The sequence below is a fragment of the Limanda limanda genome, chromosome 14 (genome assembly GCF_963576545.1).
Source record: "Limanda limanda chromosome 14, fLimLim1.1, whole genome shotgun sequence".
NCBI classification, from domain to species: Eukaryota; Metazoa; Chordata; class Actinopteri; order Pleuronectiformes; family Pleuronectidae; genus Limanda; species Limanda limanda.
The window spans coordinates 19291891-19363979 of NC_083649.1; the positions used below are offsets into that span (position 1 = coordinate 19291891).

The window sequence follows — 72089 nt, forward strand, 5'->3', positions numbered from 1 at the left end:
ATGAATGGGTGACTCAGTAAATGTACCAGCGAACTGCGCAGAGGTTAAAATGTTGCAAATTGTTTATTTTGCTCGGGTCCCAGCACTGCAGTTAAAGTGAATTCCTGGACTTTTCGACACATTAACTGAAACTAAATAGAACATCCATTCTTCAAAATAAAGGTGTATTTTTTTGTTATTTATGAGTGCAACATGGTCCATGGTTGTTGCACTGATTAAAACACATAATATATAGTATAGCTGCTCATGTCTTTTTCCATATGGACACACTTGCACATCATCAGATACATTAAACCAACCAAACCTCCTTCAATACAACCTCACTAGTTGTATGTACATGTTACCAGGATTATTGTCAGACGCAGTGTTGACTAAAGACATACGCATAAAACAAATTCAGATTTATAAATAACAGTGGGGTCCAATTTGTAATGCTACTTTGGTGAACGATTGAACTTAATCCCACATTGATCAGGGGGGAAGTCAGGATGTACGACTTGTGGCAACTTCTTCAGAAAAATATCATGTACAGCTGAAAGGTAACTGAAAGTTAAAAGCACACTTTAAATGCTTTTATTTATTTTTGCATATTAATTTACACATCAGTAATGTATTGCATAAGGCAGAATGATAAAATGTATTTAAGTTTAGTTTAGTTTGTAAAAAAAAAAAAATGGTGTCATTTGATTTCTAAATTGTTTGTATCTATTGATAATTTATAAATATTTTAATAAATATTATGTACAGTATATTTATACATTTGATTTGTATTCTTTGAATTTTGAACAATGGCATATCAAAATATGGGTGTACGTGTTATATATATGGTAAAGACAGTAATAGAAGACAGAAATAGATGCTACTGAGATTATTATTCACCAGTAAACGGTCTGAAACTGGATGGAATCAAACATTAGCAATAGGGACATATGCAGGTCCATTGATACATATGATTAAAATGCAGAAGAATAATTTTAACTGAGGAGAATGGATTTTGTAATTTCGTTGGGAATCACTTTCGGTACTGACTTCAGACATAACATGAGCTGGAATCCATCAGAGGAGCCTCAGTGACTGGTTTTATTTACATGGAAAACCAAAGTAAAAGAGATTGGGATGTTGACACCCTGCTGTTACTACTGTACAGTGGGAAACATCACATCACTGTTGGCAAAGTGACTTTCCTGAGTCTCCATCGTTCTGTAATGTCAGTGAAAAGACTCCAGGAAATCTCTCCGAGCCAAGAAGTAAGTGCAGCGCATGATTAACCACAACAGACTGTTGTCTCTGCGCTGACCTGGACCTTCTGCCTCATGGCTCCACTAACAAGAACTCAGAGTTATGAGAGTGGTTTTAATTTCCATGCAGGACAAATAAAAGATTAACTTTCGCAGACACACTGTGAATTTGCCTTATATCACGATGCCAAGTGATGCGATGTATTAAATAAAAGTCCTTATCCTTACAGACAAGACACCATTTAAACCTGATGGTGCTTTTAGTGTTGTTTTTATATTGACACTACACACACAATATTCAATATTATTAATTTTTTGGATATACACATGTTACAATGAATTAAAGAGCATTCCCTTTACAAAAAAAAAATCAAACGGTATTTAAAAATGTCTTTGTTGGTTGTCACAAAAAATAGAAAAAAACATATTTCCATATATTATGTGCGTAGTGCATATAAAAACTGCTAAAAATGCTTTTCACAACGCCTACTTAAATTATTAAAACATAAAAATAAAGTAAAAAATTATGTTAATTTGAATGCATGTATTAGCTCTACGTATTTAAACTTGATCAAACTGGGTTATGTGCTTATGCAAATGTTTGGTATTGAACAGAGCACTGCAGCTGAACCTGGACTGATTGTGGGAAAAAAAACAAGAACAAACAAAAACACAATATGATAAAGGGGTTTCCCCCTAAGATTATCAAGTTATTACTTTGCTTTACATTGTCATAATGTATGAATGATAAAATACAATTTAAACACTAACCTTTTGACAGACAAGCAGATCAACAGAGGGAACATGGAGCGTGCGTCATCACACTGTTTCCAAGTGTGTTAATCTAATACTGTGATTTTTCCATTATGTAAAAGACCCAGGCTGCCGTCTGTGAGTCATTTTCATTTGGGTTATCTCAGTTTACTCTCACATTATCTATATAACCTATGTCACAATTCTTCAGCAATAAAATAAACAAAGTCCCACCTGCTGCACAGTGGGCATAATGTGTTTATGTCAATGTGTCTGTAATTAAGGTACCATTGTTTTGGTGAGAGTGTGAGAGTGTGTGTGTGTGTGTGTGTGTGTGTGTGTGTGTGTGTGTGTGTGTGTGTGTGTGAGAGAGAGTAATCGGTTATTTATGGCTGAGCACAGAGCCAGGTGTTTACAGTGCAAGCAGGGTCGAGTGAGGGTGAGCGTTGATACTGAATCAGTGTGATAATAGTATGAGGCTTTGTTCACCTTGAGGGTGGCTGTGGTGTAGTGGATAGAGCGGGTTGTCCACTTGCCAAAGGGTTAGTTTGATCCCTGGCTCCTCCATCCTTAGGCAAGACACTGAACCGCCCATGATGGCTGTGTGAGGGATATATGATAGAGCACAAAGGGGTTGCACATAGATGCACTGTATAAATGTATGGGTGTATGGCAAAACTATGAAGCACTTTGAGTGGTAGTCAAGCATAGAAAGCACAATATATTAACACAGACTAATTACCTTTTGTACACTATGTACCATTAACAGGAGAATATAATCAATAAGCATCATGCAAAGGAAAAAAAACAGAAAACAGCAGTGGTAACCTGAGCTAAACTTAATAAACAGATGTATTTATTCACTGAATACATAATATGTATAGCCAGGCCTTTGACCAGCCTTGTTTACTGAACAAACTTTTGTTTTCATTATGTAGCTTTAACATTTCAAAAAACATAGTTAATTTTACTTAATATTCTACAGATTCATGACTTTACTTAGGATGTACCCTGCAAGAAAAAACGCATCATGCTGTTGTTGGTGTCTGAGCCCTTCAGCTGCAGGACACTGTTATGTACAATCGATTGTAATATGATATATGCTTTTAAAAGCACTCTGATAAAGGTATTAGACTATAGCAGCAGTAGCCATAGTGTATCTCTTTGTCTGTGAATGCAGAAAACCAAACAAGACCAAATGAATCTGTTGATGCAGATGACAAAAGAAAAACATATTGAATATTTTGTACTACTTATGTATTTATCTACTTTGTGGAGATGTTGCTATGTCACCAAGGATACTACATTTTGGTTTTAGTTCAAGTCATTCATGAATGAACATCGGCCTGACCAACAACTTAGGATCTGGGAACCAAGAGGGGCAAGAATTAAAATATTTAATCATGAAAATGGTGAAGACATGAAGCCTGGTTTCCTTTGTCTGCCTTCAGAGGAACGAGAATGTGCACTGATGTGTGTCATGCTCTGAACACAGAGGCAAATGACTGACAAAAAGCTCACTGTTGCCAACAAATTCTGTAACAGTGGTTATAGACTACTACTGCTGGGCCAGTGGCACATCGGGGAAGCTCCTCGGCAACCGACTGGAGAAACCTTTGAAATGGAAAAGTGGAGAAACAAAGGAGTATTACTCCAGGGGCCGCAGACCCTGAACAAGCCCAGAGCTTTGGGTTGAGGTAGTTTGTGAGAGCCCTGTCTTGATGATCTGTCATTTGCAGTGGAGGAGACCCTGGGCCCACAGCCCCTGAGTGGGTATATCTGGCCAAGGTGGGGCTCAAGATTTTAAGTGGTTCATTTCCACTGACTGATAGATCATGTGAACATTTTTTAGTGAGTGTTCTCACAAAGATATGCAGCCCAGCCTGAGGTGTCACTATGGGGTCAGAACTGGAGCTTCCATCAAATAGAACAGGATGGTATTTGATGGTATTTATATTTCCACCAGATGGCAGTATAAAACTGGATTTGCAGAGAAATGTTCTTCTCAAGGCCTTTTTTCCTCAATCACAATAGAATGCATAGCCTCAAGGCAAAAGTAAACATGTTGACAGTGGTGGATTATTCTGATCATTCAGATTATAATAAAAGGATAAAAGGAAACAGAGAGAATAGGAGACAAGATCCACTGACGATAAAGTAATTGTAGGAAAATGTCATTAAAATTTTAGGACTTGGAGTTTAAGAAGTCTTTATTATTCATTTGATCCTAGTCAAGTCACAAAGAAATGGAAGCGTAGTAAGCTTTGACATTTTGGAGATTTTTGAAAAAGTTCTGAAAACCCTTTACATTTAATAAAAGTGTAATTTAAGGAGTTAGTGGAGGTGAAGTTTAAGGTTAAATACTCCTCACCTCTGGGGGCATTCAGGTTATGTAAAGATGCATTAAATGGATTTGGATTTGGATTTGTATTTATATAGCGCTTTTCTAGTCTGATGAAGACCACTCAAAGCGCTTTACAGTACAGTTTCACATTCACCCATTCACACACACATTCATACAGTGCATCTACTCGCAGCACTTTGTTATTCTATGGGGGGCTATTGAGGGTTCAGCATCTTGCCCAAGGACGCTTCGGCATGCAGATGGTTCAGACTGGGGATCGAACCGCCGACCTTCAGGTTGGAGGACGACCACTCTACCCCTCAGCCACAGCCGCCCATTAAAGCTCTCTTTTAAAAAAGCCAGTGTTTGGCACATAGACAAAGACGGACGACCTAACAGCTACTTAAAAGTAAAGTCAAAGTCTCTTGATCGCCCCCTTGTGGCTGGCTGCCATATAGATTGTAAACCCTGCTTCCTCCATGTGATTTCATTATCTGAAGAAAATCACTTAAATAATTTGGATTTTTGGAAGATGTACACGTGTCAAATTTGTTTTAACGGATTGATCAGAAATTACTCTGGTCACTTGTCAGTGTCCGCTCGGTTTGTGCATCTAAAGTATATATATATACTTCTTATCATAGGAATGTGATAAACGTTTTCACATCAGCAGCTGAGTAGGAGGTGAGGTGGGCAGTGAGGTTGAGAAGATTTAATAAATATTCTCTCCTTCTCTGGTTTTCTCTACAGACATTTGCGCCTGCATTGAAGGGCCTTGAATATACCGTCTTTGTATGTAACTGACGGCTGGCTGGTGTCTGTGAAGTCACACGTCCTAATTGTACCCAGTGGACCTGAACAGGGGCAGCAGCTGCTATGGATAATTAAACAAATTTCTTCTGCAGACTGCACGGGAGCTAGTTCTGTGGAGCTTTGCCAGTTGGTCGGAAGTAACAGGAGCGCGGTTAAATCACGTTTTGAATTTTATTACAGTGGCTGGTGCCGTATGAGTGTCAGGTCTCAGCTTGCTTGTCTTTAAGCTCAAACTGTGGTGCATATCTTTGCCTTCAACTCTGCTGCCACAAAGTCTTGCAAAAGTAACAGATACTTTGCAAAACTTTTCAGTTTGAGAACAGAGCTCAACGGTTTCACTTTCATATGTTAGAATGCTTTGTCTCAAAACCCTGCGCTTGCACTCGAATAACCCCTGCTTGTGCTTAGATTTGTTGTCTATCGCAGCGCTTGCACTCAGATTTCCTGCGCTCCCGCCACAGCTCTTCTCCTCGTGCTCTTGCCACTTCTGTGTGTGCGTGAAACGTCTGCTCTCAGATTTCTCCTCTGCGCTCAGATTTCTACACTGCTCTTGTATTTTGTCAAAGAGTCAAATTCCCCCACCAATAGAATGCCAGGTGTAGTGTAGTGTAGTGTGGGTGTGTTAGCTTTACTACAAGGTGTTGTTTTTTTTCCCTCAAGCACACCAATGGGAAGCCTGGTTTTGAGTAAAATGTGCAACATTGACTGACGCCATGAAATAATTGATCCACACATTTGAATTGCAGTAAGTTCGTGCTGCCTTAGTTTTTCATTGTGTAGTGACCATGTTAGCTGTATATTACAGATAAACTTCCCTTTCTAACATGATGTGTGTGCCCTTATGTTGCTATAATTTCGATTATTGTGTTCCGACTGAAACCCGACATGTAGGTTTTGTCTCTTCCTACATTCAATTTAATCTAAATTAATTTTGTGTTTTCAGCAGGCACATGTCCCTGTGTGTGGGTTGAGTAATACTGTCTTACAAAAGCAACTGTTGGCACGTCGGCCTCACGGTTGCAGAGACCTCAGCTCCGCGGCCTCCCACCATACTTGTCACCTCTCATCGTTCCGTGTGCAGATTACTTTTCTAAAAAGAAGCTGCAGGAGCAGGTTTGTGTGAGCGCACTCAGTGCAGAGGCTCGATGAATGCGGAAGGCAACTCATGAGCTGTGTGCTGAGTGTGTGTGTGTGGGGGGGGGGGGTCAGCTTTGTGGCTGCCTGTTTTCTTTCTAAAAGCACTGAGCAGTCGACCCTGGAGAAATCCAAGGCTTTTCTCAACAGGCTTATGCAAATGAGTGAATGAACTGTGGGTATGGCTCCCAAAGCGAAGCAGCTACTATGATTAAAGACATGTAGCTTTTGCTTGATTATTTCTTAAAGAACTCCTTCTTGTTTCTTCTACTCAGCTTCACTATGGCAACAACAATTTCTGAAAGCAAGTGCCAAAGGATTTTTTTTTTCCAAATTCAAATACCATGGATACTGGACTTTTTCATGTCGGCTAACGGCCCTTAATTTATTTTTTTCTCTCTACTTACCTTCTTTTTTTGGGCTTTACTATTAATATTAGGGCTGGGCAAGTTAACTCGTTTGAATCGAGTTAACTCAAGTGATGAGTTAACTCGATTAATTATTTTATCTCGCATTAACTCAGGTTTGATTATTTATTGTTTTATTGTGAAAGTCAGGCTTTTATTTTGTGAAAGTCTGTTGCTGACTGCTGCGGAACAGGAAAAAAGAAAATAATTGGCGGATAAACAACCATGGATAAGGGTACGGAGCTTTTACATGGCCATTTTCATTTTAAAGTTCTTCTAGACGGCGGAGTCGACAGAACCAAAGTAATTTGTAGCCACTGCCAAGGTGAATTTTCTTATCACCGGAGCACTTCCAGTCTAAAATATCACCTAAATGCAAAACACACAGTTGATATCAGCAAATCACTCAACGAAACAGCGAGCGGAGCGAGGCTTCGGCAGACTACGTTAGACACAGGGAGGAGTATACATTTTTCATTACGAAGAGGATAACATTAATGCCCTGGCAGTGGCATTGAGCTTTAATTTTGTATTTGCTTTGATAACATTGTTAAGTTGAGATTTACACTGAATATTTTATTTAACTGCTACTGTATTAAATGCTGATGTTAAAAGTGTTTGCACAACAAATGTTATGGCACTTTCGTTCATATGGCAGAACATTGAAAATAAAATTGCGCTATACACTACTTTTTAATTCATTATTGGATTTTGCGTATACAAATGCGATTAATCGTGATTAATCAGGGAAATCATGCGATTAATCGCGATTAAAAATTTTAATCGTTGCCCAGCCCTAATTAATATAAAAACAAATGTGGCAGGATATTGTTGCCAACATGATCATCAAGTGTGATATAGCTATATAGTTACATCCTTCTCCAATTCTATCAAAAACATTAGTTATTTGAGACTCAAACTATCATAAGTGGTTCGACGATAGAGTTGTAAAACTGAAAATTTGTTTTTGGTACTTTTTCCTTTTGTTTAGTTTTTCCAGTATCTCTAATTGTTTTGTTTATGTATGTGGATTTCTTTTTATCACATTTATGTATATATATTGTTTTAAGGGTTTATTTCTTTTTTGTCATCAAATCACAGTGGATCTGTTATGATGAAATATCAAATGGATACCCTAGGACATATGTACTGATGGATGTATATTATGTTTGTAGGAGGCAAACAGGCTCAGGATCAATATGTAATATGCTTAATTATATAATGACATGTAAATGCTTTGGGTGAAGCTTGCGACTGTACATGTTTGTTGACACTGCTAATGGTTTCTATAGAGAGTGGATATGGTTGCATAGAGTAAGTGGTTGAGCAAATGGAAATGTCTTCTATTACACTCTGGTGCACAGAGTGTGATACATGTGTCATATTCAAGTACAGCTTTAATGTACATGGACTTTGCTTGAATATTTGATGCAGCCGAACAGTTCAGCTGTATTACATTCCAGGGAGATACAAACAAAGCGTTTGAGATACAGTGCATTGTGTTTGTTAACAGTTTAGACCTCTGTCATATAATAAATGTTGTTCGAGTCCACTGTACTAAACTATATTAAACTTAAAAACTAGCTCAATTCTCAACAATCTAATAAAGTTATTAATTTGTTTGATACTTTTGACACCAAGTGCATTTTGAATGCAGGACTTTTCTTTATATGTCTGGTAGTACTTCAATTGTATTTTTAAATACTTCGATAGAGATACAAATTATAGATGTCTATATGTCTTTTCATTCTTCTTCCCTCATCCTTACCCACATCTCTTCATTGTCTATCAATCATTCCTATACCACATCCCTTCATCCTTCTTTCCTCAGCCAGCCACATCCCTTCTTGCATGTCATTGTATGCATTATCATGAAGGGGCCTGTAATAAGCTCAGCTGGATTGATGGCTGACACAGAAACAAACTGAGTCTACCTGCATCTTCCCAGATCAGACACATTTTCACCTCAACCCCTTCTCTCAACCTCCATTCAATATTCCTCAACATCAAATATATCAGTTTCCATTCAAACCTTTAAATCACATATTGTTGTCAGTGTGCTGACGATGAAAAGCTGCTTTTTCACTGGTTCAATTCCCTCATTAACATTTATAATTTAACAGTGATTGCTAATCCTGTACATACTCATATTGTTCTTGACAGTGAGGCCATGCTGCTATTTTTACTCCACCACTTTGTGAGTAAAGTGCTCCTCCCCTGGGTTCGGAACAGGATCGTGCCGACAACCACCTCAAGTCACGAAAGCTGTAAGCCACGTTATTTCTCTTGCTTTTTTTGTATACTTTGTTTTATGTAACAGATTCATGACATTTAGGCAAGAACTACACTGCGTGTAACAGTGAGACTTCCTAAAATGCCACGGCGGCAGTGAGGGGATGAGCCTTTGAACATTAAATATGGACAAGACAGGGGGTGAGCAGGAGGAAATAGACAGGGGAAGCACTGTGTCATGCTCTCCCGGAGCATCTCCCCCAGTTCAGTGGAGTGAGCAACAAAAAGCTTCGTCTCCTTGAGCAAACCGTGGGCTTATGTAACCTGATTTGACCTGCTGGTTTCGTGACGGAGCTGTCTTCAGATACCGTATGAGAATCTGACACAGAGCCTCCGGTTCTCTTTCAAACACGATACCCTCTCGGTTCTCTCATCACCATGGCGACAAAACTATTTACTCAGAATAACAGATGTACTTACCCAGTAGAGATGGACTGATAATAATGGCAGTGATTAATTAACTAATGTGGAAAGAGACTCCTTCTCAAATCATTTCTGGCGTTTCCTTCTCTTTTTTGCTTTTTTTTCTATTTATGTCCATGAATATATTCCATCACATTACATTACATTTCATTTAGCTGATGCTTTTATCCAAAGCGACTTACAATAAGTGCATTCAACCATGAGGGTACAAACCCAGAACAACAAGAATCAAGAAAGTACAATTTTCTTCAAGAAAGCCAAACTACAGAGTGCTACGTGTAGGTTTGTTTAAACTTTTATTCAAGGAACAGTCGGTATAGGTGTGTTTTAATAAGTTAGCAATATACTCAAATATAGGTCAACTTAATTTATAGTAGGAGCATATATTTAAATAATTTATTCATCCATAAATTAGTCACTTGATGCACTGCAATATGAAAATGGTTGTATCAACTTAAAATATAGTGTAACTTGTTAACTGTACGTTGAACCTAACAAAATGGCTAACTTTGTCTTTGAAATAACTTAAATCAGTTTGATTTTACTGAATGTTTTTTAAGTTGGTTTGCATTAATTTACAAAAACAAAAAAATACGTTGTGAAAAACAAAAATGAAACTTAAATAAACATAATAATTATAGTAAAACAAAAAAGACTGAAATAGATAGATAAATAATGAATTGATAAAGACATAGTTTCTGATGATTCGCCATAACTTCTTGCAAGAGGAGATGGTGATAAATATTACTGCTGTAGACAGAGACATATTTAATAATGTATTCCATAAGTATACTCAGATATGGATTTTCATAGGTTATTAATGTATGTATATAGATATAGATATAAAGAGAGAGAGAGAGAGAGAGAGAGAGAAAAAGAGAGAGCATTTATAAACTAAACTACGTCGTATAAAAATGCATATTCTAATCTTTTATTTGAACTCTCTATAAACTTACTTTAATTTGAGACAGAATATTGCATTAATGTACAATTGTAAAACCAGAATTCTGAATACCATCAGCAAAAATTGACCTCATACGAACAAAGTGATACAGTTGAAGTGGAAAAAACATATCACAGTAAGTGAATGCAGCCTTGAATTTTCTTTTCTGAGGCAGAGTCAAGATGTACTGATTCAATACAGGTTCTTTTTCAATATGACTTCTTGCAAGATATCATATTATAATAATACCCTGTGATAATGTCTATGGATTGTAAAGTAAAACGCTGCAGGTTACATGAACTTAAGAAATACATTTGCCACAAAGATGTGGGCTCCAGCTATAAACCATGAACCATCAACTTTAACCTGTTCCTTTTTATCTCCTTTTCATGGTGTGTGGAATTGTATAAAGGCTCTGGAATACGGTAGAAGAAATAGCTTGAGACAGCCTGAGAGTGAAGAGGCACCAATGTACGACAGGAGGAGGGAACAGAGAGGAGAGAGGGCGGGTACGCGGTGGTGGTTGCTCTCTGCAGTACAGATCTGCTGAGAGCGCCAGAGCAGAGCTTCTCCACAGACCACAGCTGCAGGGCTCCCACTGCAGAGAACAGGAGGAAACATACATGCTGGGAGGAAGGAACTGATACCTCTCAAGACTACAAGAGAGAAGAAGAGACAAAGAGCTAGGGGAAGAAACGGTTGATCAGAAGAAAAACACCAGGAGGAGGAGAGAAAGAAGTGGACAAGGTTTTGCTGCTTGTTTCTTGGACATTCAATAATTTATCATCTGACTCATTTTGCCTTGTGGAACACAACTTTGCTTTTTTTTGTTGTTGTTTAACGTACAGGACGGTGTTTTTCCTCCAACCTCTCCAACTATCTGATTCCTTTGGGCAGTTCCAGCAATACCTGCTTCTAAACTTCACCGATGTGCGTGTGATTTTGTGTCTTTGGGCGTGCGAGCACCTTATTCTGACTGAGTGAGAGAAACGAGTGACTTCAGAGGTAGATGTGGAAGTGAATACACACCGTTTTGTTTTTAATCTCCAGTTGAAAGCTTTACTTTGATCAACTATCCCAATTCTTTTTCACCTTCACCTTCATCATGACGTATTTCACAACAACTACTGAGAAAGACTCCTCTTCGCTTTAAGGATTGTGCTCCACACTATAGAAACTTACATCCTGAAGGAGCATCTGCAAGTTCAACCCTTTTTTTTTCTTTAATACACTGGAGGAAGCATTTTTGTCTGTGGTGAAGCCCCGGCCCCATCTGCCCCATCGGCCCCTGCCTCTACCTCAGGATGGCTGGCTGTACCAGACGCTGCAGGCAGGGGGTGCTCAAGTTAATCCAGTCCCTGCAGAGATTGGTCTCAGGCACCCTTGTAAAAGGTACTGTGGCTTTTTACCCTGACACCCTTTCACTCAGATGTTCATATACACACTTCCCATCTTGTGATTTGATACGATATGATATATGTGAGAGGACTGCAGCTAACCTTAAATAAATTACAAGTCTCTGCTGGTACAATCTACTGGTGTTGTCATATAGCGCAATACTGCGGGTCACTGGTGCAGCCGAGTGGACAAGGTCAGGACTCAATTAAGAAAAAGTTGTAAAGTTTCCTTTGAGATTCTGCTGCACGTCGACATGATTGCATCACTTCATTTCTGCAGATTTAGCTCCTCTCCTGTTCTACCACATATCAACAGTGCTTTCCTGGATTCAGATCTTGTGACTGTGGGAAAGTCACTGAAATTCAGCTTGACCCAACTATTGCTGGGATACGGTGAATTGTAATGCTGGGAATAGCCAGTAGAAGATGGGTTAACTGTGGCCCTGACTTATAATGGGTCAGGGTTGTGGTTATTAGGTTTGCTGACTGTGCAGGCCAGGGTCAGCAACAACTCTCACATTGATCGGTTGTGAGAGGGCCAAACTGTGCCAAGAAAATAGTTCCCGTCATCACCACCGACAGGTAGGTTGGGTCCGTGGATTCATGCTGTTGATGGCAAATTCCTTTCAAGGATTTCCGACTTGGATTTTGGCTGAGAGAGAATAACTGAAAATGCTTTTTGAAATTGTGAGTCAGTCTCCGTTTTTTAAAGCACCAAAGAGGTAATTAAAACAAAAGTTATTGGAAAATAAGCCCTTGAACTAACATCAGTGTAATAAAAACAAACTGAAATGACAGAAACCGAAATTGTATTTGCTTTGACAGAAAGTGGTGCCGACCAAAGACTGTATACAGATGGACGGCACGACAGCTCCCCAAAAGGGAAGCCAAAGCATCAATTGACTCCTGGTGGCAGGCTTGAGTATAGGTCATAAACCCCGCCTCCTCCATGTTAGTGGATGGGGCATGGGCCAAAGTGAATTGTCAAAGTAATTTTTCACAAAGCTGGTAATTTACATTGATGAATGTTTAAGTGTTCATTTTTCATTTAAGTTTGGTTTTAAATAGTTATTTGATGATCATAATACGGGCTAAACCATCAACGATTCACTATTGGTCGAGCAAGTGCATGGGCGGGGCCTCGATGCCGCATCTTCATCCCCTGATCACTACTGCACAGACTCTGGCTCTAAATTACTTCTTCGAGGAGAAAATCTTTATATACAGTCTGGTACAAACAAACTCACATCTAACGCATCAACCTTTTAGTTTGTGTGTGTGTGTGGGGGGTGAGTTGCTCTATGCAGTGAGTTCTCGCAATTCATTACGTCATGTACTGACACATTTAAGATCTGGATGATAAGGACATGTCCGCATCATCTGTATGAACCTCTTAAACATCATTTGTGAGACACCCTCAGCCTCTCTTCAGGTTCATGTTTGTTTGTGTTAATGGCCTGAAGTCCGACTTTCTCCTCTTGACCTCTTCACCCTGAGGTTGAAAGTCTCTTTTCACCTGAGCAGCAAAAGTATAACTGCTGAGTCAGAGTGTGGCTGAGTGTCAGTCTTGACTGATAAAACACTGCAGAAACCCCATCATGTCTTAAAATGTGAAAATGTACACACACACACACACATATAGCCACACATACACACACTGCTCCAATACACATAGTCACCAGTTGCTAACTTCACATTCAGAAACATTTGGGTCATGTCACTATATAGCTGCAAATGATTTGCAGTCATATCCACTGCCAGGAACTGATTTCTTACAGGGCACAGCAGTCTAAGCGCAGATAAGGGCAAACCACCTTCAACAGAGAAAACTGCCAGGAAAACACATACATGCAGGGCCGTCACATTGTTTATTCAAAGGCAGTTAGGTAAGGTGGGCAGGGAGGTGGCAGGTCCTGTTCCATTGGTGGATGAGGGGGGAGTGAGTGGAACTGGCAGGCAGGTGAGGAGATGGAAAGCAGGCAAGCAAAACGCTACTGCAGGAGTTAACTGAGAACTTAAATACCCTATTCAAGAGGTTTACTCTAATGAGGTGAGCAGATGATCTGGCCAAGAGTGGATGAAAGGTGCAGGGTTTAAATACACTGCAGGGTAGACTGTAGATGAGAAGCAGGTGCACAGCAAGGAGGAGGAGGTGGAGGTGGAGAAGCTTAACCAGGTAATGAGGAGGCAGGACTGGAGACTGATCAGCTACGATGCTGCAACCATGGCCGTTCCATTATTTCCAGTGTAGCAAGCGATTTTGAAGAGGAAAGCTGAACCTGTTTTATTTTTAATGATCCTACTCACGCATTGCCTAGTTTCTGTCAAAAACATGAAACATGAATGCAACTGACAGGAGCAGCAATATCACCGCTTCACATGTGAAGTTTTCACTGTTTCATCTTCATACCGAGGAAAGGACCAAACTCTCGGACAATTGACACTTTGTTATGACTGTTCAAATCTATTTCACCTATAGTTCACTTCTGGTAATTGTCCAGTATTTATAATATATTGCATCATGCATTTTGCATCTGTTATTTAAAAGAATAAAAACCACAGAAAGGAAAGTGCAGTGAAAGCAGCTGAGAGTGAAACTACAGTAGACACTCTGAACAGGAGAAGTTGTCTACTGTGCTATTCTGAAAGTAATGCTGCCTACTCATGGCTGCACGGGTTGACAATCTAGGTCATGTAACGCATCTGTAATATCAAAAAACTGAGGGACTGTGCACCCGCCATCCTTTTATATTACAAATTATAATCTTTCTTTACTTGCTGCAAAGTGACTCGTTTTAAATAATTTTGACTAATTACCAAAGTAAAATACCTTTAGAAGGAGAAAGAAGGAAACTGCTCTTCACCGTGCCCTCCGCCTCTCTGACGTTATTTGTGGACGGCTGCAGGTTTGTCCTCTGTGTTCTCAGAGGATGAGCAGTTTGTGAAATGAAGTGTGAATTTTATTGAACGTCTGGTCTCTTCACCCCCTAAATGTTTTTTGTGCTTTGCTGATCACAGTTCATGGGCCTGACCTGTTACTTAAGGATAAGATGGATTTGGCAGCACAGTGGCCATATCTTTATTTTACACTATAATTCAATTTCACTGAGTTTATATCTTCTGGTGAAAATATCAAGTTAGAAATTGTGTAAAATAGGGCCCATTGACATTATTCAAAGTTGCATAACGTGAAAAGATATGTGTATAGTTGTTTAACTAAGCAACAGTACACAGTGTGATGTGCAGTTTGTGTTTCAAAGTGGGAATTGTGCTATTGTAGCTTCCTGTTGTAATGTATCTCTGATAAAGCTCAGATTACCTTGCTCAAGCTTTTATTTTTATTTCATTTAAAATGGATTGACACACAAACAGGAAAGCTTACAATACATTAAATATAAAAGTCCAAAAAGGCCTCAAGAAGCAACCTGAAAAATATATAAACTAACATAAACATAAATGAAAGATATTATATAGATATGCATAAGATATCATATATTTATTTTAAGGCTTCTGTGTTTTATTGTGTCATAACGTACTCATGGCAGTGTGATTGTTTCCATAAATGCAAAGAAACCCATTAAGAACAAAGCCATTAGAATTCCATCTGAAAAGTAAACTATTATGACAATTAGATGTATAATGTGAGGATATAAAGGCTCAAATAGTAATTTCTGTTCCCCATGAATATAAGAAGTTTGAGTTAAACAGCAGCCTATTAGAAAATCAATATGTACATCTATGTTTTTTTAACCCAATGTTCATGCCTGCAGATTAATGATGAATGAAGTCTAATGTAAAAAAAAACATGTCAAATGTTTCATACCCAAATTCTATGATGTTCGATAACTAGTTCACATGCTGAAAGATCAGGGTGTATAACCCAAGCTTGCAAGTTCTTGTTTATGTTTGGATCATATAGATTGAGCCCTTAATCCGTGTTCAAAGTACATTTTTACTATGTTCTAAACCAGAAATAAACATCAACAATTTATGCATGATTTATGTTATAAACATTCCATTTAATTGCAGTGGTCTTGTAAAGCAATATGCACCATGGACACTTTTACGTAGGCGCTGGGCACATACAAGACAGATTCAAACTGAAAGGGTTCTCAGTAGAGCAGTGTAGAGTGTAAACCTCCTCCAAGGCCAAACAGTCCTCTTGTTTTCTGATAATCTGTGAATCATTCTTGAAGAAAGTGGTGAAAATATCAAACAACAAAAAGCCCAACCTTGCAGATTTTCACGGAAATCTGTGTGGTAGTTTCTGCATAATTTTGCCGACAAACAAATCAACAAACCAACTGAGAGGGATGAAAACATCACCTCCTTGGCTGAGGTAACAACAGAATAGAGAGGAGTTGATCTCACACTGTAGGAGTAGAGTGTGAGACATGGCCTTTGTTCTGTCAGTGTGCAGTGGTTGCATTCCTGATAAAAAAACCTTTCTTTGCACCTTTAATCCTAATCGTGTCTCCGAACATCATCTCTGCACATTGCAGCAGCTATTGTATATGCATGGAAGAAGACGTGAAAATATGCACACACATGCATATTCAGTTTAGCACACGCGAGCTCTGTCAGGTAAGCCCCTCATCTCCAGCACAAATGTATCTGTAGTAGCTTGGTTTGTCGTGCACACTTGCCTGCACACACTTACAGTACATGCATATACATGAAGAGGGAAACTCTAGTTAAGAGTTGCTTGTTAACCTTAAAAAGGCTATTCTTACAAACTCAGCAACATGCACTGCATATGCATATCCTATTAGTCATTATTCTGACCTTTTCACTTCTGTTTCACATTGTTGCTTTGAGAAATAGAGTTATGTTAGTGGAGAGAGATTCGTAATGATCTGTAAGAATATAACCAACTGAAATGTAATGAGAAACCATTTTTGTGGGGTTGTCTGTGTTTAACGAATCTTATTCTGGTTCAAATCCCAGCTTGGCCGTGGTCGTTCTGTGTGAAGTTTGCATGTTTTCTCCGGATGCTCCGGCTTCCTCCCACAGTCAAACACATATAAACGCAGATTCAGGCCTGGTTGAATGGAGACTCTAAACTGTACGTTGGTGTAATGTGAGAGTGAATGATTGTTTTTCCTGTGATACATTGGCGACCTGTTCAGGGTGTGTCCCATCTCTCACCCAATGTCAGCTGAGATTGGGAAGTATAGTAGATAATGGAGGGAGGGATGGAGGGAATGATGGAGGGAGGGACAATAGGACAAATTGAAAAAAAGTGTTTTTGGATTGGATTTCTCCTCTGCATTTGGATATTTTTCTTCTGTGGTCGGATTTTGTCAGAATGAGTTAGCGTGTAGCGTTAACGTAGTGTTGACAATGAAATGATCTTGCCCCCAAAAAGAAAAATAGTAAAAGCTCTATGAAACATAGCTTTTAGAGGCTAATCTCACTAAATATAAGCAAGATGTAGGTACATTGTGCTTCATTACCACATGAATAACACACTGTGTAAGTGCATTGACTGTATCTTCTCCACATGTGCTGTCACAATAGCTTTGGGATTTTTGGAAAAACGCTAGAATCGTTTAACTAGGGCTGGGCGATATGCAAAAAATCTTACCATGTATCACATATCAGTCAGTATCGATATATACAACGATATAAATCAAATTACGATTTTGGTAATTTTGTTTTAATTGTCTTTGTGGGAACATGCTTTTGTCAGACTTTAAGCCACAGTATCTCCACACTACCGACCCTTCTTCTCAACGATGACCTTGTCTTGGGCTGTGTCCTGTAACTCTATTCCAGCCACATGATTGGTCGGGGGCAGCGCTATTGTGATTATCATTGTATGTACGTGTTGGCTGTCCAATCATGGATGGAATTAATTATTTCGACGTTGTATCGATCATGTCGAGGAAAAGTTATTTTGCGATAACTATCTTCATCATTTTGTCGCCCAGCCCTATGTTTAAATTTAAAATTGGGATTTGCAACCTTACCTTAATGTTTGTTTGACCCAAAAGTTATTTTGCTCAATGCACCATCTTTCCTGTCGACTCATCGGAAACAGCAGGAGCGAAAGGTGAAGGCAGGAACCCACTCATCCGGACTCGTGCTGCACCTGTCTCTCGCTATTACAAGTCACATGTGTCCTCTAAGTGCATAACCTTGCAGCAGGAGTCACAGCGTCCCACACTGCAGAGGGAGGTTCATAACTCAACTCCTGCACTACCACCATAAATTTAATGTTCTGACCAAAACTAAGGCAGAATATGTCCCTTGCGCTTTGCTGCATTTGTGAACCGTCCTTCCCCCAAATCTCTCCTTTCACTCTCTCTCTCCCTTTCTTTCTTTCTGCGGCTGTAAAAGCAGCACGAGGAGCTGACAGTATGTGTCCCTGCTTTTAATTTTTTACATCACCTCACTACAGTCTTTTATGTAACCGCCTCCTTCTAGATTTATTTTTACCTCTTGCCTCCTGTATCTCCCTGTGCCTTATTCCACACAGTAATTCTTTCCACCCTCGTTGTTTTACTGTACTGACACAGAATCCCCTGTTGATACTGTACAGGTGAGACTGTTTGATGCAGTGGACACTGTGTTGACAGCTGAGTTGTGTGGTACTGAACTAAAGATTCTGCCCAGATCTCCATGTTGTTGCAGTTTGTTAATTTTCCCCATGTTGTATTTAGTCCAGAGAAAAATGTGCTGTAAAGGCACAAACAGCTGGTTTATAAGTAAGACTATGCTCTGCTGCCACCTGCTGTTCAAAGACTCACACTACAAGCTAATGATTAGGGAGTGAGAGCTGGATAAGTGCTCTGCAGCTCTGTCTGCACAGTGTTTCCTCAGTGTGCTTACTCAGAACTTGCTGGCTTTTCCCTCTGTGCTCTGTGTGGCTTAGGAGAAGCAGGAGGGGGGGGGGTTGTCCACAAACCAAAAGGTTGGTGGTTTGATCCCCTTCTCCTCCATTCTGCATTGTATTGTTAAAAGCTTTCAGTGGTCGATAAGACTGAAAAGCAAAGTGCTATATAAATACTGTGCATTTATAATTTTCCATTTACATATAATCACATCGAGTCACTGGTATATTTTTTCAGAGAGTATATGTGTTGTTTTGAGCACGTAGGTGCAAACGTTTGTAGACAGTGTGGGGAGATAAAAGTACATTTTATATTCAATATTGAATATGTTTAATTTCAATGTATCATATTTGGTTATTTTTAATACAAAAAACGTAATAGAATTAGAGATTTATTTTGAACTATCCTATTCACATATCCCACTACTGATAAAAATGTATTTGTAATGATACATATTTAAAAATGGTCAATTATTATATTATTTTGTCCAACCAAAAATTTCACAATAGAAAACAAGGAAAAGTAGCCCTAGATGGTGACTTATATATTTATTTTATCTGTGAATTTTCTTTATTTATCAGTTTGTAATGGTGGTGCAGTGGTTTGCAGTGTGGTCGCACAAACATAAGTTCTGAGTTTGAACCATGGGCCCTATATTTCCCTCCCACTGTCCAAAGACAAGCAGATTACATTATTTGGTCATTCAAGGTCACGTGTATTACTGAGCTGCATTGACCCAAATGCAAGCAAAACCAGGAAGTGCAGAAAATCCAAGAAATCCAAATAGGTCATCTCACGAAGGAGACAGAGACCAAATACGGAGTTAGAGATAAGGAGGCACAGGTGAAACACGCTAGAGAGGAGGCAGAAAACCAGACAAAAGCAGGACAACACACAAGGCAAATCATTTCAAAGTAAGACAGGAACAAATATAATCAAAAACCAAACAATTGAAGAACAATCAACCATCAATACAGAAATTAGTCCCAAAAAAAAGTTCACAAAAGTCTTTAAAAGTCTTATACTGGAACATAATCTAGGCTCTTTGTTGCTCCTAGCTGTCAGTGTGAATTGTTGTATGTCAGCCTTGTGATACGCTGGGGACCTGGCGACCTGGACAAATAATACAGATGGATGAATTCATTTACTTGGTTTTTAATGTTGATATTAGCTTCAGTGATTCATCTATGACTTTCATTTATATGTTAAAACTAAGTCACGCAACTTTACAGGTAAATCCAGACTCGTTCCATGTCAGGGACCACATGTTGGAGAGAGATATAACATTTTTATAAACCTGTAGCCTTCCACATTGATTCATCCTGCTGCCCCTCTCTCTCTCTCTCTCTCTCACTCGTTGCCATCTCTCCTAATGCAAATAGTTCACATATGGAGTGTGCGGATGATAGAGAAATGTTAAGGTGAAGAAGAGAGTTGTGGAGACCTAATGAATCGAATGCAAACTCTTGTATAAACAAAGAAACAATGCTCAGCCCTGAAAGACCCAGCTCCTGTCAGAGAGGAAGGAGAGATCATTTACACTTTACTTCAAACTATAAACCTTTACTTCTTATTGAAAGAATGGTTTAGGTCAGATGTTCTCTGAAGGAAGTACTCAAACGTTTTACTGAAGTAAATAAAAAATGTACTGAGCTAAAAGTGCAACATTAGCTTTTCTACTTGAGTAGAAGTAACTACGTGCTTGTAAATATATTTTTAGAATAAAAAACACTTGCTGAGCGTAGCCTATTCCCTAATATATACTACATCATCATGGCTGAGTCTCTTCCAAAAGGGGTTTCCTCAGTGATGCTGCTGCTGCACTCGGATCTTAATTAGCAAAAAAATATATAAAAAAATGTATGTGTAACATAAAGTAATGATTTATAAAAATATAGTGGCACAGAGTATTACAGATATTTGTTGTTATAAGTAGAAGACAATCTATGCTCCTACTCTAAGCCTGGTTGATTGGAGAAAATCTATCTACCGAAGTAAAGAAAAGATACAAGAAAAATATACTTTAGTACAGAAACCAAATAAATGTACTACATCCCATCACAGATTTCTTCACCTCTACCGGAATAATGAAATGAATGAAAGATGATCAAATAGAGTGAAAGGATGTAAGAAATCCAGATGTCATGCATCACGCCTGACACACTTTTCACTTTTCTGATGGGAGCTGACGTGTGAAGCTCAAGCACTTGGGACAAGAAAATGAAAGGATTATGAAGTCAGACTGCAGCGCAGTGCCCTCGATGCATGTCACAGTACAGAGTGATTCTGTGCAGGAAGGCAGTTCCAGATGGCACACATCTGTCACATCTTGGATAACATGGGATTTCTTCTTCTTTCTGTGTGTGTTTGGGAATGTGTGTATATTTCTGTCATAGGGAGACAAATTTCAGATTAAATACCAACAAGACTTTTGATTATGTAACCTTCACATAGTGTTATGTAACTTTACTGGCTTAGCTATGTGTTAATAGGTTCAATAAATGAGTTTAATAGTATGGTCAAGGAGCAATTATATTTATTAAGGTCTATTTAAGTTTTAATAGGTTGACATTTTAATATATATTTACTATTAATGTTGTCAAATATGTCAACAGACAAGTTAAAATGCCAAGAACCCCTATAAATAAGACACATGAGAGTGGTTTTGGTTGAAAGGAAACTTGGAGCCTTGATTTAAACTAAACACACCCAAAATATCGTCCTAGTTACTCATTTGTATGTATTTACTGACATTTGAAGAGACAAGTCTGACCATCCACTCCAGCCTAGTGAGTGATTTGATGTTTGCACCATTCCAGCAACAGTGTGGATACCACTTCAACTACAAAAAGCTGTTATTGCAACTTCATGGCTTCTCGTACAACAACCAATGGCACTTAATGACATCACCACAAGGTCAACCTTACGTTGCCACCAGCATTGTGTCCATGCTCACATTTTTCACATGGTTCTCATCTTCTATCAGTTTAACTCACTTGATGCCTGCTGCTGTTGCTGGCTGTGGAATTAATTATTTATATAATACTCATTTAAAACTGAATTAGAATATAGAGATAAATTAAATTTTCATCTTGTTGTGATGACACTTATGTCCATATGAAGTTGATCTGAAGAAAACCCTTGGACAGGTACGTCAAAGAAAAAATTTAGAAAACGGCCTGAAATGCCACTAAATCCAAAATGGCGGGCTTCCTGTAGGGTTTTTCCCATTGCACATCAAGACTTTTTTTTTGTCTAGTCCTGATACACCTGCTACGATTTTTTTTGGGCTAATTACTTTTTGGAGTTTTGAATTTCCTGCAAACTTTGGTAAGAATTTGAGCATGCCTAGGCCCTGAAAAAGCCCAAAAGGGAAATACAAATCCTTCTAAATACAACAGGGCCTCCCACCGTAGGTGCTCGGGCCCTAATTAAAAATTTTACAGTTACAGTTAATGTTTTAACAAGATAACTTATCATTAAAACACAAACATTTTCACATTATAACATAACTCATCAAATTTTAATGTTACAACGTATTATTGTTCAAACCTAAAACTAACAACGAGAGTTGTTTAACATGAAAACTTTTAGGTTTCAAAAATATGCTATCACATTACAATGTGAAAACGTACTGTCAAAACAAAACCTTCCACGTTACAACACATCCAAAATTATAACGTTATAACATATTATTGCTAGAACATAAATCTATGAGAGTTATGTTATTACTTTAAGTGGTATGTGCTAACAGTAAATTTTCATATTACACCCTTCATTTCTATACGTTTTTTAAATTAGTTATCCTGTCACAATGTGTACCAACAATAATCTTCTGAAAATGGTAGATTTAAGATTATATATTTTTAAAATATACACCACTACAATTCATAAACATAAAGGATATGAATATAACATACAAAACATTATTTGCACATTAATGCCTTCATGAAGTCCAATCTTACTATTGAGTTCCACAGACAAGGTACAACAATATAAAAGATGTAGGCACAATACTTTCCTCCATTTGTAATTATATGTTTTGGTATAGATAAACATATCAACTTTATATGTTGTGTCCTGCTGATTTCCGCATATTATACCAAATATAAAAGATGTGAGAAACAACCCTGTTGAATTCCACTGTACAGTAAAACTAAACTAGTGTCAGAAAGTGTAAAGAACCAGGAATCCTTGAGACAGATCTCTTGTAATAAGATGTAGTTTAGGCCACTTAACATTTATCTCAGTGCAAAATACTGAACCTGTGATCTGCTCCAAACAGTGGAGGCCTTGGACTGTAATCCTTAGAGTAGTGTGATGTGTAGAGACACTTCTTTAGTCTTTAATATATAAATCCAGCTGAGCTGTGACATGAAAGAATGACACAACAGATTCTGTATATATGCAGTTGTTTATTTCAATATTTCAACCATCGAAACACTTGATAAAATACTTGAATTAAAACCAACACCACATTATAACAGTAAACTTTACCATTCTTAAATAAAATTATCAGACAATAAGAATAGCTAGAAACACTTCACTGTGTACGTACATTTGTTGTTCTGTGAGGCCACCGTGACCTTTAACTACCAGATTCTAACCAGTTCATCCTTGAGTCCAAGTGAATGTTTCTACCGAATTTAAAGAAGTTCCCACTTGGCGTTCATGGGTTTCATGTTCTCGAGAATGGGACGGATGGACTAGTGAGTTTGAGGTACAGGTGTAATGATGAGAGGGGCGGAGTTTCTTCCATTATCATTTGGCTGAGGACAAAAGTATGGATAAAGTTTCTCTGTAAAACTGCAGCCTGTGATACAACCGATGCGTGATTTAGAGTCTACATTGTAAAAAGACACCTCACCTTTGTTGTAGTCTACAAATACGCCCAACTTCTGAAGCTCTTCTTTCAATATTTCAGGTATTGAGTCAGATGTTATATATTTGCCCTCAACTAATAAACAGGTCCAATATCCATTTTCAACTGAAGCACGTGCTGCGTTCTTTCTATCCACCGACTCCCTGATCACGCCAACAACCCAACGTATCTTTCCTTTCACCTGCACCTCAAAGTAAAACTTCCCCGTCGTGAATCCCTCTTTTGCCAAAACCTGACAAAGTGCATGAAATCTCTTTGGATTGTCGGTAACTTTGTACTTTTCCATGTTGTCTTCTACTGTAACTTGTTTTCCGTCTTCGCTTATGACAAGTGAGTACTTTGCAGTGTCGGGGTCAAGGGTCAAGACGACCGCGTGCTCTCTCATTCTTTTCATTCTGATCTCAGGAATCTCTTCCATTATTTCATTGACTCTCAGTTTCAGCTGAGTCAGGTCTCCTCGCGTTGCCTGGAAAGACAGGTCAGGGCCGAGATCTGTGTCGGGGCAGCTCTTGTGTGGAGGTTTGGACAAGGTCGGGAAGCTCTGGAGGAAACGATAGTGATCTTCTGAATGTGACAGATGTTCCAGCTGACTGCTTCGGCTCTTGAGCTCAGTGACTTCCCTCCTCAGTTCTTTGAGAAACTCTTCACCCTTTTGCTTTATTGCACTGTGCCTCTGCTCTATCACCTCAAGTAGCTCGGCCTGGCTGGCCTGAATGGACTGGATCAACTCGGTGAACACCTGCACGGTGGCTTTTTCCTCTTTTTCAAAATCTACCTGGCTGACATAGAGTATGTTTTCAACCTTCGCTATCTTCTCAATCCGTGTCTGTAGCAGCTTCTGGATATTTGCCTGGGCCTCGTCTTTTGTTGCTGCCACTTTTTCATATTGCTCCTCCAGGGGGACGGCGTTGTGACCCTTGTGATCGGCTTTCAAACACAGGACACAAATGAAGGTCTGCTCCTTCAAGCAGTACAGCTCTGTCATCTTGTTGTGTGTCTTGCACATCCTGTCGTCGAGATTCTTCACTGGCTCTAATAATGTGTGACCTTTTAGCCGAGCAACTCTCCGATGCGGCTCCAGGTGTGACTCACAGAAAGAAGTCAGACACGTCAGGCAAGATTTAACAGCCTTTTCTTTTATCTCAGAGCAGATGTCACAAAGAACGTCAACCTCCAGAAGCTGTGGGCCTGGAGTCGAGGCTTTGACTTGGACCGACTTCTTAAACTCATCAGCTAACTCTGAGATGAAAGTGTTGACTCGGAGTTCAGGTCTTTTGGAGAATTTTTGCTTGCACATCGGACACTGGCAAGTATCCCCGCTGTCCCAGTACGTGTTGATACATGTGCTGCAGAAGTTGTGTCCACACTGGATCGTGACTGGGTCTGTGAACACGTCCAGACAGATGGAACACAGTAACCTCTCCTCTGACAGCAGAGAGCTGGCCGATGCCATATCTGGACAAAAACATGTTGGCAGTTATGACTCATATCTGTGCTGAATAATCTGTTAGATTTAATGGAAGATTTTAATTTACCTGTGAAGTTTGCGAGGTTTAAAAGCAGCAGCTTGAAGTGTCGAGCAAACTGTAACTTTCCTCGTTGAGTTTCATTTCAGCATGATGACGCTGGTGAGGGCCCCTCCCCTGCTGCGCTGCTCCACTTCCTGGCTTCGTTTAACTCTTTCCACGCTGCTCACATTGGAAACTCACATTTCGCCCCCTCCTCCTCCTCATGCAGCGCTGAGGGCCAAATGGCTGCAGCCACTTCTCCTCTGACCCACAGCATCAGACAAACAGGTAATGACGCTGTGTGAGCAGTCCCCCGACGTTGTTTGGTGATATATTAACCACAACATTAGCACTTCTCGTTCCCTGCTAGTAACAAAATGCTTAACAAGTACAAAAATACAAAAAAATGAAGTTGATACGATGAAAGCCCTGGTACAAGTACATCAAAGTAAAAATGTGGAATATGGCCAAAATTGCCACTAAATGCACAATAGCAGGCTTCCTGTGGTGTTTTTCCAATTGCACCTGAGACTTTTTTGTTTGTCTGGTCATGATACACCTGTGTATTGATTTTTGTGAAGATCGGTCAATGTGAACATGTTCCGGGGGTCTCGGGGGCACTGTTGAGCCATTTTGCGACGGCCATTGAAAATTCCTCCAGAATGCGTACATTTTCACCACTTTCTATCTTTCTGCAAATTTTGGTAAGAATTTGAGCATGGTAAAGCCCTCAAAAAGCCAATTCATTTGCCTGAATAATAATAATAATAATCCTTACAATTTCAATAGGGCCTCACCTGACCTTTGATCAGTGCTCGGGCCCTAATTAGCTGGGGACAGCTTATGCTTTTTGGGACAAAAGTGTCCCTGGTGATAGTTAGGATTAGGGCAACAGGGTGTGGGTCAGACTTTTCATGTGGAATGGAAGAGGATGTAATGAAAAAACTTGGGTAAACTGAGGGGAGATTGTTTGAATTAAATTAAAGTGTAATTAATATTTTGTAGAAAAATTTAAGGAAATGGCTAAATGAGATGCATGTGGGTTAAAGGATCTGTAGGGGTGAAAGTATATTTTTAAATTTTTTTATTTGATTCATGTGACTGTATTAGAATGGGAGAAAATAAATCCAAAAAGAAAAAGTGGTATGTAAAACACTTTGTGTGTTTATTAGAATTATCCATTATTATTAAATTATTAAAATTACGTTATAATTAATCCGTACAAAACAAGTTCTTACCTCAACTACACATTTGCAGCCACAGGACGACTTTATCCCTAACCTTGATCGTGAACAATTCATGCCAAACCCTAACCTGACCCCGTAACCTTAACCTTAACTTCAGAAATGATGTTTTGCCTCATTAGGATCAGGCTTTGGTCTCCATGAGGTCCACTGGTCCCGACAACATCTGTGTTTATGCTGGAAAAGACTTAACAGGACATTATATTGATTTCATGGAGAGTAACTAACCTTAATCCTTCTGGCATAACCATTTAACCTTAAAATAACCCTTAACTTAATAACCTGAAATGAAAAATGTACTTAAACTCAACATTTCTTTACCTCAAAATATAATGATTCACATTACGAGGACTTATTCTCTCCCCATTCAAACAGCATTCATTAGGCCAGGCTTAACTATGAGGTAATAAATATGCAATTTTTGAATGACTACAGAGTTCAAGCTTTTAAACCCCTGATGTAACAAATCTTATGTCTGATTTTTCTTTACAGTACTGTTATGCCACTTTACTCCTTTGACATGGCTGCTCTTGTAACGGCTCATGCTAAGGGGTTGAACGCAATTTTTGAGAAACAAGAACGCTGAAACAGCATTTTTGTTTTCTAAAAGGCAGCGCATAAATGTTTTAAACCAAGAGAGGAGCCGTCACTTACATACATATAGACGGAGCGATGCAGAGAGAGCATTTACATTTCTGGTCTGCGGCCAGTGGCATACTTAAAAAGACATTCCCATCTTCTTTGTGTTCCACTCACCTCACACAGACCATAGCGATTACTTTTATAGGAGCATCCCAGACACATTTTATCATCAGCATCTGTTTACAGCTTTGAGTAATATTGTTTAAGCAGAAAACAACAGTTATAAACAATTACCTCTGTTTCCAACAGCCCTGTCTGATTCTGACTACTGAGCACTCACAGTCGTACCATGAATATTCATTGACACATAATGTTCTTGTTTGTACCACAGTAATTCTCCATTTTCCACATTATGAGAGACGGTAAAGATTGGGCTCACACACACACACACACACACACACACACACAGACAAATTGGCAACCTATACATATATCTACATGCTCATTATGGTACAGATGATGCTTGGCAAGGCAGGGGACTAATTTGAAATGTTAACGGACTAAAGGCACCGTTAGCACATCGTGCCGGGTATGTGTACTTGTGTTAGTGGAAGTGAAAAGACAGGTCAGGATTCAGAGCAGAAAATAAGGATGAAAGGTTGAATTGTGGAGCTCTGAGATGTGTCAGCTTTAAATGAATGTCCTTTATCTGATACCATTCACCTGTCACTGTTGTTATTATTGAATTAGTTACCAGCACTCCCCCATAACACGAGGGCATGAGCAGGAAGGGAGCTAGAAAGAGGGGGGGGAAAGGCTGACAGATGAGTAGAGTGAGGCACAGAAGAGAGGGAGTGGCGCAGAAAGGCAGGAGCAGCTTGTGTGTTAGGAGAGAGCGATCAGAAACCAAGAGAATCAGCTCAAAGACGAGAAGCGTCCTCCAGTGAAAGATCTGAAGCCGGTGAGGAGATACAACAGGGGCAAAGCTCCTTTAAGATACAGAGCGGCGGAGGCAGATGAAGACAGGACGAAGACAGGACAACTAAATCCTGAAAAAAACAGCGGACTGTTACTCTCTGGGTTGTTGGCCAGGGCTGGTTTCCACGGTGACAACATGGGTGCAGTGGTGGGCACTTTGACCATGCAAACCAAGCAGAGGACAACGTCCAGAGGTACGTCGACACTGGTCAGAGAGAGAGATGGAGGGAAGACAAAAGAGCCACGGAAAGACAGATTAAACTGAGAGAAAAAGAAAGAAAGAAAACAGTCTCAACATAATAATTAAGACCAATTGTTGTGTGTTTGTAATTGTCTTTTTCTGTGTTGTTTAAAAGCACATTTAAAAAAAACATTAACATACATGTAACCAGTTGATACCAAACTGAATGTCAATCTAAAGTGCTGTAACCAACAGCAACAATGCAACATTTTATATCTTAAGTATAAAAAAAAAAAAAAAAAAACACAATTTTTTTACTATGAAAATATCTCCTCAAGGGAAGAGGCATCAGGATTGTGATGAAGAGATTCAATTCGTCCACTGACACTGAGCTGTGAGGTAGAGCGTGTGCTGTGGTCATGATGGAGAGATTACAGTATGTCACGGAGTAGGATGTCCTTGAGAACCACAGCAAAATCACTGACCCTGACTCTATCATTATGTGTGTGTGTGTGTGTCTCTGTGTGTGTGTGTGTATGTGTGTGTGTGTTTGTTGTTTGTATGCATGGGTGCCTGTTGGACGTGATTGGCGAGCGAGCGAGCAAATGCGAAACGGGAGGCAAACGGAGGGGTCCAGGCGAGAGAGTGCAAATTAACAGGCAGCTCACATATCATACCTCCCTGGCCTTATGCTTGAGAAGCCTGTTGTCATGGAGACTGGGTTGTCGGGGGGGCATGATAGGAGAGGGTGAACCATACTCAGCCAGAATGAATGATGAATTTATAGCAGCGTGAGATAGAGCTAAAATAGATGAGGCAGCAAACACAGCAATTACTCTCTGACACCGTTACAAGGGGAAGCCGATGCTCTGTGTTTGTTTTTACTCGTCCTTGCTCTTGGGGGAGAAAAAGATGCACAGGGGTCAACTTGTTTCTTTTTTTATCTCCATTAATGTTTGTGTTACGGTGCCAAGCGTGGAGAGGTATATGGCAAGATTCCCAGGAAGAAAAATAAGTACGGCAACGCAGGAAAGTGGTTAGAAGGGAAGATCAAAGCCTGATACAAGTAACAACGTGTCTGTTAGATATAAAATAGTATACTGCAAACCCTTATGTGAAGAACGAGCCTTAATTGTTTTTTAAATGAAAAGATTTCTATCTGGGTGTATCATTGGCCACCAGGTAAAGACTGCAGCTTCAGAATCAAAACATAAGTTTCTATGTCACAGAATAAAGTCCCTGCCATTAGCTCAAAGTATGAAAGCATCAACTGGCATCGTCTCATGTAGAGAAAAATATTGTGAGATATACAAGCAGTAGTTTGACTTTTTGGGGAAGTATATTTATTCAGATTAGCTCGGATTAAGACCAGAAATAAGTGGAATCAGCCTGGCACTGTTGATATATCTCAAAATCGACTTAGTGACTGTCAGGGAATCTGTGACTTACATCGTTTGATGCCTTTAATATGCAGGAATATGTTTCTTATGTGTCTGGTGTTTTGGGTTGGAAGTTGCGATCATGACTCTGGTAAACCTTGAGAGTTCGTGGTGGGTCGGACATGATTTATGGAGACCTACACTGTTCTCTGTTCCCTCCTATTTCCTATAAACACTGAAATGCATTTATTGTACTTCAGGGATTTTGGTTTGACTGCTCGCGGGCACGTTGGACCAAGAATCTTCATTGCCAACAGAGCTATGTAGTAAATCAAGTAAATTAAATGTATTCACCACCGAGTTTAAGAAGAAGATTTTTCTTCGTCAGGACGAGACTAGCGCCATGTGCACAATTTTTTCTTGTCTGAACACAAATTTGTGATATTGGGCCAAATAAGTAAATACAATTTGACATAGGAACGTCCATGAATTAATTGGATCAAAAAAAGATCATATTATAAGGGTTAGTAGTTAGGTATTAATTACTGAGCTTTAATCATGCTTGAAGTTGGATTTTGTTTCCTTATGACAGAGTCAGACCAGCTGTTCCCCCGTTTGCAGTATATCTTCTCAGCTAAACAAGGAAGGTGTCACTTCACCATACAGTGAGTGTAAGGTCAATCTTAATTAACTCTCAACAAGAAAGCAGATAAGAGCCCAGTACTTCAAGGTGAGGTAGCAAATACATCTTTGACTGCATGGACACCAATATTCAACTATTGACCCTATTCTGAATAAGACATTATTTTGATTAGGGTGTTTACATAAGTTGCTTATCGCATTGTGCGACTATGACTCAGGTCATTGGGTCTTCTGTCATCATGTCCGTCAACATTCCACAGGTTTTAAACCACCAGCCTGAAATGGCTTAATGTAAGACGCTATCCCTTTTATCTTTAAATCTTTGTAACACCCAGGACTTGTTTCATCAAGCAGTTGGTAGCTGCAGTTTGTTGATGTCGCAAAATGCAGTGAAATCTCCAATAGGACGTTCTTATAAAATTAAGACGTATATATGTCTAAGGTAGGAATGTTCCACATATTATTTTGATAATTGCTTATTCCAAGTATGCGCTTATTTGGTTTAAGGCGATCAGAAAATACTGTCAACATGGAAGGGTCTTATTGAGCCTTAATCAGGGTCTTTTGTAAAGCAGAATTTTTTACCAGCAAAGTTGTGTTCATGCAAGTTGCTGTCCACTACCACCCCTTTTATTAACTTCCCTTATGTCTGTGTTGTTCTGAAAACCAACATGTCGTTAACAGTCTGAAAAAACACCTTGGCTCTGGCGTAGCTTGGGGCGGGCCTTCGCGGCCACACACCAGATGAGCACGCTGAATCCAATCTGTTCCAGGAGCGGGGGGGGCCCGCGGCGCTGGTGTTTTGTTGTCGACAGAGCTGTAACAGAGCTGTCGAAAAGCAGCACCTGACACACTCCTCTCATTATCTCCTTCATGTCATGGCGTGACACTTCCCTTCTGGCTCGTGTTGATGAGTGTTTGTGTGCAGAGCAGCTGTTGCACCATTTACATCAGGACTCCTGCCTTCAACACTGGAGAGAATCTGTATCATACCTTTGTTTTAATCAGAATTAACTGGTGGGATCCTAAGCTTGTTGCCATTAGGGTTTCAATTAAACCACAAATTCAAATACACTTCTCGTGTGCTTGTTTTTCACTTAATCCCACCTAATTTCCTACTTTCTCTTTGGAGGAAAGCAAAGTGTTCCGGGCACAAAGAATACACAGCACCTTTGCTTTTGTTTTTTCAGTCATGTGATGATGTTTTCATTCCCAGGGCCAAAAATAAATGTAGAAATTGTGTTTGACACCTTTTATTTCCCCTCCTCATCGAGTTCACCTAATTTACTTAGCTCTGCTCTCATTTATCATGTCTATCCATCTCCATGACTACAACCGTCAAGAAGATTGCACCAGGAGCTCAGAGGAAGATGGAGGAGGGATTGAGAGAAAGCAATTGACGTATGATTAGATGATTAGTGTCAGTAAGCACTGTATTGAAAACAACATATCTCTAAATCTGTTGGGATTTAATAATATTCTGATTGAAATGGCTGCTAAGGAATCTGTCTGTTTGGGTATTAACATTTGGAAGATATTAAATTATGTCATTATTTCTAAATAAGCATAAAGCTGACGCTTCAGAGAGAACAAACATTGTTGAGATATCAAGAGATATTCATACCACATAGAGAAATTTGCGTCTAACAATAACATTACCATCATATCATCAGTACTATTACCATCATCTTGCCACTGCACCTGATGTACCTATTTATCTTGTGTTTCTGTTTTTATTCTTTCTACCTCAATATTTTGTTTTTATTCTATTGTATTGTTTTTTTATTGTATTCAAATATACCGGCTGCTATGACGACTTAATTTCCCTTCGGGAATGAATAAAGTAATCTATCTATCTATCTACCTATCTATCTTTATAGATAGAATGTGTCTAAATTCAAGTTTTTTGAATATATATGTGGAATATATCTATAATTATTCTAATTATGTCAAATTATCTCTAAATAATGGTAAAGCTATAGAGAAGCATCAGAGAGAACAAAGCTGTGCTTCTGATACTTGAGACCAATGTGCATGGATTGAATCTTGAACAATCACAGTAATTATTCCCCCACAAGGAAACAAATTAATCGAATTGCATCCTACTGTACAGAAATGATTGTTGCATTAGGTTCCGGCTGCATCAGGCGTCTGGGAACTGCTAAAGAGCGGATGATGGCTCCCAAGTTCAGATTAAGATGGTCTCTGGCAGGTGATGCATGATTCAGGAGACAGTTTCAGTGTCAAGGATTAATCCTGACACCTGAATGAGTCATCGCCGAAATCCAACTCGCAGGAGTATTACATTATATTTAATCTGCAGCTTTTCGTTTTTTTCCTTTTTAAGGTTGACTGAGCCGCGGCCATGCGGACACAGCTGGCCTCGCATGCATGTGAACATCTGTCAAATCATCGATGCTTCGCTGGTCAGCTGCGACAGTGGATTTAATGGGGTTTTGATTTATTATAGGAATTCGTCCAAGGATAAATCATAGTATATCATTTGTTCTCTAGGAGATGAAGATATAATGCTTATATATCTCAGGGCCCAGTTTGGATTTAAAGGCGACCACAGACCAAGTGTAAATCTGCAGCTCGGCCTCACCAATATAAGAGTTGACACTTTCATTTCATTTCTTCATCATCTGCGGTCTGTATGAGCACAAGTGTTTTCCAGCAAGGGTCATGTGGCTGTTTCCTCTCAGACAGTGTGTGTGCGTGTGTGTGTGTGTGTGTGTGTGTGTGTGTGTGTGTGTGTGTGTGTGTGTGTGTGTGTGTGTGTGTGTGGACTGTGTAGACTGTGTGCACGCAGCCAGATGTCAGTGATTTTAGTGCTGCCCCAAGGCTTGAGACAGTCACAGTGACGAAACCTTGCCCACAGCACAACCATGACTCTTCACATCATTAACCATCATCTCTCTCCACAGCGCCCGACACTTAGCACTGTGTTGCCATTAATAAAGTCCCTCAACTCCTACGGGGGGATCTATTTGTCGAGCACACGCACTTCCTCTCGATTCCACTTTTGTCTCCCTATCTACCTTTTTGGCCACTTCACTCGCCTGTGTTTCTGCTGCCTAATAAATTTCTTGATACATGTTTCCTGCCGGGTTAAAATTTTTTAGCTCTGCTGAGTTTTCACTTTCCTGCTTATTACAGTTTTTAAAGGTTGGGAAGAGCACATGTTTAACAAAGATTAAAGATGTCGTGACATGTTTCTGAGTTATAAATATCTCCTGCTATTTCTATTTCGCCCTCTCTCTCCTCTGTAGATAGCATCGATGATGAGCTGGAGATGACGATGGTGTCTCACAGACCAGAGGGTCTCGAGCAACTGGAGGCCCAGACCAACTTCTCCAAACAGGAGCTGCAGATCCTCTATCGTGGATTCAAGAATGTAATCACTCACTCTTGGATATGATAAGGCGATAGCGTTTGAGATTACACACAAAGGAAAATGTTCTCGTGGTGTTAAATGAAAAGTCTGGTGATAACAAAGGTCACAGAGATTCGTCATCTAGCAACCATGAATGTCTGTACATCATTTTAATCCATCTAATATGTCAATCTAAACCAAGACAAACATCCACAAAGCATTATTTGCCTCATATGACTGAAAATTCTGACAAAACATTTCTAACCTTACACTGGAATGTAGTACTTCAAGTTACAAGACTAACTGCCATCACAAGAGGGAAACACAGAGATGAAATACTGAAGTAAGAGACAATGAGACAAAGGTGTGACACATTAGGTTTCAGGCATAGGAAGCAGGACACAAGTGAAAGACCAGAGGAGAGCTAAAAAAAAAACAGCAAACGAGCCAACAAACCAGGAATGAGAAAAAAGTATCTTAACTTAGCTCAAGGAGTGAACAACCAATACGCAAATCCAAAAAAACTAACTCAAGGAAAACAGAGTAAAAGTCCATAAAACCAAAAAGCTATGTCTCTGCATTTGAAGGCCGATGAAGGCGCGACTTGACTGTCTCATTTTGAAAACCTCTTCAAATTTCCCCAACAAATGCGTCCATCTATCCCCGAGAAGCGAAGGCTCCAACGGTCGTATATCCTTTCTGGCTCGACATATCCCAGGATTCATTACATGTCAGTGATGAATATTTTTCAAAAATGAAAGGAGCGCCGGCAAAAGCCTAGATGTCCGATGCTTGAGTATCACGCTTCAGCTCAACTCAAAAGTTAAAGATTATCAAGTTTAAAAAACAAGGATTATTCAAACTGTGTGTCTAATGTCTACTCAGTTGCTAAGGAACAGTGATAAGGGCAGAACATTTCAGTTTGGCCTTCACGGTTTATCTCTCCCACGACTGAAGGATGCTGCCCCTGAATTGAGACACAGCCGAAGAGTTCAACTAAATGTCCAATGTCTGAATAAAAAAAAATTGCTATGAATGAACACCAGAACTATTTACCTTTTGCAGCAGCTAAAAAAGGTTAATTTGTGTCAGAGTAACATTAAAATATAATGTGATAAACAAAAGGTGTATGCCAGTGCTGGCTAAAGGGTCAAGTCACTTAGAATAAATAATTGTGGGCGACTAACAAACAGGAAAAAGTATAAAAGTTACTGAATAATAATTGTATCTTCTCCTCCACAGGAATGTCCGAGCGGAATGGTGAATGAGGAGACATTTAAACACATTTATGCACAGTTCTTCCCTCATGGAGGTAAAGTCCTATGCTCTTGACCTTTCTTTGCTCTGTGAAGCTTTTGGAGAACAGAAAACCTCTCACCTTTATGTTTCTTGTGGCTTTCAGACGCAAGCATGTATGCACATTATCTTTTTAATGCATTCGACACTACAAACAATGGATCCATTAAATTTAAGGTAAGAAAAATTAGTTACCGTACGTCCATGTGCTGTGATGTTTTGAGAAGCTGGTTCCATTCCGTCCCTCTGTCCTTTTCTGTCGCTGCCAGGACTTTGTCATGGGCTTGTCTACACTGCTGCGGGGGACTCTGAGGGAAAAGCTGGAGTGGACGTTTCACCTGTATGACATTAACAATGATGGATACATAAACAGAGAGGTGAGACCGCGTTGTCACAGCGTAAACTGGGTTTCGTCTCTGTGTCCCGCCGTTATGTCAACCATTCTTCTTTTCTTTCAGGAGATGACTGAGATTGTGAGGGCCATTTATAACATGATGGGAAAGTACACCTACCCTGCACTGAAAGGGGATGTCCCACAGCAGCACGTGGACGCCTTCTTTCAGGTTCAAAATGAAGTTAATCTTTGAAATATCATATATTTGTGAACAGTGACAGGTTATTGTCTCTCATCACACTCCAGTTCCTTCTGTTATGAACCTGTCTGCCTTTTTTTGTGTGTCATTATAAGTCCATGGTATTTCGTTTCTGTAGCAAAATGACACTCTGCCTCAACAGCAGAATTACAACTCATTGAATTTACACTTTGGAAAAGATTCACATTTTGTTCTGTCACATTGTTTTTCCAGAAAATGGACAAAAACAAAGATGGAGTGGTGACTTTAGAGGAGTTTGTTATAGCCTGTCAGGAGGTACGTATTGTCCTTCGTCTGTGATTCCCTTCATTTCCTATGTAGCAACAAGGAAAACACTATTTAACCATGTGCTGCCAACTTTAAAGAATCAATATTTAGTTACACTGAGGACTCTTCCAAGTAATAGTCATTTGTTATGTAAAAACACATCACATCTAATAGACGTTCATTCTTGATCTTTGAGAAAAAGTAAACACAAAATAATCTACTTAACTCAAACATTCACTTACCGGCTTTTGGAGCTGTGGAGCACATCTCATTGTCTTCATTAAGTGAATGGATCACACAGTATTTCCACTCATTTCAAATTGGAATTTAATGCACATTTACATTATAAAAACATTATGTACATGATAAAAATGTTGTTTTATGTTTAAAATATATATAATTATACAGTTAAAAAAACATTCAACTCACACACAATTAGCAACTAGCTATCAGTCCTTACTTTTATCACATTATATATTACTTTATTACCTTAATGTCGTTGTAATATGTATAACGGGTGGGACAACAAAACCTGTAGCATCTTGAATCTTGAATATATCATGTTCATATTTGCAAGTTTAAATGAAGATCAAATGACGTGTGTAATGGAAAAATTATTACATATCATGACACAACAAGCAATTATCAATTCTGGATGTTTAATTCAAACCGTCTGCGGACGGTTTACAAAGGTCAAGTCACGACAACAGACTTGACCTCAATGGCACAGAGCTCAAACATCACGGTGACAGATATGAGGGCAATGGCAATGAGCTCTCAAAAGTACACTCCATTTATACAATCAGATCCCTCCTCTCCACAGTAAAATACATTTGTCCAATCAGCTTCTCTCCATGTCGTTACAGGAAAACCAGACATTGGTCTCTGGCGGTCTCTTTGAAGTTTGAACAAGATGCTAAACGCATCTTGTTCCAGACCCTGTGAGTTTCTCAGAGATCTCCTGTCTCTGCAGGTCACACCTATTAGCCTTTGAAGCTCCCTGCTGCAGAAGACTTAATTGGCCCCTGTTGAGAAACCTTTTGTTCACACTAGACTGAGAAGGCCACGTCTATAAGGCCCTTCAAGAGTATTATGCATAGTGTTAACTTGAGCTAAACTCTGACTATGAGTCTTGAACCACCAAAATACATCTTTCAGTAAACTTCTTTCTATATAAATGTAATCTGTTCCATTTAACCATGTCTAAATACAAAATTCCCATCACAATTCCTCCCTTTTTATCAATCTGGGATCAACATCTTTATAACATCTCATCATTTAGATTGGGAATTTTCCAGGATATGTGAATTAAAGAAGTAACACTAGTCTTAGTGCAAAAACAATACAACAGAGTTACACAATTGAAAATGATCAGTTTCTACAAACTTCAATAACGTATTTTACAATTATTAACATGATGATCATCATATTATCAAAATGTTCACTGTATTGGTGCCACACTTCGTCCTGATCGTGTGTCGAACACCTCCTTGTTGAAGAACATCTTGTTTCAGAGACATCTTGTATGCTCTGACTTTGATGATCAGAAATTTGATGTTGTTCCTGCCAAGCATTCGTGAGCAGGGAAACCATCTCTTTTCCCTTGAATGCTTCTCAGTCGTATAATCATGTGTTGCTGATCTCCTGTTGGTGCGGTTGTGTTCAGCGTGTAGCTCTTCAAATGTGTTGACTCTCCTTGCAACACCTAAAAATTTCAGACTGAAGCTCACACACTGGCACAAAGCACTTCCCGTCCTGTAGATCCACCCCTGGCTCTGGAAATCCTCCTGCGTTGGCCCTCATCTCCAGGTTGACCTCTGCGACCTTCCTGTCATCTGTGTTGAGAGGCATTTGGCTTGCACTCGTTCCATCGACGTCGTCTTCCTCTTCCATCCGCACGTCCTTAAGCACAATCCAGTCTCCTGGTTTCAGGTCACGCAGTCCTCTCTCCATGGATTTAGATAGAATCTCCTCGTCTGCCCTTGTCAGCGGACATCCTTTTGAAATCTTCCATCATGGAATGAGTTCTCCGAACAGTATCTGTTTCACCGCTGGAGAATCCTGTTTAGATGTTTGGGAAACACTTCTGCTTGCATAGAAATCATGTCATAAAACAAAACAGTATTTATTTATTTCCCTAACCTACTTTATTTAACTTAATCTTTATTAAACCTCTCTATAAATGATTAAACCGTTTGTTTTGAGGTGGATGTCAATCTTGTAGAATCTGGATGTCCTTATTTTATTTGTAACTCAAATTACATAACTCTGTTAAAAAAGTTTTATTGAATATTATTTAGAGTGTTTCTTGTGTACACCCAATAACCCAATTCATCTATATCCAGCATATGTTACTCCTCTCTCTTGACACACTGACTCCAGTCATGTGTCAATCCAACCTAATGAGAAAACGTACACAGGTTGAACAAAATCATCCATATCCCACATCAAAAGTCCATCGACCACCAAACAAAACACAGTCTATCAAGACTACTTAATTCCTAAACTAATAAACCCAAATCTGCATTCTAAAAAAAATTTAGTTTGATGTAGTCTTGCTAACCGCTCCTGTAACCCACATTAAATGTCAGTGTTAAGAATCATTCAAATGCCTTCCATGTCCTCTACAGACTGCATACTGTTTGCAACCAGTAACACAGTCAAGGCAAGACAATGGTGTGAAGTCAATCTCATGAATTTCTTCTTCAGCCCAAATCACATGCAGAACCCCCATGCAAACAAGCTATCAGTGTAAATCTTGACACTCTCGCCACTAGCATATTTGCATCTCTTTGGTCCATGCATGTGATGATGGGGACGGTTTTCCTTTGTTTCAAACAGAGTCGTAAAACCCCTCTGTCATTCGTTATCACACTGTGATGCTGAAAACCTGTCATCAAACACTTCAGTTTCACAGTAATCAGCTGTTAACCATTTAAATCTGCTCTACTGATAAAGTTAAGAATTTCCTAGTTAAAAACTTTCTATTTGTAAATAGTAATGTCTATCATCCAAAACAATACTGTATCATAGCTGAACCTCCTAGCTGTTGAAAAGTGAATGTTATTTTCTCAAGCAAATATCATTGTTACAGCATATGACACTAGTAGAGTCTTATTTCAAAGTATCACACATATCACATTACTCTGTTCTCTCAGAAGCTGCCATTGCTCTGAGACTTGCTTGAAACTTTGCATCTGTTGCTTTTCCCCTAAAGGAAAAAGTTTTTCTGTTTAAACAAAAGATTACTCATATTCCACAAGAAGATTTCAGATATTCTTTTCTATTGCGTCTGCTCTTCTGATCAGACCAAAATCATATATGTGTCCGTTTCACAAACATGATAGTACCTGTTATCAACTCAGAAAAATCAATAATGTTTACAACAAACTAAAAATGTCATTCAATTACATCAAAGAAATACATTTTCATGCAGAAATGTGTTCAGAAACCCCAATGTGATTTAGCATGAAAGAAAATCGTTTGCGATTAACTTTAAACCTTCCTTTTTAAAATCTTTTAATTTGATTAAATGTATTTTCTTTTCTTATAGCCAATGTATCTATCAAAAACTACTGAGACAACACCGTATTTACTATTGTAAATGCAACCAAACTTATTTTATCCTTAATTTACTTACTATATAACCTTTTAAACTAAATTTGTCTTACCAAGTGTTTAGATAAATCTAAGTAAATACCATTTGTGCTCTAATTTGATCTCTCCCCTTGCTCTTTGCAAGAGGATGTTAATTTAGAGGTGAGAAATTTGTCTCGGATCATCCATTGATACGCTTGTGTCAGATCCCCCTTTCTCGTTTAAATAAATGCAGATGTTATTCAACTCTGTCTTCCACTACTGCCCTGCTGTTTTAAAATTTAGCATACTATTCTATCTTCCCCCTAAATTTTACCCAGCAGTAAAGTGACAACAGAGATAAATGTTTGTCTTGCATTTAGCCTCTAACCACATTATTAAACCCCAATGATAAAAATGGATCTATCTACAACTTTGCATATGTTTTTCTATCATTATGAGCTATATAACATTCATTCTAAGAGTAATATCACACTATTTACACATATTTACTGGTGCTTTTAGTTCCTGAACCTAAAAATAGATTTAATTTGTGTGTTTTTAGCAATTAGTTTTATTGATTTCTAATTTAACTATAATAATGTTAACCATATGCTTTATGTGTAACATTAATTCACATGGTGTCTGCAGCTGTGTTCTTACTTATATGAAGTTTTGTTGAACTTCTCTCTCTCCATCATGGTCTGCTCTTGATGGCTGCTCTGTCTCCATGATCTCCCTCTCAGTGGAAATGTATCCAGATCAGAACCTATTTGGAGAGACTGATACCTGGAGATTATTTCGGTTACTTCCTTCTGTATACTGTCTCTTATGTTGACTTCAGTCAACCAACACTCAAATGCTCTCCAGTCTGGCACAAATAGCTCCACATCTCTCCCTCTTGTTGCTTCTTTGCTTCGTTCTTGTTCAATGAGCAATTTGATCTTAAGTTGCTTCAACTGATTTAAAGTTATGTTCCCTGTGTTTGGAAAATCATAGTTTTTTACCCACAAGCCAAACTGTGTAACACTATAATGACCATACTTCAGAACCATATCTTGAACTGTAGGAGAAGAAATCTGTGATAAATTCATCTCTGTAATGGTTGTTTATCAATTTAAACTCTGATTTATTCAGTAGAATACGAATCTTTTGGGAATTTAAGTTCTGCTGATATGGAAAAGACCCTAATGTTTCAGAATTAATTTCTAAAGCCAATATTTTCCTATTTCTTAAAAAACGTCTATTTTCAAATTCGTTTTAAGATTGATCTGAATCTTTTTCTTTTTCTTTTGATATAAGCCTTTAAAACTTACACATATATCCCAAATATGATTGAAATTATACTCACCTTATTCCAGTGTTGAGAATTCCAAGAAATCCTCTCTCACTCACTCCTCACTTTTTCTTTTTCAGCTGTAATTCTCAGATTAGTCTCATCAAATCATGCATGTTACTTGTATCAAATCATCAACATTTGTGTAACGTTGATAGTAACCTTTCACCTTCAAAACACTTTTTAAGAGACAATGAGAAAAACCCCTTCAGTTATAATATTGCCACTGTAATCACCTCTTGTAATTACTAAGTTTTAATTTTAATTCCTCTAATACAATTCTAAAACTCTGCATGAATCAAATCGCCTTAGAGAAAACTTAATTTCACATTTCTCTTAAACAAGACACATGCAGGTATAAAATGTATGGGAATTTATCAGATTTTTCAACAGATAGCTATGCTGAGACGATACAGACCTGGCCTAGGTCTCTCTGTCACAGCTTTTCCTCCATTTCAAAATAATAATACTATTATATATTTATATTCTACTCTTCTGCTTGTTTACAATAACTATGAGCATGCCGCAGCGCCCAATATTAAAGTAATTTAGCATTAAACTCTTTCGCTAAACCCTGTTTAACATTTTGATCTTTTTTTGAAAAGAATCTTAACCTATTAAGCTTATTGTGAATCCTACACCGGTCTCTAAGACCTCCTTAATGTATACTCGTCAGTAACTCACTTCCCTGAATGAGTGAATTTCTTTGGACCTTTTTCCTTAAAAGATCTAAAAACAAGAATTATACTTTACCAGAATGAAACTGCTTGCCTGTCCCAGTCGGTTCTTTAGCCCACCTCAGTGAGCACTCCGGATTCTCAGAACATCAGGCCCACTGAAATAATAAAGGTTTAGTTCCAAACGTACTGCCCCGGCGCAATTACCTACCCTCAGCACCGAGAGCCAGAGTCGCTCACGTGGATGTCACTGCCAACAACAGCCAAATGTAATGGAAAAATTATTACATATCATGACACAACAAGCAATTATCAATTCTGGATGTTTAATTCAAACCGTCTGCGGACGGTTTACAAAGGTCAAGTCACGACAACAGACTTGACCTCAATGGCACAGAGCTCAAACATCACGGTGACAGATATGAGGGCAATGGCAATGAGCTCTCAAAAGTACACTCCATTTATACAATCAGATCCCTCCTCTCCACAGTAAAATACATTTGTCCAATCAGCTTCTCTCCATGTCGTTACAGGAAAACCAGACATTGGTCTCTGGCGGTCTCTTTGAAGTTTGAACAAGATGCTAAACGCATCTTGTTCCAGACCCTGTGAGTTTCTCAGAGATCTCCTGTCTCTGCAGGTCACACCTATTAGCCTTTGAAGCTCCCTGCTGCAGAAGACTTAATTGGCCCCTGTTGAGAAACCTTTTGTTCACACTAGACTGAGAAGGCCACGTCTATAAGGCCCTTCAAGAGTATTATGCATAGTGTTAACTTGAGCTAAACTCTGACTATGAGTCTTGAACCACCAAAATACATCTTTCAGTAAACTTCTTTCTATATAAATGTAATCTGTTCCATTTAACCATGTCTAAATACAAAATTCCCATCACACGTGATACATCAACGAAAATAGAATTAAACATTAAAACATGAACCCCTCCTCCAGACACAGTCCTGTTCAACGGCCAAAGAGAAATGAATGATTTTGTTGACTATATTTATATCTTCTGTCTGAAGTGCAGTGTGAGTCAACATAATTCTGTCATGGTGACTCGTCTTCACTCTCTGCAGGATGAGACCATGATGAGATCCATGCAGCTGTTTGAGAACGTGATGTAGGCCTGAGACGATGGGAGACGCAGACGTGGCCAACGAAAAGGGCTCGGTGTGAGTGCGTGTGTGCGGATGCATATGTGCAATGCATCCGGTCCCTCCTCCTCCCCCCCCACCTCATCCAGCTGTCGTCTGGATACACACAGCCGGAGAAAAACCTTGCACCGACGTGGATAAAGGGACTGGACTGGAATGCTTTTAAACAGAAGGCCTTCCTATGGAGTTCCACCACACAATACAATACAGAGTGGCTGAGAGGCCTCGGACATAAACACATCACTCTTCTTGATCCTGTCTGGAAGATTGAAGATTGACCTGTTGCAGATAAAGATGTATTACAAGGCTGCTCCCGACCAGCAAAAAGCTATTTGTTCAACCAGCAGAACTATTTGTTTCTTTGTTTTTGTGGCCAAAAAATAAATGCATGCTTTTGCAAGAGCTTCTGATTTATCTTCAAATCTTTAGCCATGAGGACTTTAGCCATGAGTGATATGGCATATTTCTAATGTCATGTATTGGTTCCACCGCTGCAGTGACCTCCCTGTACTGTTTGTTTTGGCCTGGCTGTTGCTTGCCTGCTGAGTCAAATCAATGCTTGTTGTTACGTGTCTGTCTAAAGCTTTCGGTAGAAAATCGCTCAATTTTGAAAGCAGCACATTTCGTGGAGTCTTTTTTGGTGCGTGAGTGCGTCTGCCCATCTCTGTTTGATCTAAGGTTTTAGTGAAAAAGAAGGAAAGAAGAAATGGATCCATTCTTTTATATTTTCACCTGCTGTTTTGCTTCTTGTGAAGAAATCGATGTGTGGTCTAATAAAAGGTATTGTGTAAAAATGTTTAAACATTCGATGACAATGTGCAATTCTAAGATGTTAAATAATAATGAAGAATCTTAAATCAGAAAACCAATGACTTACTTTTGCACTTGGAGACGGCAACAGGGATGTGAATAACATATATTTGTATGTCATACCGATCTCTCGGAGGTGGTTGATGGATGTAATCCTGCCTAGAGAAAAGTCGTGAGAAAGTTGCAGGGAACCACGACTGATAGTCAACTTTGGAATGTGATACTTGGACGATGCTGAGAATGGCTCCATCTGTAAATGTGAACAGGTTGCGCTGTGAACAGGTTCCCCTCCTACCAAATCTGTGATGTCACGCTGATGTAGACAGGCGCCTGCAGACTGTTGCAGCTCCATGCAGATGGTATTCTGTGAGTCACTGTACCTCTGAAAGCACGACTGTGATAGAAAACTCACAAGGCTATAGTAGTTTAAGCTTTGAAGTATTAAATGCTGTTCTTTTCTCCATCGGTGGAGCAGCTCTTTGCTTAAGATACGTCTGCAAGACATCACAGCCCCCCCCCCCCCCCCCCGCAGATCTCTTGATACCTAGGTTGGAGCAGAGTTGTTATATCTCACAATCTTAATGATGCTAAGCCATAAAATAATAAATATGTAAATTCTCAAACTGAGTTCTTTCCTTTGTGCAAACGTGTATGGTTGTGTGTCCATTGGTCTATTACCACGTGCATTTGTTCTAGAAAATTGAATGCTGATACTTCTGTAGAGGGATTACTTTTACTAGTCTGAATGGTTTGACAGATGGGCCATTCTACCGAATTGGTTCAAAGTCATGTTGGAAATATTTTTAAATGTTTTATGTTTTATTCCCAAAGCTTTGTCTGTACATATATTGTACCATATCTAAAGTACACATATCTAGTAAAATAACTGTCAATTTTGATACTGTGTTGGAATTTTTATCCTCTCCCAAATATTGTCACTAGCGAAAAATAGAAATACACTATAGTAAAAAAGTATTATTATTAACCTGTTAAGATTGTGTTTCCTTCCTTTCTCTGAAGAGTATTTTTAAAAATATTTCTTGGAGGTTTTCACAATTAAATCAATAAAAAGGAAATTTTTACTAAATTTCAAAGTTCAATTTATAGAATTCATCAAAATCTAAATGCAATATTTCTTTGTAAAATGCATAATACTGATCATATTGATTCTAGAGTTGATGATTGATGAAATTGAACATACATTAAACCAATCAGTATCATAACATTTTGTTGATAACTCAATAAACTTTATTTTTTTCAAAAACATCTAGTGTTCGGTAATGACTGCACTGTTTTGGTAGTGACCACAGTATTTTGTTTGCAAGGTTGTATCATATTTCCTCAACCTTATTGCTTAATCTTAACTCATAACATGCTTTAGGTTGGGAATATTAAAAACACAAAGGTTTGTGGTCAATAGAATCATATTATTCTAGTTAGCTAGAATTGTCACTACCGAAAAAGTCACTACCAAAACATATGGTAAAGTTTCGGTAGTGACATGATCATTTCGGTAGTAACAAAATGGAATGGTAAGTAGTTCAATCCCATCATTTTGAAATTAATGTGTTATATGGACTAAATGGTAAACATGTAGATAATGCTGATTTCTATTTAAACATTACAATATGTTTTGGTAGTGACTGTTTCGGTAGTGACAATTCTAGCTAACTTTGAGCAAAACTAAAGAATGCTAGCAAGCACATGGCTAGTATACACATCTTTGAAGAGGTGTACACACATAAAAACATAATACTTTGCATAAAACCCAAAAAAGTTTACCTAATTGAAGAGAATATGTGTTCGGTAATGACAATTCTTAAGGTTACACGCTGATTTTCAGACATTGGAACACATTTATATCAAAAGTATGGGATTTAGCTACTTCCCATTCAGCCATGAGGGACAGGGATGCAGTGTCACTGCCTGGTCAAAAATGCAGGGGTGTGGCTAAAAACCAGGCTCAGCCAATGGACTAAAACTCTTGTGTTTCGGTAGTGACATGAAAACTGGGGACATGATTTTTTGAGTATAGTTTTTTAATTTAAAAATTAAACCCACAATAAATCTAAATCTTCCAAGTTCTGTTTAAACTTAATCTTAAAGATCCTTGAAAGAAGATCATTGAAAAAAATCTAAAAAATGTAAAAAGTGTACTTCCCAATAGAAAGTACCCTATAAATGATGATTTTTTTATATATTTAGCCTATCCCTATCTCATTTAATGTCTTGGGTTTAAATAGACCATAACATAGTCTTAGTAAATATAAATGTCTGAATACTTCATTGTATTTTAAATATGTTTTTCTTGTTGGGGGACCCACATATGAAAATTGTGTGAATTATTGTAGTCCCCCTATCACAATTTATGAAGTCTCCACTGACAGGTTTTCCTTTAATTAAATTTAATCCATATATCTGTACACATTAATGTCTGGTCAGCTATTCAAAGACAAAGCCTGCCAAGCCATTGTAAAGGAAATATAACAATTGACCATAATAAAATGTTTATTTCCCCTTTGATTGATCATGTTTGAATCACTACACATTGTAACCTTGTAGTTCCTCTCTCTTTGATCATTACAATGTTTTTGTAGTGACTAAATGCATTTCGTCTGCTTCCTCTCTCTTTGATCATTTACAATGTTTTCTTGTAATATCTAAATGCATTCATCTGATTGTTTTCTTAGATCCTGCTTTCCTGTAGAAACTGAATGTTTATTCGTTTGATTGTTCTCTTTGATCCTGCTGCTCTTCCTGTAATAACTGAATGCATATTCGTCTGACTGTTCTCTTCTCAACTGCTGCTCTTCCTGTAACCTAATTTCCTCTAGACAATGTCTCTTTGATCATTTGTTTTCTATAGCCACTAAATGGATATTGCCTTGATTGCCTCTTCTAGACATTGTTGTATTTGTGTGATCGAAGGATCTCAGCCTTCCTGTTGACAGCCCCCTCCAGAATGGGAGGGTTTAGCCAAAATGTATAAAAGACCGTGAACTGTATCTATCTGTGTGCATTACTACAACTAAACCCTGTGGTGTGCACCATGCTCTGAGCATTAAAGTGTGACAATACTGTAAGAGAGGTTTGAGTCTCGTTTCCTCGTTGGTAGTGGGATTATTGTGGAAATTGCCACGACACCATAAAACCCCATATGTATGCAGTCTACGAACAGAGATTCAAACGGGATGAAGCAGTTGCATTTACTCTCAAATACTCGACCTTTTTCAGGTAATAAATTTCCTGTGAGGAACAGAGCATATATCTGCCGAGGCCTATACAGTCCCCCTATTAAACCACATTTAAAGTTTACATTTTTATTTGGATCTGCACCAAATTGCACACACTCATAAATATCAGTCCCTCAAACATGTCAGATTTTATTTTTCATTAAGATCTATGAATCAAGGAAAATGTGTATGTGTTCTTGTGTGCTCTTTGTTGAGCAAAAATAGTGTGACTGATAGAAACTGCAGTAAAAAGTGGTCAATCTAATCCATCTACAGTATTTATCCATCTATCTGTCTGTCTGCCTAACTATGTCTAGATAGATAGATAGATAGATAGATAGATAGATAGATAGATAGATAGATAGATAGATAGATAGATAGATAGATAGATAGATAGATAGATAGATAGATAGATAGATAGATAGATAGATAGATAGATAGATAGATAGATAGATAGATAGATAGATAGATAGATAGAATAATAAAAAGCTATCAGATACTACAGTACATATTATATATAAGTGCACATGTGGACTGTGCAGTGGCTTTCACATACATCCGCCCGCAGGGTGTCGCTGTGAGTCTCCGGCCTCTGCACTCAGCGGCAGCCGAGGAAGACAGGAGGCGGGACACGTGGGTTGGCTGATTAGCTGTAACTAGTAGCGGTAGTAGTCGATTAGTCCTCCACCTCCAACCAGCAGCACCTGATCAGCTCTATATCAGCATCCACATCCACAATGAACGGGTTAGACGAGGAAACCATGGCGCCACAGACGTTCCTATACGGTGAGGATAATGTGTGTCTGTGTTTTGTTAGAGAGAGAGAGAAAGCGTGTCCTCATTTGACTCCTGCTGCGAACACACACACACACACACAGTGAGAACACGTGGATTTCAACTACGCATGTTTCTGTAACACGTCTGGTCCTGTTGTCATTTTAACACATGTGTGATATTAACACATGTGCTAATAGGCCGTGTCAGTATGGTGTGTAGCCGCAGGTTCGCTGAGTCCCGCTCAACAACGCGGTCGAACACGTGTTCGATATCAACATGGCGGCGCCCGTCTCTCGTCCACACTGTTGATATTCCACACGTTTCTCTCCACCAGACTCTAAAACCTGTGTCTGTGGTTTTATCTAAGTGTTCGTGTGATCGAGGTCGAGCTCGGGCTGAAGTACGAGCTGATGGTTTTTGGCTCGTCAGGTGAAAAGCATCTCAACGTGGCTGAAACTCGCGAGGACCACGTTGACGTCTCCTCTCAAACGTCACTTTCTTTTAGCTTTGACTCGATCCAGTCAGTGAAATCAGTGTTCAACCACCGAGTCAAATCTCAAAGCTGCAGGAGTATTGGTTTGGCTCGATCATCTCCCAGTGTGACCTTATAGGATGGGTTTTAACCAGAGGAGAATAATACGATTATAATATAACATACTATATGTTTTTAAAACATCTGCCTTGTTATCAATCTTTTCCAAGCCTTGTTTAAAATGTAGTATTTAATTTAAATAAGTAAATCAGGAACGTCATTTTGACAATTGTCTCCCAGGAGGAATATAGAGTTATTGGAGACACGTGCTGACACTGATGTATAGCAAAGTACTCATTATACCTTTACTTATCTTAAAATGTTATGTCCTTCCATTAGAAATATATTTCCTGTGAATTGAACTAGATGTATATGTAACTTTAAAAGCAGAGTCCAATTAAATGGTGTTTATATGCCATTGTTAAAACAGTAAAAACGTATTTATCATGAAGCATCTTCAGTCTAACACAGTTGAATTTTCACCACACATAGTTTCCTGTGAAACGATTTTAAAGATTTTTCTCCTAACTTCCTTTTGCCTGGGCCATGTGGGGATGTTCATGATCAGTCATTTGTATGGCGCCCCCTGTGTGCACTGGCAATACAGCACCTTACACTCTCCTACAGAAAAGTTTTTAAGCCCGTGACTAATCCATCAGATTCATGTGCCTCCACTTTCTGCTGTTGGGAAACTTGGTGTTCATTCATTAACTATTATTTGAAATCTTTGTAACAGGCTGTGTGCTGGAAGCTGGAAAAGAAGTGTTGTTCAATCCTGAGGATGACGACTTTGAGCACCAGCTAGATCTGAGGATGGTAAGTACCCATCCAATAAGGGAGACTTTTATAAGAACGAACAAACTAGAATGACACTCGGTAGAGCGCACCCGTCTGCTAAGGTTCAACATGAATTAATTAAAACCATTAATAATTCCCTGGGAAAACCGAGAAGACAGAAACTCTCTATCTCACAATGATAAAGGAATTTAAAGGATCCATCATATGCCATTTTTACCACAAGTTGATATGGTTCCTTGGGCCTTAATGAATATCTGTAACATATTTTGGTCAAAATACCACAAGAATCATTTAAAACCGCACCATTTTTACCCTGTCTAAAACAGCCCTCCTCAGATTGACCTGTTTTGAGTTTGTAGACTTAACCTGCAACTGTTTTGCAAATTGGTAAATTCTCGAAACGATTATTTAAGAAAATATAATTTTTTCCGCCTATTTTTAAGTATTCTGAAGAACTAGCTTTTTTTCTTGATTTGATGAAGGTCAACGACCCTGTCTTGTCGTCTAGAATATTGCGAGGGCCATTTTTGTAGACCAGTCAAAGAAATAAATAAAATGTTGTGTACGGCTGCACTCTGTGGTTTTTTTTTATACAAACAGCTCTGTTTTCTAATGTATCAACAATTGATGCCCATAATGCAATATCCAAAATGAGAGGGTGGTACTTAAGAAGATTACTTTAACACTTGATGAATATCAGATGGGCTCTGAACATAAACTCACAGTCCGTTCTTGTCGTCTTTAGGCCTGCGTGGACCCCGCCACAAAAGACGTACTTCACATGGTGGAGGTGGAAGGACAAGACGCAGAGGGTCAGAAGATTAAGGCAGCACTGGTTTCACTGAAGCCCTCAACCCTGCCCAGCGTGAGTCAACGCCTTGTTTGCGTTTATGTACAGACGCACTAAACAAACTCAACTGGGTTGGGAGGGGGAATAATGTATATTAAAAAATCTGAATTCTCGTTGCAGGTTTGTCTTGGTGGTTTCACAATCACACCTCCAGCAGTTTTCCGTCTCAAGGCCGGATCTGGTCCAATCCATATCAGTGGACAGCACCTCGTCAGTGAGTATTTGTGACAACTATGTCAGGGTGTGATTAGGAACGTGCACAACTAAACCATTCCTCACCACTCCATCTATTCTTTTGTGTCTAAAGTGATGGAATCTGAGCAGTCTTTTGATGAAGACGATGATTTAGAGGAGGAGGAGGAAGAAGAGGAAGTCCCAACATCAAAGAAGAGACCTGCTTCCTCTCCTGCGGTCAAGTCTCAGGTTTGTTTGACAACTTCATCATTGTAGCTTCAGTTTCAAATCTGCCTCAGTTGAAATGACCACAACTCGTTTTACCTCCTTCCAGAAAAAGACGAAAATGGAGATTGAGGAGGAAGATGACGATGACGAAGATGATGATGATGAGTGAGTGTCAGGGTTTCACATATTGACATTATGGCCAAATCCATTACAAACACGATGTGGTGCGGTATCAAAGATTAAAAACTTAGTTTTTGCTTGGGATAATAACACTTTATATCAGAAAGTTTCATCATCAGATATTTTTTTATATACATTGTGCCTGAACAGCTTGACCCCTGGCATCAATTTAAGATTTTGGATCAAGCACTCAAAGTTTCTAACTGCACGTTGAAGTCACTCCTCCTGGAACATTCAGCTGATTCAGCTCCTTGAGGCCAACAGGTGTAACTGATATCAAGAGCTTCACTTTCATCAGTTTGTAGGTTCCATCTTTTCTGTTCATACCACTAGCAATGATAACAGCAAGTAAAGCATCTTTCAGCTTTTATTAACAGAAGCTGACTGTTGTTTCATGACTGACCTTTTCACTAAACTTGGTTGTCTTTGTTCATGACTGCATTAATGGGATTTAACTTTCCAATGAATCTGTTAAGACGGTGATACTTAATTAGTTTGTGCATGTTTTCTCTCAATGAAAACAAAACGTAAATCTGAGTTACCTGTGACAGGTTGTGTTGCAGCACTGGAGACAATAATTTGGACTGGCTCCGTTTCAAAAATGTTTGTTAAAGAAAACAGTTTACATTGAAGGGTATCTTGTCATGTGTACAGAGGATATTGTAGCCTCCTACATATGAACCACAACCACTTTAGAGAACTTCTCAAACATAGACTTTTTATAACGGGTCAGACATTTAAGTGTGACTGTAATTTTGCAGTGATTTTAATTTTTTTAACCTGATTGTTTTTTCTGTCTTTCAGTGATGATGAGGATGATGACGAGAGCGAGGAGGAAGAATCGCCTGTTAAGGTAAATTAACAGATTTTTAAAGTCGCTTACAGCAGCTGAATAAACCGAAGTGTTCTCCCATTAAAGCTGCATGTTGTCCTTTTAAAGGCCAAGCCAGCACCATCCAAAAAAAAGGCCCCTGCTCAGAATGGCAAGAGTCCCAAACCCACTCCAGCTAAGAAACAGGTAACGGTTCGTACAAACTAACTTCTTATTAGCCACTGAATAGTTTGTGTCTTATGTAAGAAATGTTTTATGTTCTCAGCAGGATAAGACTCCTAAAGGCAAAGGTGCCAGGTCACCTAAAACGCCAACAACTCCAAAAGTAATTCTCACAGTTCCTGAGATTAAAGCCAAGATTATGGAGGCAGTTAGCAAGGTTGGTGTCTTATCCTTTTTTTATTAAAATTATACTTGTGTCATTACTGCTTGTAAAAGTGTTGAATTTAAATCCGTTCATTGTTTTCTTACAGGGAGTGACATTACCCAAAGCTCAGCCCAAGTTTGAGAACTTCGTGAAGCACGGTTACAGAGTCTCTGAAGCCAAGGTATAGTACTGAGTTAAAGTTGCTTTAAATTCTTCTTCCCTACTTATTAGGAGCCCACTTGTTAACATTAATATATTTGGCATAACTACTGCTCCTCACTCCTATCATTTAATTTTTTCAATAGAGTAATTATAAACTATTTATTTAGAACTATTCACCAACAGAGTAATAATGTTTGTCATAAAATCTAGGTGCAAAGATGGCAAATCGTAGAAAAACCACAGATCCCTTGGACACAGTTGTTAACTATCCAGTGTGTTCTGCTATATAGTCCATGTAGTTGTTCTTTCCACCAGGGACCCATCAAATATTTAATTCTCACTGGAAGAAAACTAATTAAATACCCTAAATTATTTGATTGTGCAGATTTGGATTTGATTTTATATTGCCAACTCAACTCAGAGTTAATAGCCTTTTTTTAATATGTTTATTTTATTGTTTTTCCCTTAGGATGTTGCGGATCTGTGGAAGTGGAGACAGACGGTGGCGGATGCTAAATAACAGCCTACACAACAGTTTTATTGTCTCTTTTTATGACTCGTTAATATCGTCGCATCTCTATAGTCAAACTCAGCCCCTTCCCGTCATGAATCCATTCAAAGTCTAATCCAGCCTGCGTCTGCCCTCCTGCATGAAGAGACTGTACAGTTAGTGATGTGGCTGGCGAGCGTGCACGGTGATGTTCACGTTTCCACCTCCATGTTACTCACCGGGGCACAGATATTATTTGGTTTGTTGAATAAACCCTGGGAGAAGAGACGTACAAATTTGCATCTTTGTAGATGTGTAAATAAATTTCTCTGCAGATAAACAATTGTTTGTGGCAGCATTGCATGCAAAAACAATGAAAAAACATTTCATTACACCTAAAATGACAGACTTGAAACTGGGCAGTTCAAAATAACTTCTTTTCATTCAGTAAAACATCAGCTTTGGTGAATTGCCACCAAGCACTTCAATGAAAACTGCACTTTTTGAAATGTTTTGATTGTTTATGCTGCTGTGAGACTCCTGTGGTAAAGACGCCTTCGCTTGCTTTTTTTTTTTGTTAGAAGATTTTGTCTGAATTCAAAGGTTCTTGCCTTTTTTCTACATTTTACCGTCCATCCATGGTTCACCATTTGGTTTAAAGCTCCAATCAACCTTTTAGAGCCAAGAGAAATAAGCAGCACCTTCCACCTCTGCTCTCTTGGTCTCTGCCATGACTACCGATGTCCAACAGGCTATAAGTATTTGCTCATCGGGTGACAGATTGCATGAAAGAGTTTTGTTTTGATTTTTGCATTGCTAAATCTTTTCAAACCAGATGGGGAGATGTTCTTTACAAAAAAAAAATGCCTTTATAATTCAGTCCATTTCACTTGATCGTTTGAAGTTGAATTGATGGTATAAATATTTGTGCATTTCGCCTGTTAGAAGCAGCTCATTCCATGTTTGCAAAAAAGTAATGCGTTTGTTTGATTTTAATATGCTGTGGGTGTAGGCTCGCCGTCAATGAGATTGATTAAATAAAGGACCTGGCTTAATTACAATTCTGTTTCTGTGCAGCGAGAATAAAAAGCTGTGGACACGTTGAAGACAAATCTGTTGATCATTTTACTAAACGCCTCGTTAAAATTTCAAGAAGTTCCAATTCAACTTTTGATCCATCCAGTACGTTGACGTTTGGATTATATATGGGAAGGTCCACGTACATCTTTTGAGATGCTATATACAGAATTGCTTAAGTGTTGTCCAGTTGCATGTAGACAGAAGGCAACAGAATTTGTAGTTTGAGAACCACGTGGACAATTGTGGTGTAGATAATGTAATGATATTCCACAAAGAACACATGAAATTAGTCCATCTTAAATTATTTGTATTGCCTTTGAGCTTGTATTAAAACTTGTATGATTAGTCCTCTGAGCTGTGAGTATGTTTAGGGCTTTAAAGGCTTCCAGTACTTATCCCTTATTAAGTAACATGTTCTCTCAGGTTTAGGTTAGCCTACTGCAGTTCAAGGGAGAGTAGCAGAGCAAGTCAGTTACAACCCAGTTAACCCAGTTTCCCTTAATGCATCATGCTGTGTCACATATAACTATAACCTAGGAATGATGAAAATAAATAAGACTGGTTCCTTATCATTAGGTTTTAGGTTATACTGTAACCTTTAACATTCCCTTACAAAGAAATGTTCACAATCTATTACAGACTGGCACACAGTGTTAATGTGCAGGATCAGAAACTGCAGGTGTTTACCCATTGAAGAACAACTAAAGATGTGTTTGAGAGGATTTATTTCATTTTATTACCCTTGTGAATATTATAGTACTGTAAAAACAATTTGCTCAATAAATTCAGAGAGACTGATATGCATGTGTTCAGGACCTCTCTGACTACCTACATACTGAATGGCAAACATTTTTACTGGATAGTTTTGGAGATCTTTCAAAGTAAAGTCCAACATTTTCACTGTGGAATAGATCATTTCAGGATTTTCACTGTAGAAAATAGATCACTTCAGGATACTTCAGAATCAGAAGGTATTTATTGCCAAGTAGGTTTACACCTACCTGGAATTTGCTCTGGTTGTTGGTGCATACAATGAACATAGAAACATAAAAACACAATAAATACAACACACATAAGAAGAGCTTCTGATTCTGACTCTGATTCTGAAGTGTTTTTCCTCAGTAAAAAGAATTTCACAAAGATAATAATGCCTTTCTTTGCATAGGACTTTTAAAAACACTTGTTACAAAGTGCTTCAAAAAGAAGACAATAAATACCCAATCAAATTTGGTGCAGATTCTGATCAGGTGGGTTAGATCATTAGACATTTTTTATTTCCTTTATTTGACGTTGTGAGAGATTATTTTCAATGATTTCTCTGTTAAGGGGAATGATATTTATGAGTGTAAGCGACTTGGAGCAGATCTGAATAAACGTCAGTTAGTACTTAAAATAATTGTCATAAAGGGACTGTTGGGCCTTGTAAGTGTGTGTGCTCTCTGAGAGCCATTCTAGTTAATATCAAGGACAGTTATTTTCCTAGACAGTATCTTTCCCTATTGCAATATTGTCTATCGTGGTGTTTTTATATATTTACATTTGCCTAATTAAAATCAGTATATAGGCACAATTTGCAATTTTTTTGTGTAACAATAGAGTTATCACAATATAGATACAACCGCAGTGTTAAATAAGGAGAACATTTTCTCTGAGTTTTTATGACAGTGTAAGAGACTTTTGGAAGAAACCATTAGAAACCATGGAGAGGCGGTGGACTCGTGGCAGAAACTTGGACTATGGGCAGAAAAGGTCTCTGGTTCGTCTCTGGTTCGACTCCACGGAGAAACAACAAAAAGACGAACCTGGATTGATCTGTCCAAAAATCCAAGAGGATTCTCCCTACCCTGTCTAGTGCCCCTGAGCAAGGCACCTTACTCCCCCAGCATCTGCTCCCTGGGCGCCGTACATGGCTGCTCACGTTCTGTGTGTCCTGCACCAGATGGGTTAAAAGCAGAGGTTAAATTTCCCTCCTTGCATGAGTGTGCTTGTGCATGTCTGTGCATGTGTTTGGGACAAATAAATGTATCTTAATCTTAATTAGCTTCACGCCCTTTGTGATCTGGTCGGACAGGAAAGAGTAATGATTCATGAGTGGCAGGCAGAATGAGAATAAAGGAAAGGCTGAGTCTAATAAATCACAAGTGTCCTAACCCAACCTGAAGACACAGGACGACAAAGTGAGTGGAGATGAGACACTGAAAAAACAGGGGAACAAGGGGAATTCAAACACTGCTCTGTGATGTAGTACTATAACCCACATTGTGCAAAATCTTTAAAATGCTTTTGAGAGAAAAGTGCATCATATTAATGTGTCCATGCGCTTCATATATATATATTCACTTGATGTCCAACTAAAAACCATAACCTGTATCTACCACAAGGTGGCAATAAAACCAAAGCAACTTTCATTTTGTTTTCAATATAAAGCTGAGTCTCATTCGCTCACAGGAACATGGCTTCCAGCCAGAGTGCGGATGTGAGGATATCAGACTCCTGCCTGAATATGATTTGATGTCTGCTCAATTTCTAAATGCCAATAAACCCTGGAGAAAATCTGTTATGACGTAATGTTAAGACTGTCAGCTGTTTGAGTTCCAGAATGAGTTGTTTGTGGATCTGTTTTCTTCAGCATTATATCATGGACCAAAATTACATTATGCATTAAAGGGATTTCTGTGTAATGCATCAGACTGAGTGCAATATATAAATACCTCAAGTCTCCATAGTCGACCGTTAAGCCTTTTGGTCACCAAGGTGAAATTTGATGCATGTACTTATTGTAGCCTCTTATTTAAATTTTCAACTGCAATACACACCTCCAAATTAACTTAAAATAGATTTTATAATTAGTTTATTGTAAATCAGGCCAGATTCAAATATTTTTCTGTAAAGCTCCTTGAGTGGCATGGTGTACGAAATAAGGTTAACTCTTGAATTAAGTTCCAAAACCGATAACAGTGTTTTCACTTTTATTTTATGTACAACAAAAAGACAAGAAAACACACAACAAACCACATGTTACAAAGTTTTAAAAACTGCGAATTTGATGAGTGCAGCGATAGTTATAGTAAATAAAATTAAAAAAAACATTTTACACAAACAGTAGTCATTGCAGAACGAGTTGAGAAATGGTTCACATCATTTGTCACGCTGTTTGATATTGGCAATAAAATGGAATCAGATGGTTGCAATTTATATATTTAAAGTTTCACTGCTGCATTTTGATTAAAAAAATTAGTCTGAACTTGTAAATGATTGTCTTGTTCATATAAAAGAGGGCACCAACATGGGAATAAATGGGAGCACATTGTTAGGCATGTAGCCTACACAGAGATAAAATGGCTGTAGAGTTCACCACTGACGTATCTGATCTCTGGTCAGTGCATGGAAACTATTTTCCTAACACATTGCATGCTCCAATAATGCAGAGCACACTAGCATGCAGCATGTGAAAATATGTACTGAATACCAGTTGAACAACTTAGATTGTTACAGGCGGCAGCTGGATTGTGTCACTCTGCAGTTCCAGACAAGGCAAAGACAGTGAGCGCTTTCTTAGAAGTAAACTGCTAATACATTTAAAAACTTGAATGAGTCTGTTAAAATAATATTTCAGTAACATCACAGGGTAGCCTTGAAGAAACTAAAATACAAAATAAAAACAAACCGGTACTGATCGCCGCCTGCTGGATACATATTTTTCGATGTTAAAATCTCAGAGTTGGTCAAAGACAAGTGTCAAAGTGTCCTTTCAAACGTATTCCTTGCTGCTCGGGGGTCTGGAGATGGGATACTTCGGTGTGGATTTGCCCCGTGGGCAAGACGCTGCCAGCATGGCACCTCCTATTACGGCCAGGAAAGCTCCAGCCCATGCGATGAAGATGGCAGACCCAAACTCGTACCTTGAAAAAGAGATTTACAAGCATTAAAAAAAATAAAAAATCAAAGCATTTCAACCCAAAAGGGATAGAAGGGATAGACTAGCATGTTTGGACGCAATACATTCTGCTGAAAATGCAACCTGGCCCAGTTAAACTTGGCAAATGTCATTAAATGAAAAAACAGGACAAGCGCTAGGGGTGTTCAAAGTGACCAATCAAAGGAGGTGAACATAAGCCACTGTCCCCAAGCGGACGATGTCAGTGTTGAGCAGTTGTTAGTGTGAAGGGAAGTGCTCAGCACTTTGCTCCCAGAACCACTGATGTTACTTTAGAGCAAAAATGCTAACTTGTGAATATACCTTTCCACTCAGGGATTCTGCTCTGCTTTTTTATGTGTGCGAATTTTGAGACTAAATAACCGCACAGAGTACACAAGAACAAACATGTTGCCATTGACTTACTTGGTATTGACAGGGGTGAAAGGGTTGTAGAAGGCCGTGATGATGTCGTGAGCGTACCAAGAGCAGGCAACAACGGAACACAAAGCTGTAAGAGTGAAGAACATTAGTACTGAAGCGCTTACAAATCCAGGGATTAAATAAAAACAGGAAATTATTAAATGCCTTCTTACATCCAATCAGGACGATGATGCCTCCAGTCATGGCAATCTTGGACTTTCGCGCTTTGTCATCTCCTCCACAGTTGGTGCACTTCATTCCCATGACTGCTACACCGAGACCAGCCAGCGAAACGATGATGGCAACGATCATGAGGGCGCGGGTTGCCTGGAGGGCACCTGGAAAGGAGGGCGGGAGACGGTTATTCGGACAAATATCAAACAACAACAGTCAGTGCATTGTGCCGGGGTGTGGCAAGAAAAACACAATTATTGGCATTCGAGTTCAAATCTACAATGATTTGTGACGACGACACTTGTATCTAAAAGCCTTAATATTGTTGCAGAGTCGCTTTCATGCGCCTATAAACAGTCAGTGTTTGTGTGTAACAGACTAGCTTCTGTCTCTTGGGTCTCTTCGCCGCTCCCTTTGACAACGCACCACAGAAACTGGCTCGAACAGGAAGGCCAAAGAAACTGCAGCAGGGGGAGGAGGAGGAGGGGGGGGGTAGAGGGGAGTGGGTGTGTGGGTTTGCAATGCGAGCAAGACAGAAACAGGTTTAACCAGGTTTCAGGTTTCATTACAAGGAAGACACTCCCAATTTCAGGTGCACACAGGCCGCTTTTCAGCAGGTGGAGGTATTCGAAATCGAAGCTACGCTAGAATGTGAAGAATGTCCAAATGTGGCTTTTAAATGCAAAAGCAGCAGTTCAGGGGTTTCGTTGATATAAACATTTTTCCAACCGTTGTCTTATGTTTTCAAAACTACATGTGTGGGTTAGCAGATCCTGAGCAGGTATTTTCTGAGTAGTGAGTCATTATTTGTGCACTTGCTCCATATCTTTACTAAAGCTTTACTCACACAATGTTTATCAAAGTTGGTTTGTGTTCATGTTTGAAGAGGCGATAAAGACTCATTGTGCTGTAGATATTCTATCAGATGTTTTGATAAGCAAGAGAAAAAAGAGCATATTAACAAAAAAACGACACTATTTGGGGAAAATGGCCATTTTGTGAGCTACGCCACCACAGCCAACATGTTCTTTAGAGTAGTAAATGTTGATAAACAAATATGTTGAATCAAGAAGAACCTGTATACAAAACGGTAAAAAGGCACGTTATGCCTGAGGGCTCTCTACTAGTCAACTGAATTTGAAACCAACCAACCGTCGTGCTACTAGTGACCCATTTAAACACTGGTTTTACAATAGCAGACAGGAAGATAAAGAGCTATAAACACAGTTGATGTTCTATGCACTTTTTTCTTTTTGGTTCCTGGCCCACAATGAGTGTGCACTTAAAGTTAAATTCTACTACTGCCTACTGCCCCTGAACCACCCACACTACCACATAAGCAGGAAGCAAGGCCGACTGAACTCATTTAAACTTCCCATTATGAGTTGTGATCAAACATTTAGATTAATTCAACTAAATGCTACATGCAATATATTGTATTAAGACATTGTGAAAGAAAGTTGAATATTTTCGACTCCTAAACGAATGCAACGAACGAAGGGTTGTGGCCTGCAGGCCGGAGATAAAGCAAATGTCTGTTGAGGGGGGGGGGGGGCTGTGTTGACTATACAGTGATCCATACTGGTATTGGTTAACCTCCACCTGCGTAATCTAAGTCCCACAATGAGGTTAGCCACACATGCAGGAGGAGGGAGAGGAGGAGGGGTGGTGGCTTTACTGGTTACAGGACAATCATTGTCCAGGTGTAAGAGTCGTACACCCATTTCCACATAAAAGAGGAAATGGGTTCAAATTGAACATTAGACTATATTTAAAAGACGATATCGTGCAGTGACATGAAGCCGATCTGCTGCTCTGTGAAGGTGAGGCCCGGTTGTGCGGCTTCATCAAAGTTAGCTGCACTTTCAGAGTGAATATAAAGGGGAGTTAATATGTGACAGAACCGGTTAGTCAGAGCCACAGTGAACTGGTGCGACTCTACCACCAACTGTAGAAAATGGCCTCAAGAACAACACGTTACTGCAGAGTCTCTGTGGCCTGCCACACGCTAACTGGAGGCACACCTCATACAGGAAGCAGTTTAAAGAAATATGAAAGCAAATTAAAAAGGGATACAAAATTACCCTGAGTAAAAAGTAATAGATTAAACGAGTCTGAAGGGCAAACAATTTAAAAATAAAAAAACTGTATGAAAGCTAAAAACAATAAGTTGAGGGAGTGAAATAATTTGAATGTGTAGAATAAACACAATGAGAACTTAAGAGTTTGAACTAGAGACTTTGGTCTTTAAAATCTGCCATGATACGTTTCTCTTAGACAGAACATGTAAGGCGGTGAAGGCGCTTATTCAACAGGCCTGTCCACGACCTACAGTCTCCGTTTGGGACTTTCTGCTCCACAGGACACAACTCATTGAAAACAACCTGACCGAGGGGAGTGACTCACCGTTGAGCTGCAGAATGGAGTCGTACACTTTGCACTGGATCTGCCCGGTGCTCTGGAAGGCGCAGGTCATCCACAGCCCCTCGTACATGGCCACCGCCGTGATGATGTTGTCCCCGGCATAGGAGGACATCTTCCACTGCGGCAGAATGGTCCCAGCGATCAGTCCGATGATTCCCACCAGCGCCAGGGCGAAGCCCAGCATCTGCAGCCCGGAATTTGCCATTTTCCTCTTCTTCTTCTTCTTCTTCTTCGAAAGGGAGTCGCTCACCTGCTGTGAAGGTACAAACCCCCCACTCCTATCTGGCTGTAGTTTAAGTCGCTCGGCTGCTCACTGGCTCGCTTGTTTACTTTAAGTAGGTTTAGTTTCTGCTCGTCTCTCTGAATCAAGTTAAAAGTTCAAGATGGTTTTTTGTTCTCTTCCTCTCGGGAGCTCCTTGCGCACCTGTTCCTCTGCCGCACCTTGAATGGTGAGGAAGCAGCGGGGACGAGCTTTTTTAGGCGGTTTCTGTTGCTGGTGGGCGGGGACGCGCACGTAGTTTCGACTCATCAGGTCGTGGCGTCGAACACCTGAGGTTTCGTGATGTCAGGGTTGACTGAAACTGAACCACTCGAGACGCCGTACACTCAGATACGTGTTCATCCCACACAGCCTATGGTTCATCATAACAACAAGCAAAACTCACACCGATGTCAACAATAATAACTTCATTTATACTGCACCTGCCAAAACAGCCGTCATTCTTTAATAGTATACTATTTATAGTATGTACATCAATAATAAAAAACAATAACTTCAGTTAATATCTACTTAAATATAGTTTATAGTTTATAGTTAATTTGATTTTAAATGATTATGCTATAGAGACAATACTATTTCATAATGCTTGTAAAACTGTGTGGAGTATTTCTTAAATGTGTCACTAAATATCTTATTATTTCCAAAAGGGCTGAGCGTAAAACAGTATCAATAATTATCACAGTTAAATGTCCATTAAAACCAATAACAAAATGTGTTGATATATGGTTATTATGCGTTATATAACACACAATTGATCGCCCTCAGGTTTGTAAAACGTCTCGCTGGTTGTCAAGTGTTTGTCAGTCTCTGTTCACAGATACGAGGTTTAAAACCGCGACCTTCACCTAGGAGCAAAAATCTGTATTTAAACGAAACAAGAATAATAATGTGGCATTAATTGTGATAATTTTTGATATCAACTGATATAAAGGTTTTTATCTTTATCTTTTATCCTGTCATTTTTGATCATACCGTCCTGGTAAAATATTTTCCAAATAAAAGTGGACACTTGAGCCAGTATTAGTAATGTACTGTAATGACTGTGAGATATACAGTAAGGAGAAAAAGTTAAAAGATTTTAAACTACACATTATTTTTCAACAGTTAACAATTACAAAAAAAAGTATATGCCAACAATATTAATGACGCAGTACATATTATATAAAGGCTATTATAAGTTTAACCATAAGATAGAGACCAACAAGTGTTTTTAATGCTTTTATCTGTAGTACATGCATTTTCATAAATACAGCATCATCAGCTATCCATGATTTCTTTATTTTGCTGCAGGCCAGTTATATTGCAGGTAAGCAGAGGCATATTACCCTGTTGCCCTAAAAAGAAGTGGAGCTGCACAGAAGACCAACATAAACAATTGTGTAGAATGGGAAGTTACATTAACATAAACGAAAGTGGGATCTTAACTTTTCGTATAAATACAACATAAAAATAAATAAATTACATAAAAGGTTTTATTTCTGGGCGAAACACTGCATGATTGCAAAATAGTTTTAAGTAAACTAAGCATTGTGCTCATGTGAACTACTGATCTCAGACTTATAGGCTATTTTTAACTCAAACTGAGCAATAAGTATTTAACAGGTATCCACTACATGTAAGCAAACTCCTTACAAACAAAACTGAAAATGTATAGGCCATTTGGATAAATTATGTATTTAATAATAATTTAATTCACTTAAAACCTAAAACGATCTATTACTCCATATTACCTATTTTGTCTTAAAGTTAAATTTGAAGATTTAATGCAAATATTACATATGCATAAATCTTACATTTTGTCAAACACATCAAATTTGTTTTTATCTTCAGTATAGTTCAGCGGAGGTGAACTGAACTACACTCTGCCATGTAGGAGGTACATTTTAAAGTGAGGGAAATGAACAAACGGCAGCAGGGTTGGCTCACGGACACTGGAACACAATTCAGAAGCTGAATGTAATCTAAAGTTCAAGCTTCAGTTTTGAGTTTAAATTCGGTATATTGATGAATTATGTTTACATGACAGCATACAATACATCCAATTCATAATCAGTTTATGTAGGAGTACCGTAGAGTACAAAACAAAACTATCACTACATTACTTGGGATGCAGATTATGAGTCACGGTTTCCTGCTGATCCCTGATACTCCACTCACTAGTGAATGTATGCCTGAAATGAATGAAACACAGACCACTTCCTTATGCAGGTTCTCTCCATTACATTTGCTCTGTGGTCAGGACAATGAGCAATGTGTCTGTTACAATCAGGTCCCACTTCTTACTGTGTTCATTGTCCTTTACTCAACACTTCCCCAAACACTTTTATGGTCTATAGCAGTAAAACACAGGAAAAGAGCAGAACTTCTTCTTCTTCAATCTTTACTGTAAATAATAAATCGGTTTTGTTACCAGTATATTCCATTTGTTCATAGTCTGCCTTTCCTTATTACTATATATATGTGAGCTAATGAAGGCACCTCTATTCTCACTGCAACAACATATTATGCGATTTACACAAGGGGGAGCTCCGAGAAGAATTCCCGGAAGCTCACACCTAGAGCTTTCATTTCAGTAGCACTGTAACCTGAGGGCGAAGTGAAAAAAGATTACGTCACTGGGCTATTAATATGACAACACAAGAGCAAACAAGGAAAACTTGGCACTTTGGCACTTTTTAGTCAGATAGTGATAAAAAAAATTCTCTTATTTCTGATTTGCTCAGATTTTGTGCCCTAGAATTGTCTTTTCAAATTAAGTCTTTGTTAAATGTTTAACTGTGTAACACGGTTAATGTCAATCTAGTTGTGGTGTGTATGTAAGAATCATTTATTGTGTGCTGTACGGGTAAATTATGGGGGCAATGTTAGCCTCTATTTTACAGTGGGAATTAATTCAGTTATTTTAACCAGTCAAAACAGTTTTTTATTGTCAAATGCTACTGTCTTTGAAAACTTTAATCAGAAACAATTTGCATACACAAGCCTTTTCAACAAAGGCGTGTGAATTTCTCACACTCGTTCTACATGCATGAGCACGTCTAAATGTACTTAAGTTCGGGTTTTGAATTAATATGAGACTTGCACAACAAGGACCATATTTAGATTGATACCGACAGTCACTCTCTGAGTCATAATAGAGGTAGGACACTGGAATTACGCTGGAAAGATGTTTTTTACTTGTCACATGTTTCTTGGCCAATCAGATGACTCATCTGAGGACGAAACAGATGACACTGACTCAAACCATTTCCGTGTTTGTACCGATTCTCAAGGCGTGTCCGCACAGGTCTTTGTTTATACTACTGTTAAAGGTAAATCTTGAGTTTCAAAGAAACATTTAACAGGAGACTTATTTTCATAGTCTGGACTGTAACACTTGAACTGACAGGGCCAGCAATCAGAGGAGTAGTAGAGGATGTTAAAAGTACAAATAAATAGATAAAAGTATACTCAAGTAAAGGGTAAAAGTACATTAAAACAAGTATTAAAGTAAAAAATACTTGCAAACTGTAGATTTTTCCTTAATGCAACATCGAACTACATCATTACCCCTACCTACTGTATACAGACTCTGTCATATTAATAAATAATTCTGCAGCTGATGCTTCTAAAAACACTCTGCATTCTCATTGTAATTAATGGCTGAGTCTCGGTGGTGGCCTGTTCTGAATCTTTTTCAGGGGTTTCTTCTTCAGTTGTGATGCTGCTACTGCAAGAGGCGGGGTCTAATGTTATAATATTTTTACCTGCCCACTCTGATTGGATCATTTGACCAACTCCCCTCTCATTATTTATTACTTTGAAAAATATTTAAAAAAACAAAACAATGTGAACATGTAGATGCAGTGCGTCGTGTAGTAAAAAGTACAGATATTTGCATATATATTTAATGGATTAAATGTGAAGAGTACCTAGAAAATGACTAGGTACAGTAACAAAGTAAATATACATTCCACTACATCTAAAGAACATTTGTTTTTAGGGAGGATTATGTACTGTATGTGTATTGGCAATGTCACTTTGTAAAATAATCAATCTTTTCCCCCTTAAAAATTAAAGTTATTACCTACTTCAAAGTCCCCCACCTAATTTCTTTGATATTTGAGTCATGATTTTTAGCTTAATAGATTTTTTGCTATGATCATTCTACTCATACCTCATCACTTCACTCTGGTAAATTAATGAGTATCCTTTCCCCCTTTGTGCATGTGGTACCCATACAGTCAGTGGTGGTACCGTCATTGTAGGAAGCAGGATATAGGAGGAAAGTTTACATTAGAGATGAAAGCAACTCTGAAATACATTGCTGCCACCTACTGGTTAATGTGAACAAGGGCCCAGGCAGCAAACAGCCATTTTAGCTCCTGCTCAGTGGCTGTAACAGAAGCATCAGCACTTTAGGATATTTACTCCTGTGCATTTTATGCACTTATGTCAACAGTGCATGGTTACCGTATTATTGTCTTGTTTGAAATAATAACAACAATAAAAGAAGATTTAACAGAACAATGTTATACTGTATTGGAGGCAATATTAAAAAGGAGTGAGTGTATTTTTTTAATTTATTTTCAGTTAGCATAAAAGAAAAAAACCTCACCATCCATCCCAGATGATGGTTTCCAGGTTTGTTTTATGAGCAACATAGTCCACTACCTATTGTAGAAGACGATTGAAATCATGCACATGCAGAAACCCAGTGCAATTCGGAGCCTGCCGCTGTGCTTCATTGTGCGATTGGTATTTAAAGTCTGTAACAATTCTTCATTAAAATGTCTGAAAATTACCTGGTTTATGTTATTATTGTTATTATGTTGACCGGTTTACTTACATTATCCAAAATGTTACCAGCAATGTTCAAACCCAAAGAAATTTGTTAATTTTATTAAAGGCAATAGGATGCTTTATTTCGGTGGCCTTTTAGTGTTGTGTTGTATCTGCTTCACCTCTGGCTTTGCTCGTCTCTGCAGTAACTCCTGAACTATGTATGACAAAGAAAACTCACACTGTTAGCGGGTTAGTCAGTTGGTTGTTTTTTCCTTGACCTGTTTCTATTGGTCACTCGTACTGGATCTGGAATATTCATTGTGGTTTGCTGCATAGATCAACAACTCACATGATCCCACGTTGCCTCACAACAAACTGTTTTTTTTTATTGTTTCGACTACGAGACTCCTTTTGGCCGAAGTTATATATTGAACGTTTAATAAGAAAATGTTTATTGTAAATGGTCCTTCTCATGGCAAACATGTTTCTGTAATTAGCCTAAGCCATGACAACATGTAATCAATAACAAATTAATTTAATCCTTATATTTTATACAATAGCTTCTCACTGTTATCTTTTAGTAGGAATTATTGATACTGAGGCAACATTTTTCATATTTCTTAACTTCCCTCACTTGCACTTCTGGTGACTTTGTTAATCGCTTCGCGGTTATTTCCCCTCCATCTGATGCTGGTGTTAGTCAATGAAAGATCCGTAGAATTGCGTGAAGCGAGGATAACACTGTCAGTCAGTCATTGCTCAGAAAACCAAAATTAACATGCACATTCACATAAAACCTCCAAGGTTGAGATTTTCCCACATTTGTTCACATTTAGCATGTATAGACGCCTGTAACGGAAACATGCGCACGCTGAGGGTAATTGGCTCCTCAAGCTATCGTGAGAACAACATTTGGCTTAATGCTTTAATCCTTATTTGCTGCATTAAGAAATATAAAGCTCCATTCAGTCTGAGTGCCGACTGCTCCGCTCTGTGTGGGTTTACTGAGAATAATCTTATATAAATGCATGCGTCATGCTTCCATGAGATTTGAGATGCCCCAGTAAAGCTCAGGGAGGATCAGAGTGTGGGAGAGAGGGCTGTCTGACCCTGACCGGGGTCACGTCACACAGGGGAACGGGTTGTGAAAGTCAGTGACAGCCCAGAGCGCACCATAATCTGCCAGATCAGATGCTGCTCGACTCAGCTTGTTCCAGAGATCGACTCGTAGCTTAATTATCCCTTTCTGTGGGATATGAGCCCTTATCCATTTACCATGGTTATCACGGAGATATTGTGATGCCTAATTGACTGCTGGGTTGTGTATGAGAAATAATTGCGACTATTTATCCATCTGATAGGTTTTGGTTAAAAATAATCTTGGATCTTTGAAAAGAGAAGCTGATTCTTTAGGAGATCAGACAGTTTTTCAGTTGGTTCTTCTCAGACCAGATAAATATCTTCCGTTTGTCTGGGCTGGATGTGTCTGAAGTTTGTTTTCATGTTTTTCAACTCTGCATTTACGTCATCAACATAGTGTCCGCCTTATAAGATGTTTGTATGTTTAGCAAAATGTTAAGTAAGCATTTGCAGCTTTCACTTTCACTGTGACGTGCTCAGGTATTTGAGAAATTGTTCCTCCACCAAGGAGGTTTTGCTTTCGCCCCTGTCCATTTGTCTGTTTGTTGGTTGGTTTGTATTGATTGTAAGAAAGATTACATGAAGACTACTGGAAAGATTACTACCAAACAGAAGGATGCAGAATGAGTCGAGGAAGAACCCATTCAGTTTTGGTCTGGAACCGGATCATGGGGCAGAAACAAAATGTTTTATGTCAATTTGTTTAACCTTACGTTTTCCAATTATTTCTCTGACAATAATTTATGGGGGGAAATCTGGCATATTTAGTAAACTGATAACTGGTGTTGAATTTGGTGAGGCGGATTTCATCAGCAGAGCTATTAAAGTTTGTCTTTAAAGAGGGAACCTTGATTTCCGTCTTTGTTTTATTTACCAAATCGAAATCAATGTATTTTTTCTTTTTTCTCTTCTAGACAAATGCTTCTAAAACACATGATGCATAAATCCCAAAATAATGAAGTTCTTTAATTCCATCACACTGCAGTGGCTTATAGAGAGGGTCTTCCATTAATCAGGTTTGATGGCTCCTTGGGCAAATGCTGAACCCCACATGGGCCCTGATAGCTGTGCTGACAGTGTAGAAATGGTATGTGAATGGGTGAATGCAACTTGTGGGCTGTAAAAGTATTTGAGTGGTTTATAATAATTGAAAAGTTATATATAAATAGTGTCCATTTTACCATTTCTATTCACACTCTCTCTTTCTCTCTCAACCAGATGTGCTCTCAGGAACCAACATTTAATTTCAAATTGGCACTCTATAGTGTCAAAGCTATTTAGTTCTGAGTTTGGTCCCAAACGCAATTTAACTTGTGAGCAGTAGTGTCAAAGGCCTTTTCAAATTTAAAGATAGCTTATATTCTTCTTCATATGGCAGACGATTTTTACTCTGCTGCCTTTATTAATTCCAACATGTCTTGCTATTTGCTCTGAAGGCCCATTGGTCATTGTCCAGGAAGTTATAACCTCCTGCTCAATAAACATTCAAATCTCCCATTAGTTATATTTTGTACATGTTTTCAAACATGTCTGGAGATATTTAAATTGGGGCGTTATCTTTTTTCATTTCATCTCAATTCATCTGAGTTTAACAATCTTTTACCAAATCTTCACTGCGTTTGAAATAGTTTGATATAGTTTTAGTATTATTCCACCAAAGATGACAGTCCTCCTGAGGAAACAGGCAAAATCTATTAAAGTGCACATTTTATAATTGTTTGCACGGTTTGCATTATAAACCACGTAAAGAGGCTTTAGGCAGAGTTCCTCGTCTTAATGGTCTGGGGGGCAAAACTTTTTCTCTCCTTGTGGAACTTGTGACTAATGAGACGAATGTGTGAGCGAGAGCAGAGGGTGGAATAGTTCACTGCAGAGGTGGTGAGGATCCTTCCTAATCCCACTGGCTCTGGTTCTGCTCGTTCTCATACCGAGGTCGGGCAGAGTGGTAGTATTCAGTTGGGGGTATAAGCCCATTACTGAGACACTTGCACAGGACAGTGAATGCACACTCCTGCTTTGGCCTCCAGGCTTCTCCTGGTTCCCAGGCGATTCGTACCAGACAGGGGTCTCTCACAATCTTCTGGGGCCTGTTTGAGGGGGCTTCACAAACCTCTCCTCACCTATTTTCCCTCCACATTTACATAGAAAGGAGAGCACACTGCTGTTCTGGTGGAGGATGAAAAGCACTGAGCCGCGGGGACGCCCCACTTCTCAAATGGTTACAGCCCTTATATACAGTCTATGGTTCCAGCACATAATGTAACGTCCTCGGTTTGAGGAAGCTTACATCTGCCTGCACGCTTCTTTCTGTGCTAGCAGCCTGCATAGGACCCAAATATCTTACATGCAGCTCAGTGGAAGCCCTGCATATGTGTTAAGTGCCTAAAGTTTGCAGACTGACTCATCAAAGATACCTTTCCTGTGGGACTGGTACTGTGGGCGTTTTTATTACCACGCTGATGAAGTTAATTCCTTAATTATACCAGCTACAAGCTTAGCTGAGCCAGGGTTTTCAATAGACTGTCTTCAACCGTCTAAATGAAATATGTTGTGCTTTTTTTTTTTAAAGATTCTTTGCACCACAAATTTGGAATGAGCTGCAACATACTCTCAAGCGTGATACCCTGACTCCAAAGGTTAAGGTTAAGAATCTATAGTTTTAACCGTCATTGTTTTTAACTTGTATCACCAGTAATGTAATCAAGTGTTCCAGGAAAATGAGCTCTTGATCTCAATGGGACTTATCTATTTAAATAAAGGTTTTGAATGGAAACAGTGCGGAAGTAGTTTGTAACTTGCGTCATCTGTTTAATTGTACATTGAACAGAAGCGTAGCGTGCTCTTTCTGTCTTCGCCTCAGGGTGGCGCTCTCTCACACACACACACCTGTATCCTGTCAGTCAGATTTTGGGTTGCGGGGCTACCTGCCCTGAAGATAGTGGGAAAACGCAACAGAGACATTATCAGAGGAAGAACAAGCCCAACTACAACCCGAGAGGATGGAGGAAACCCCCGGGGAACCAGAGGGAGTAAATACGCAGAGTGGCCTGGAGGCATGGAGCTTCTTTGACCCTGCTAACACATAGGGACACTACAGAAGAAAGCAGCTAGCTTAACTTTACTTGAGTTCACCAAGTAAACTTCTCACTGCACAGAGGGAATGCAAAGAAGCAGCAGCTGGAGGGAGGTAAGACAGTTTCCTCTGCTGTCTGCTAACCTGTATGTCTTACTCTTCACATAATACTGTCTTTGGCACATGTTGCATTAGCATTGCAACAGGTTGTTTGGCCAGTGTCAGGCCATGTCAGGTTTGGATGCTAAATATCAATTTTAATCTCAGCTGACCTGATTCTCCCCTAAAAGCCCCTGTCCTGTCTTATTTTGAAATAAACCAGTCCCTTAGTAACACTAATAATACTTACTAAGTAATACTAACAATACATATGACAATTTGTTAAGAGGTTTTGTTTTGTAAGCCTTTTTTATGCTTGCACAAGGACCACTTTTCAAAATATATTCAGTGATGCTCGGTTTCCTCAAAGCTACAGAGCAAACAGTAAACAAGGATTGACTTAAATGTGCATCTTTTCTGAATCAGGACATGTGCATGGATGTTGGACATAAATTTCGCAACTTACAGTGGCCCTTTGTTGCCCCTGACTTAAAAGCACCCATGACCACTTGCTCCTGTTAATTATTGTTAAAAAAAAATCCTTAAGATTTTCTTGTCTCTTGTCCATGTAAACTCCCACTGTCTCTATGTAATGTTTCAAGAGATGTTACTGTAGAAAATTCAAGGGGAAGTCAGGTCATTTTTCATTATAGCTCTCAAATCTGGCTCATAAATATGAATTATTATTATTTTTTAAAAATCTGTGGAGGTCCAGAGACTGGTGTCGCCACGAAAATTCTGATTAACCTTTCAAGGATTATTTTAAAATAACATTTTATATGTGCAGGTGTTATAATGCTATGTAGCTGACCTTCCCTTTTAAATCTCTTTAAAAAAGTTATTGCTGGAAAATAGCATACATTTTCCACAGGCTACTGGCATCAAGTGTTCTATGCACGTCTTTCATCTGTTGTTGATCACACCTCTATCATCCACCTCGGGGAGTTGAGAGTTCGTGTTCGACCTGTAAAGACTAGTAAAAATTCTAAATATACAGCCAACCTAAGCGAACAATCATGGCGGCGTGTGTAAGTATTTTGGGGTCTACAGTGTACATGGCACAGTACCATTCAATAGTGACGGATTCGTAATATTTGTATCATGCAGCTGCCACATCACAAATCTGTGGGTTCACCTGTTAGCAGCAGTTGGAGGCACCTCAGACAAGCGGAGCAACGTCAAGTGGTCAACCTTGTGTGACTGCCTCGTGTGTGTGTGTGTGTGTGTGTGTGTGTGTGTGTGTGTGTGTGTGTGTGTGTGTGTGTGTGTGTGTGTGTGTGTGTGTGTGTGTGTGTGTGTGTGTGTGTGTGTGTGTGTGTGTGTGTGTGTGTGTGTGTGTGTGTGTGTGGGAGGGGTTATTTGAATATATTCAAACTAGAAACTGTGTGTCAGTGAAAAACTGTGTGAAAAACTCACAGCCCTATTATTCACACAATTCCACACAACAAAACTATTCCATCAAAGATAGGGAAAAGAGAGACTGGGCTGTAGGTTCAGTCTGCCACCACTGGGACCTGCCAAGCCACCGGTTGAATGGCTCCTCGAGTCATTTGGTTTAAAACACTGACATAGCAGTCATAGCTTCAACTTGGACAAAGTAACTTCTTAACAATACCTTCTTGAATATGTATTTCTGTGACATATATTTTCCACCAGCATAGGTGACAAATGGAATGGAGGATGGACAAATAGATGATTAATAGCATCTTGACACACAACATCTTTAAATAAATCTGAAAAAGAAGACAAAGCACGGCTTACAATCATACAAATATATGTTATTTTATTGGATAATATTCCAGAATAAGACTTCTCCCTTCAATTCATGTAGGAGGTATCGTAGAAATGTACACAGGTCTGATGGCAAACACAGAGCGAGGGTGAATCCAGGGCTTGATACTGAGAGGGAGTCGTCCTTAAAGAGCCAAATGACGGTGACGTATGCATGCTTTGCAAAAAAATAAATCCCCATGTCAGTCCAGACGATTAGTAATTATTGCGGCCACTGATTGCCTTTGTGGCCTGCAAATCCTGATTGTAGTTCGTTAACCTTGCGGAATTTGTCACCACTCCTTGAGCGCTGCAGGCCGTTAGCTCTCATTGCATATTGCAGGTCTTCTTCTCCTGCTGTGCTGCTGTGGTCAAAAAAAGTCATTATGTTCCTGCTGCTTCATTTGGCTCTCTTTGTAAGGAGTCCAGCATACGTCCAAATCCCTGGTAACACTCGGGAGCTGCCTGAGGATTCAGGCCTTCTCTCTGTGGCTCGTCAGTGCCAGGGCCCATTTTTATTTATGGCTTCTTTTTTTTTTCAAAGTTTCTCTCTTTTCTTTTTTTCGGAAGACAAGAAGATTGGCTTGAAAGAAATCCAAGTCCTTAACAGTAAGAGAGAGAGAGAGAGAGAGAGGTTGGGGGAGCTTTCTGGAAGACTTGCGTGACCGTAACTCGAGAGACCACCAAGGTCAGTGTGTGGCTACGAGAGGACACATGTTGGCTGTAGATGCTGCTGATGTCATGCCGTTTCCACTCCAACGCATCGCATCTTTCACAAACAAAAAAATCAGGTGCACAGTGGGATTCCGTTTCGGCTGAAGTTCACTCAGGAGACCGGTGTGGATATAAATGTCCACCAAAGGAAAAAAACACACACACCAAAGGGAGGAACATTCAGGGAGGAGGCATGACATGGCAGAATTAAAAATACAATACAAAAACATCAACAACGATTATTTAAGTACATTTCTGAGCAAAAGAAAATAGACCTGACATCCGATATACAGCGTATTATTGACACAACACACATGTAAACTGGCAGCATTTTGAACATTTAGGTCATCCAGATAGGTTTTGATGTCTGCAAGTATACTGCCATGTTGTATGGGAATCAAGGGGAACACTCTTTTACATGTAACGCATCCACTCACATCAACAGGAGAAATATCAGCCCGCAGGAGCAAAACATACACATACAAAATAAATGGCTTCTGCGCTGTGCCCTTTAAAAAAAAGCATCTGCTTATTTGATAAGACAAACAGTG

General features: G+C 39.0%; 4 protein-coding genes across 6 annotated transcripts; 2 read left to right on the plus strand and 2 right to left on the minus strand.

The window, feature by feature from the left end:
• Window positions 1-11651: 11651 nt before the first annotated feature.
• kcnip1b (Kv channel interacting protein 1 b) lies at window positions 11652-42218 on the plus strand. 2 transcript variants are annotated; one of them, XM_061085926.1, is made up of 8 exons: window positions 11652-11739; window positions 33249-33373; window positions 34595-34664; window positions 34755-34825; window positions 34918-35025; window positions 35107-35211; window positions 35455-35517; window positions 42171-42218. In XM_061085926.1, the coding sequence occupies exons 1-8, from the start codon at window positions 11652-11654 to the stop codon at window positions 42216-42218; spliced, it is 678 nt and encodes a 225-aa protein (XP_060941909.1). The 2 variants fall into 2 exon arrangements, with proteins under 2 accessions (XP_060941909.1, XP_060941910.1); XM_061085927.1 differs by lacking the exon at window positions 11652-11739 and adding an exon at window positions 27911-27968.
• Window positions 23020-25065, minus strand: LOC133019409 (E3 ubiquitin-protein ligase TRIM21-like). The gene is made up of 2 exons (XM_061085891.1): window positions 24998-25065; window positions 23020-24917 (listed from the first exon to the last, which is right to left on the minus strand). Exon 2 carries the CDS (start codon window positions 24913-24915, stop codon window positions 23287-23289), a length of 1629 nt encoding a protein of 542 aa, XP_060941874.1. The 5' UTR covers window positions 24916-24917; window positions 24998-25065; the 3' UTR covers window positions 23020-23286.
• Window positions 42219-46915: 4697 nt separating the features above from the next.
• On the plus strand, window positions 46916-52793 carry npm1a (nucleophosmin 1a). 2 transcript variants are annotated; one of them, XM_061085444.1, is made up of 11 exons: window positions 46916-47077; window positions 48337-48416; window positions 49144-49263; window positions 49369-49462; window positions 49556-49671; window positions 49757-49815; window positions 50635-50683; window positions 50771-50848; window positions 50928-51041; window positions 51136-51210; window positions 51661-52793. In XM_061085444.1, the coding sequence occupies exons 1-11, from the start codon at window positions 47029-47031 to the stop codon at window positions 51709-51711; spliced, it is 885 nt and encodes a 294-aa protein (XP_060941427.1). In that variant the 5' UTR covers window positions 46916-47028; the 3' UTR covers window positions 51712-52793. The 2 variants fall into 2 exon arrangements, with proteins under 2 accessions (XP_060941427.1, XP_060941428.1); XM_061085445.1 differs by having other exon boundaries at window positions 50931-51041.
• A 2923-nt stretch (window positions 52794-55716) lies between these two features.
• Window positions 55717-60129, minus strand: LOC133019271 (claudin-7-A-like). Its single transcript, XM_061085681.1, has 4 exons — window positions 59681-60129; window positions 57274-57438; window positions 57104-57188; window positions 55717-56663 (listed from the first exon to the last, which is right to left on the minus strand). The coding sequence occupies exons 1-4, from the start codon at window positions 59901-59903 to the stop codon at window positions 56513-56515; spliced, it is 624 nt and encodes a 207-aa protein (XP_060941664.1). The 5' UTR covers window positions 59904-60129; the 3' UTR covers window positions 55717-56512.
• Between the last annotated feature and the right edge of the window lie 11960 nt (window positions 60130-72089).

Excerpts from the sequence above, each read along its gene's own strand:
- kcnip1b (XM_061085926.1), top strand. The coding sequence starts at position 11,652 with ATGGCTGGCTGTACCAGACGCTGCAGGCAGGGGGTGCTCAAGTTAATC. Across the intron at positions 11,740-33,248 it reads CTCAGGCACCCTTGTAAAAG|ATAGCATCGATGATGAGCTG; the intron begins GTACTGTGGCTT and ends TCTCCTCTGTAG. Across the intron at positions 34,826-34,917 it reads ATGGATCCATTAAATTTAAG|GACTTTGTCATGGGCTTGTC; the intron begins GTAAGAAAAATT and ends TGTCGCTGCCAG.
- LOC133019409 (XM_061085891.1), bottom strand. The coding sequence starts at position 24,915 with ATGGCATCGGCCAGCTCTCTGCTGTCAGAGGAGAGGTTACTGTGTTCC.
- npm1a (XM_061085444.1), top strand. The coding sequence starts at position 47,029 with ATGAACGGGTTAGACGAGGAAACCATGGCGCCACAGACGTTCCTATAC. Across the intron at positions 47,078-48,336 it reads GCCACAGACGTTCCTATACG|GCTGTGTGCTGGAAGCTGGA; the intron begins GTGAGGATAATG and ends TCTTTGTAACAG. Across the intron at positions 48,417-49,143 it reads ACCAGCTAGATCTGAGGATG|GCCTGCGTGGACCCCGCCAC; the intron begins GTAAGTACCCAT and ends TGTCGTCTTTAG.
- LOC133019271 (XM_061085681.1), bottom strand. The coding sequence starts at position 59,903 with ATGGCAAATTCCGGGCTGCAGATGCTGGGCTTCGCCCTGGCGCTGGTG. Across the intron at positions 57,439-59,680 it reads CTCCATTCTGCAGCTCAACG|GTGCCCTCCAGGCAACCCGC; the intron begins GTGAGTCACTCC and ends CCTCCTTTCCAG. Across the intron at positions 57,189-57,273 it reads CATCATCGTCCTGATTGGAT|CTTTGTGTTCCGTTGTTGCC; the intron begins GTAAGAAGGCAT and ends TCACTCTTACAG.